Below are 72,089 nucleotides of genomic sequence, written 5' to 3'. Positions count from 1 at the left end.
AGTGACGAGGGAAACCCACAGTCACTACTCGAGGGTGTGCACTAGGTAAATCCCGCCTTGTGACCCTAGCCGGCAAAAAACTACAAGGAGGTAAACCAGCTTAGGTTGCTGGTAGCTGACCGGCTCAAACTAAGAAGGCCAATAGACTGCTTCCACTGGGAGTCGAATTTGTAATTTTTTAGCACTTGATTACATTGAAACCGATACATGTCACATGAATCGCTCTTTCTCTCAGGTTATGGATGTCTTTAACAAGATAGCAGAGCTCTTTCCCGGTGCGAAACCTTGATTCCATCAATTACACCGCAATGGGCAAATGCGTGGGCTCCTCCGTGATCTGAGTCGATGAAGGGAATTGTTTCGCGTAGTGGCTGTGCTATTGGGATTGTCATGATCCAAGCTAAAGATGAAATGCACAAACAGCATCATCTTACAGTAGTTAGTTTCTGCAGACTGTTTTGGTGTACAAATTCTTTAGATTTTTTGGCAAGAAAAAGTTAGTAACTCCACAGCTTTTCCCAGAAGTGTTAAGATTACCATGTAATCTTAAGATCTTTTCATTATGCTTTGTGTTTTTGTGCTATTTCCACATGAACAATTGCATCTTGTACATGTTTAGAGCTAAATATTTCATAGTCGTTTTATGGGTAAATTTCAGCGGAGGTCACGCAGAATACAAAACGTAAAAGAGTACAAATATGTGCTTGTAAATATGTGGGAAGACTTCCACAATTAAAAGGACGAATTTGCCCCTCAAATTAAATATTAATTGATTAATTAAGTTTTTTCGGCGAGAATTGATCGGCAATTTGACCGGAGTGACTAAAATTGATAAAAATTACATAGTCAAGGTATTAAATTAACAGTTTTAAAAGTCACATGTTGCAATTAACACAAGTGCAATAGTCAGTGGACCAAAATTGAAATTTACTATAAAAAAAATAAAAATGATATTTTCATAAAATTTAAATAGTTTTAAATTTTAAATAGGATTGTTTACATATTAAAATTTACTAGTAACATTTTGAAGTGTGAAATATATAAAATCTTATAAAACATTATAGAACTCATGATTGTATAAAATTTTAGTTATACGATGAAGTAGATTTCCACCGTCTATTGATGAGGTAGAATAAGTATAAATAAACAGACTTTATAACTTATTAATAATTTAAAATAAACTATAAACTCCTAAATAAGTTCTGCCAACCAGAGCCCCAGACTATCATTTATGCTTTTAGTCATCTCAAATTTTTTTATTTCTGGTGCTTAAGTTAATTGGATGATTTTACCATGTTTAAAACAGACGTTGGCCGAAAATGTCTCTAAAGGACCAAAAGTATTCCAAAATTAAAAGTTTGAAATCAGTGAAGGCAAATATGGTAAGGCAAATATGATAATATAAGACTAAACAATACTTAAAATTGGTGAAACCGAAGAATACAAAACGCAAAGGAAATGTACAAATATGTGCTTGTAAATATAAACCAAAATCCTGTATGATTGATGTGTTATTGTTCCAATTTCTACATGCAAACTGCCTGTGTATATTCCCAACCCAAACTACTCTAAGGGAGCATTAAGAAACAAAATCTTGACATCTCAGCAATTAATATTCAAGGACATTTACTATGCTGTCAAGAGGCTTCAGCATTTCTTCCATTTTTCTTGCTAACAGCTTCACAAAGCCTACAAGGTAAAGTATCCAAGCTAGCTGCTCGGGTTTTTCGATAGTTTCCCATCACTCCACATCTCCTCCACGCGTGGTATTCTGCATAGGCCACGGGATCGTTGGCGAGCGCCTTAACGTAGGAAGCGAGTTCCTCCAAAGACTTGAACTTTGTCCCGTCGATGATCGAATGTGGAGGGACGAAGTCCTGGACATTCGGGGCGCCAAAGTAAATGGGTACAGATCCGGATTCTAGGGCGTAGAATAGCTTCTCGGTTACGTAACTCTCCGTCATGGTGTTCTCGATAGCGAGGACGAACTTGTAATGGGACATTGCACAGTGCAAGTGGTCCCACCATTTGGGCGCCTCGTTAGGGTCCTTGATGCAGTCGGGATAAAGGGTGAGTGCGTTATCAAGGCCGCCTACGTTGTTCAAGCACTTGCCGAACGAATGGGTTGGAAGCAATCGGAGTAGTTGTTTCGCCAGTTTATTTCTTTCGGGGAGACAACGGGATGAAGACCAATAAACGAGCGTGTCCTACAAGTCGAAAAACACACAAACATTTGTAGTGATGACCAATAAAAAGAAAGAAGATAAGACGGGAAATCTTCATGGTATAAACAATGTCTGTGCAGGCGCCTCCTACAGTTAGGGCCTGCTTAGGACACCTCGTGATCTGACCAAAAAAAAAACAATGCCTGGGTGCACTCACATTTCTCTTATAGGAAGACAGATGATAATTCCGATTCTTGTGAAAGATCGATCCAGCATAGGTCGATTGGACATCGTCTTTCGCATGATAGCTAATAAAGAGATCCTCATATCCTGATCTCGTCCTGCCGGCTTCAAGATCCATATATACACGTAGTGGTTCACCTTTCCGTCTCTGACCAAAGACATTGCTATGAGGAAGGTGAGCAGAATGTAATAAGGTGCAAGCAAAAGTAATAATAAAGGAACAAAAAGTTGAAAAACATAATTTTGCCTCGGGATAACTCGATCATTATAATTACCCTATAACCAAAACCAAGAAATAGCAAAACCACAGAACTCCTAAAGGCTTCCGATACTTTATCCCCATTCAAATACATATAGATTCAAGATAAGCACACAGTTGCAATATCACACTATTATAGCATAATTGCAACTTGTTCATATCTTACCTAGACGCTAGAACATCATCCCCGCCAACAAGGCAAATTGTTCATATCAAGCGAGAAGACACAGAGACTTGGTTGCTCAAGACACGAACTTCAAATCAAAAGATTACTACGTGACCACAACATTCTATAAGTTCTCTTCTCACGTAAGCTAAAACTCAATCCAAGAAAGTGCTCCTTCCTTTTTATTTTCATTTTCTTCTTGTTTTTTTGCTTTTTCAAAAATTACTTCACCCTCACATTCAAGGTTAAAATTCACAATAAGCGCCTCTACGTATTAGCTGAAAAGACCAGGTTTGTATCCTTATGTATCAATTTACCGAGTTAACCGCCTTTTTTTGGGGTATAGTCCAGGGTTTCCACCGTCGGACAAAGTGACTAATCCCCTCGCTGGATTATAGGCACCTCTATTGGGTGGGACAGCTGGCCTAGAGATTTAAGACTGCTCCATACCCAAAACCAAGGATCGAACCCTTAACCTTTGGTTAAGGATGGATGAGTCCCTTCTAATCAACCACACCCCCAGGTTACCGAGTTAACCTCCTTAAACATTCTCTTGATTAAGACCCCATAGCCTAACTTTCCCCAAAATTTGATTAATCCTCTACTGCTATGGAACTTCATGGAGGTGTCTCAGCAATTATGATACCACCGTCAATCTAAGTCTCAGGTTTCTCTCAACTGATGGACTATAACTATGAAGTGCAGGAAAATTGCAGAGGATGAAATAATGAACCCAAATCATAATGTTTAGGTAAACCTAAAACACAAATTGAAGCTACAGAATGCAATCAAAATTCAAAAGAAAATGCAAACTAAAAGAACATTCATACAAGAACAGATACCAAGTTACCAACAAGCCTAAATTAGAAAAAAAAGTCATGATTTGAGCTAAAATGATGGAGAAAGTTACCTTAAGAGGAGGAGTACTAGTCTCAAACAACAAAGCATCAGGCTTATCAGCCATAACTGGCAATTTAGTCCACAAACAGCTAAGCCCACATCTACAAGAATACAAATTATCCATCCCATCAGGAATCCAAGTCCACCCTTTGACCAGAATACTCACATGGTTCATTTTCAACTCCCCACATTCCAATTCACCCTCATCAACACCTTGCAGAGAAGCATAAGAAGAAATCAAACCCGACCCATTTCCGAACCCCCCTCCGTGCTTCTCTCTGAACTGGGCACAACCCACTTTAGAATCCCACTTCTTGAAAGCCCCCAAGAGGTTCTGGAACGGATCGGGCTTGGAATCTGACAAGGACGCAAGAAAGATTGAGTCTTTGGGTGAGGGGATTGAGGAAGATGCGGATGGGAAATCAAGAAATCCTGCGAAGAAGAGGATGAAGAGCCCGAAGCTCAACATGGTGGTGGCAGCAAAGGTGTTGAGGGATTTCAATGGCATTGTTTAGAGGGGAAGTTCACGGAGGGATTGTGGGTCTTCCAAAGTCATAATTTGCTCGTGCTTCTTGCCTCGGGAGGGAATGTAATGTAAGAATTACGCTTAATGGTGGTTAGATCAGGCAAAACCTACCGCCATTCTATATGCTAGATTGCTAGGAACTAGGAAGGAGAAAGAAACGTTAAAATTGATTGTGTACGAGAGAGCCTACGACTCTACTAGGCTATGTGCCGGCAGAAATTGGGTAACTTGAAACTATCTAGACTAGGTTTGGGTTAATCGAATTGGAAAGAATTGTTAATTTATGATGTTTTAATGGTTGACTTGTTGTAATAATGTTCAACATTCAACTTTAAAATTTTGTTTTTTCTTTGTTATATAGATTTTTCAATTTGTCTTAGACTAGTCTTATTTAGATCTTAGCCTCCACCTCTCCATTCTTCTTCTAAAAGGCTAACCCCAACCCTAAGGGTCTTTCACACGCCGACCCAACAGAGTACTTGGGAGGATGTAAATCATGGTAACTAACTGAACATGAACCACAGAACCTAGATTTGTGCTCACTGCGCACAAAAAATCCCCCTCACTTTGAGAGGTTGCTCCCACACTGCCGCTGGTGAGACTCGATCCCACCTCTCCATTCTTAAAATTACTGGAGAATGTAAATTGCAAGTCGCATACACTTTTTTGTGGTGATAAACCAAACGAAAATTTATACTTTGAGCTCAACAAAAAGATAGACAAGAATAGAACTTGACCTTTTGAAATGAGAATTATACTCCACCACTCAGTCACCCATTTCAAGGCACTTATACGACATATTTTCTTTATTATTATTCATTCATTATACAACAAAATTTAATAACCGTTGTCTTTAAGGAAAAAAATAATGAAAGTTAGTGATATAAAAGACCTTGTACGACAACAAGTTTCAATCCACTGGCATTTTAAACAAAGATATATCAGTTACACATGCAAGAACTAACAGGGCAATTGGTTGGAATGAATGAATTAGGGGAGAAAGAATTGTAATTTGGTAGGAAAAGAATAATGTGATTAAAGTAGGAATTTAAATTATGGCCCGTTTGGTTCACGAAATAGGCCGGGAATGGAATAGCATTCCCAGTAATAGGCTTATTCCTTTGTTTGGTAACCATTTCTATTACCAGGAATAATATTCCTGGTAATAGCCTATTACCTCAAATAAGGTAATAGCTATTACTAGGGCCCCCCCTGGTATTAGCCTATTACTGAACGCTCAGGAATAGATTTTAGAATCTATTTCCTTTTTTACCCCTTTCTTTAACCTAATTTTTTTATCCTATATATAAATTTATCCTAATTCACCACCGTCGTCGCCACCACCACCATCACCGTCGCCACCGCCGCCGCCACCATCGTCGCCGCCGCCACCACCACCACCGTCGCCGCCCCCACCACTGCCACCGCCACCACCATCACTACCACCCCAGTACCACCACCGCCGCCACCACCATCGTCACCGCCGCCGCCACCACCACCACCGCCACCACCACCACCACCATTGCCGCCGCCGCCGCCGCCACCACCACCGCCACCAGAACCACCACCCAGGAGCACCATCGCCACCACCACCACCACCGCCACAACCGTCGCCGCCCCCACCACCACAGCACCATCACCGCCACCACCACCACCACCACCACCATCGCCACTGCCGCCACCACCACCACCATCGCCACAACCGTCGCCGCCCCCACCACCACCGCCGCCCCCACCACTGCCACCGCCACCACCACCACTACCACCCCAGCACCACCACCACCATCGCCACCACCACCACCGCCACCACCACCATCACCACCACCGTCACCACCATCGCCACCATCACATATTTTTATAAGGGTATTTATGTCTTTTAAAACATATTTCATTTCTATTCCTTAAATCAACCAAACACTGTAATATAATTCCTAAAGTCTATTCCTTATGCGAACCAATCAATAGAATACAATTCTTATTCTATTCCTTGCCTATTCCATTCCTTTTGGAATAGTATTCCTATTACCTCAAAATTCATTCCGTGAACCAAACGTGCTGTTATAGTGTTTGGTATGTAGTAATAGGATTACAGAAAAGTGAAAGAGAATAAATGATATAATGATTGAAATGCCCTTTGTGAGAGATAAGGATGAGATGGTATGAGAATAAGGCAAATTATGTTGTGCAACCGTGTGCACCATGCATGGTGCACATGGGTCTAGATTAATAATTTCTATAATGTAAATTCATAATTTTTATACTGTAGATTAATAAAATCTGTACTGTAGATTCATAATTTTATAAATAAATAAATAAATAAATAAATAAATAAATAAATATATATATATATATATATATATATATATATATATATTCATAATTATAGAGCTATATGTTCATAATTTTCGATGTTCATATTTCCAAGTGTTGAACTCTGTATTCACAAATCACATAACTATATGTTCATAATTTGATAACTATACAGTTTAAAAATTATGAATCTACAGCTTAGAAATTATGAATCTATAGTACAGATATTATGAATCTACAGTATAGAAATTATGAATCTATTGTATTTAAATTATGAATCTACGGTTTAAAAATTATGAATCTACAATATAAATTTTATCAATCTACAGTATAAAAATTATGAATCTAGACCCGTGTACACCATACATGGTACACACGGTTGCACATCATAACAATCCATGAGAATAATGACATGGATAAAAATGTCTTAACAGTATTATATTTCTCTATTTCACCACTGAATTGCAATTTTTAGGTAGGGACCATGAATTACAATTCAGCCAAGGGAGGAAATTGTAATTCGGACAATTCCCTCCAACCAATTAAACAACGTAATTGATAGAGAAAACGAAAATTACAATCAAATTACATCCAACCAAACAGACAATAATAGTTGTTACGTTGTCAATTATTAAAACGACAACAATTGTATACTACATCATCTTTGCGAACTTATGTATATTATTCAATTGTTATATTCTTTTAATAGAATATTAATTAATTACTTGTATGATAAACGAGAGATTGTATCAATGTTTTGTAAGTCAGAAACGATTGAAGTTGGAGCGTTATGCCAACGGTGTTAGTACACTGTTATCTTCTTCTTCTTTTTTATTTTTTTATTTTTTTTTATTTTATAATTAATTACGTGACTTTTCTTCTTCATTTTCACATTTTGCGGTTTCACTTTAATTTGAGGTGAACAATGATTTCGGATATTCATAAATTATGAATTCATGCCTGCACATTGACTTTGGAACCATGCCTATACATTCCCATCCGAAATCACGGACATTTATAAATTATGAATCCATGCCTGCATATTCACTTTGGAACCATGCCTACACATTCACTTTGGAACCATGAGATTATGAATTTTCTGTTATAAGATTATGAATTTTCAGTTATGAGATTATGAATTTTCTGTTATGAGATTATGAATTTTCTGTTATGCGATTATGAATTTTCTGTTATGCGATTATGAATTTTATGAAAATTCATAATCTCATAACAGAAAATTCATAATTTGATCAACTCGCGCCGTTAACTCCACATCCGCGATTTTTTTTTTTTTTTTTGCCTAAAAACGACGTCGTTTGACCTTGTGTTCACCATTCTCGGTGAACACGTTTCCAAGCGCATAATTTGCCATTGTTGGACTAAATTTGTGTTTGTCCAATATTATAATAAAAAAATGTAATTCTTGAAATTAAAATAAAATATATTTTCAATTCATGCTTTTTCTCAAACGGTACGGTCTTTCGCAATGATCGCATGGGTATTATATTTCACATACTTTTATAAAGTTCCCTATAGTTTTAAGGTTTCTCCTCATCCCTTTTGATTAAAAATATATACATATACGTACACACCAACACATATATAATAAAAAACTAGTTTTTTACGCGCATTGCGCGATTGGGATAATGCCCAATGCTTTTTTTAAATAAGTACTTTAAAGTATATTAAGACATGATTATATTGAAATTGTTCATGCATAGATAATTGAAGGTTGAATTTGCGTATCTAAATAAGTAATTCTTCTCCCAAAGGTTGAGTCCCCAATCCCAAGGGCTCCCCACACTCCGACCCGACAGAGCATTGTGGGAAGTTGTAGATCACGGTGACTCAATGGTTCAGCAGACAGGGCCAAATGCTGATACGCACAAGGAATCTGCCCACTTTGGACATAATTCCCGCACTGCCGCCGCCGAGGTTCAAACCTTCGTCTCTTCTCCCAAATACTACCCACTAAACCATTGATCTAAGCCCGTGCGGGTTAAATAGGTAATTCTAAGTTTACAAATGCAAGATAATATAGTCAAGATTGATTATAATTGTCAATAAAATAATTGTATAGGTATCGTTGAAACCAAATACGTGACATAAGGGAGAACAAATAAAAATTAGGACATAAAATATTAAATATATACTAATATTGTTTGAGGAGATTCCAACATTAGGATTTGTGGTTAAGTTCTATTAAGACTTTAATATTAGAATTAGATTAATGGTGTAGTTATAATTCTATATTAGACTTTAATATTAGAATTAGACTAACGGTGAATTAACGGAAAAGTTAAATGGATAATCATATAATTAAGGATAAATTAGAAAATCTTAAAAGAAAAAATTAAAACCTGAACAATATGAATCATTCATTTGATTTAATAATTTGGCGGTCATTTTTTCTACCCAATGTTAATAATTAAATAAATTCGCTGGTCAAATCCGCTAGTATAATCCGTTAACGTTAATCGCTAACTACTGATTGTCAAACAAGGACATTGCGAGGTAGTTCTCACTTCAATTTGTTGTGTGATTTGAATACTCTCGTTGTCACAAAATCTCTCTAAGTAGTTAATATGGTTGACTTTATTAATTATATTTTTTTAATTTTTTCATGGTATTAATAAAATACTTGGTAAATAAATAAATAAATAAATAAATATATATATATATATATATATATATATATATAGCATTATTTTGTATTATAACTTTGATATTTAATTAGAAAAATAGTGCACAAAAAAAATAATAGATAATGTAGTGAATATAATCAATTGATGAATTTGAATGTAAAAATTTTTACATTTGAGAAAAATAAAGACAATATAACTAATGAAAATATTTCTTTTAATTAATTTATTGATAATTAATAAATTTTTTTTCACTGAATAAAGACATTGTAAGGATAATGTAGCGAATATAATCAATCTTAACGGTGAACTGACGGCAATTCTTAAAATTTTAACGGAATTAGTAACGGTGTGTGGATATTTTAGGAAATTTTAGTGTAAAATTTAAATCTGATCAATCTTTTAATTAATCCGAGCCATTCATTTGATTAAAATCTGTGACCGCCATTTTTTCTACCCATTATAGGCCTAACTCTCTTGGACTCTTATTAGTATAGTAGATAGTAGATAATAAACAACTAAATGTTATGAAACAAGAACAATAGAGAAAATATATTAAGAAGGGATATGATTTTTTATTGATAACTTTAATATATATGTACATCTCATTCATGAAGTACATTTACAAAGGAAAACATGTGGGCGCGCACACACACACACACACACACACACATATATATATATATATATATATATATATAGAGAGAGAGAGAGAGAGAGAGAGAGGGGGGCTAATACTAACTTTATTACAGTGTTGTATCTTTTCATAACTACTTTTTCAATTTACTGAAACATAAAAAGTCAATATTGTCTCCGCTGGAATTCAAATTCATAATAATATCTTATATGGGAGAACCATTTCGTGTCAATAGACTACAAAATCATTGACAAATTAAACTTGACCCTTGTTAATTCAAGAGAGACTTAACTCTTCATTTATTCAAGAGATACAATAACTGGGATAATAGCCGCCACACAATAATAAAATATTCGTAACACTAATATAATAATAAGATCAAAGCGTATCAACTTCATTAACGTTGGTACTTGGTAGCACCTTAGCAGCTTTCATGCAAAGTCTATGTTGTCACTTAACATTTAGAAAAAAAAAAAAAAAAAAAAAAAAAACCCAACTTCTTCATCATCCTTATATTTTCAATCATGTTTTCCAAGCATACTTCTTACAATCCTCTTTCATAGTAGAATGAAGAATCGGACTACTTTACAGTAATATACTCCGTAATATAATATTAAATTGATCATACGTATTCACGTGTGATATATTTTAGTACGTACTAACTACTAATTGTCATATTATTTTATTGTAACATTATTTGATTCCATCACGTCTGAGTACGTCTTGTGTAGTCTTACAATATTTTGTATTGGTGTCAGTTTGATAATTACAAATTTTTGAGTTCAACTTTCAATGAGAGTGATTCATTAGCCTTTTCATTTCTTTGTTAGTTAAGGTTGCAAGACAATAATTACGCTATACATACTTTCAAATAGTGATTGTGAATTTTCTTTGTTACCCAAAGCAAATTGTCTCAATCAAAGCAGTGGTAATGGGAGTCCAATTACATTACTTTTATCGAATATTTAGGGTCCGTTTGGAAAGCAGAAAAATGACTTCTGGAAAATGATTTCTGGAAAATGATTTCTGGAAAATGAGTCATTTTCCGGAAGATATTTTCTTTTTCCAGTGTTTGGTTGCATTTGGAAAACTGTTTTGGTGTGTTTGGTTCATTTTTTGAAAAAATGAGTAGAATGGTATAATTAAATATTTTAATTATTTTATTCTGAATTAAAAATTCATTTTAAATCTTTAAAACAAAAAAAAAAAAAAAAAAAAAAAATTATGGCTTTCGGCGGAAACCATACCCTATGGTTTCCGGCGGAACCCAGTTCCGCCAGAATTAAAAAAAAAAAAAAAAAAAAAAAAAGAAAGAGAAGTGGCGGAAAACGACTTTCGCCCAAATTTGGCGGAAGTCATTTTCCGCCAAATTGGGCTCATTTTCCCCAGTCAACTGGAAAATATTTTCCGTTGACTGAATTTTCCAGGTGTAGCCAAACACCAAAAACTCGGAAAATGACTTCCAGAAGTCATTTTCCGGGTTTCCAAACACAACTTAACCTTCTAAGACTTCAGATGAAGTTTTTTTTTTTTTTTTTTTTTTTTTTTTTCGATTGGAACTGTAATGAATTGCTCTAACCTTGTGTCATCCACTCTTCCAAATGCAACCTATAGCTAAAAAGTCATAATAACTATTATTTTGATTAAAAATTTAAACAAAATGATAAATTCAAGCACCAAAATAAATTTTAACATTTATATCAACAATACAATTCTCCCCGGGCTTAACTTAGTGGTTCGTCACTTCGTTGTCTAACTTGAAGCGAAAATGTGACATTCAAATCTCACTAAAAATATGAATGAGAAAAAGGTGCATGATGATAAAATGTGTAGATTGACTAGTGGGCTGATTATATTGAGGAACTCGTGAATTTAGAGGTGACTTAAGTATAAAAAACAAGTACTAATAAAATAACTATTCTCATATTGTGGGTAGTCTTCTAGTGTGCAGTGCTAACCAAATACGACTTCAAAATTTGCGTTTTGCAAACAAAAATTTATTTGTCTGGTTTTTTGCCCACCCGTTTTGTATGCAGCATACGGTCCTAGCTTAATTACTACCTTCAATTCACATATATTGTGCAGTGGTACTCCATGCATGGCAATTTTAATCTATCCCGTGGATATCCATCAGAATCTACCTTGCATGAATTGGGCTTTATATATATATATATATATATATATATATATATATATATATGATAGCGGGTGGTGAATTAGGATAGGTCTTAAACAAAATAAACTTATAGTGGAGTATAGATGGGTGCTGCTCAAAATTGATTGTGCGTTATGTTGGGCGTCAGTCGGGATGGTCGAGTTAAGCCCTTGCTCGATTCGAAACGTGGTGCGTGCTGTGACTTACCATGTAGGGATATGATTAAATAGTTAATGACCAATTGATTTTAAGAAAGATATGACAATCAATACCTGAGATTTTATCAGGTTTGAAATGACATGATTGATTGCATGCATGTTAGATTCTAGATATATAAATTTACATGCATGCATGTAACATTGTAACATGTAAGGATATGATATGGATGGCGATACTATTGAATGAAGTGGGGGAGGTTGAGGTATGGCATGTTTTGCATTGTAGTAACTGTCTCCATATCTCCATGTGCACTAATGTTACGTTGCAACAAATTGAAACCCTAGCAAATTCTTCCCTATATTTATTTACCCTTGCTTCTCAACCAATCCACCCAAAAAAATGAAGGTGTTGAGGTGCATTAGTTTGCCCCGAAAGGGATGATCGAGTGGTGGAGCATGATTTTCGTACCAGAAGTAGTTCCCGAGTTACTAGATATATATAGCTTTTTAACAATTGATATCGAGCTTTTGGTGTAGTTGTAAGCGTTTGATTAGTTCATTGGGGTCTTCTTAATTGTATGTAGTCTATCGCCATGTCATTTGTGAGCTATTACACTCTCAAGAAGTCCCTGCAGTGATTTTTTTGGTCATCCAAAAAAAGTGACACAATAACATTACATATTTCGTGTGACGTGATTTTTTTACCGCAAATCATAGGTTTTTGATCACTTTTTGATTGTCAAAAATTACAAAATTTTCATTAGTGTTATAAAAAAATTACTTCAAAAGAAAATTTATTTATTTATTTTCTCTTGCCCCCGGGTTTTTTTTTTTCTTTTAACAAAACCCAACTTATGACATAATTATTACTCAAAACAATTTGATTATAGAACAAATACAACAGCCAATGATCTTGTTGTCCCAAATGGGAGGTCTTGGGTTTGAGCCTCGGTGGAACATTATTAACTCTTTAACTTGAACAGATACTACATTAAAAAAAAATGCTGGAATGGACCCTTTTCATTCAACGGCCTCTGTGCATCATATCAAATAATTAATATTCCTGGTATATATAATATATTGTTGCATGGGATTAGCATGCACGCCGCCGCAGTTCTTGCATGCATATATATGATTCTGAGGCGTTGATGAATCCACGTTAGGGCTCCTATATATACCTTATCTCCTCTCACATGGCACCAAAAAATGGGCACCCTTCTCAACTCATCTTCTATATATATCCATCTCTTTCACTTGCAACATGCCTTCCATTCTTCTTTATCTATCATATCATATCCCTTCATATATTCCATCTCATCTTCTGCATTATCAAATCAACTATCTGATTAGCTCAGTATAATAATGGCGAAGAGAGTAGGGTTTTGGCCGGGCCGGAAAACAGCGCCGAAAGGGCACTTCGTGGTGTACGTGGGAAGCGAAATGACGAGGTTTGTGGTTCCTATGTGTGTGTTGAAGAATGTTTTGTTCCAGGATTTGCTTCGCAAGGCTGCAGATGAATATGGCTTTGATTGCAGCAGTAAACTCCTCCTTCCTTGCGATGAATTCACTTTTCGTCGCCTCATTGCCTCCATAGTCGACTAGCCGCCATGCCCTAAGCTGATTTACCTCATTATAGTTATTTTCACTTAGTATATATTCTCGAGTAGTGGCTGACGTAGCTAGGTTTCGGTCGTCATCACTCAAAAACTTATTATATATGACATGCATAAATTGTACTTGCGAGTACGTACGATGATGTTGGTCGATGGAATTGACAATGTAAGTAGGTGTACTGTGTTGATCTTAGCATGCACGCATGCATGGTTAATTCAATATATATGTGTATTAGTTTATAGAGTTCTCTACTACATGTATTCTCAAATCTTACTCCTTGATGTGGCGAACTTGATAGGTTATTTTCTTCATATTGACTCCTGTAAAAGTGTCTATATTAATATTTTAAGTGTGAAACTACAAGTGAAGAGTATGGAATGGAAGTATATGTGGTATTTTCCTAGTTTATATTATGAGGTTGTTGGAGAGTAGCTAGCTAGCTAGCTACTCCACCACTAAATTTTCCGTTGCTTCAAGTATATATGAGGCTTTTTTTTTTTTTTTTTTTTTTCTTTTTACATCTTGCTGGATAAGACTAATTCAATTGATCTGAGTTTATTGAGTATATGTCTGAATAGGAGTAGAGCAAATTTGATCAGGCTCATAATACAAGGTATTTTTGTCTTGTACATGTTTAGGGTTGCATATAAATTATATATATATATATATATATATATATATATATATATATAAAAGCAATGTTGAAAAAAATCGCTAGGCACCCTCTAAGCCCCCGAGGACTGCCTAGGGCTCCTAGAGCGCCTAGGAGGCTGACCGCCTAGTGTCTAGACGCGATTTTTGCAACACTGAATAAAAGAATACAAATAGCTTTACTCATGATGTGGATAAAACCACCATAGTTCAGTACGGTAGAATACTAGATTGACCGATCGAATAATGTGACCGGGAACCTCTTAAATACAAAGTCTAAAGTAGGTAAAAAGTCCTTTCCTAAGGCAATAAATGCAGTATTTATAGGAGACCTAAGAGCAGCGTCTGGCCTTTCGGCATGGCGGGCACGTGGCATTCATGCACCGGGTCTTGAGAAGGCGAGCATGCAGCCGTGCACGTGGCGTGCGTCTTCCGACAGCAGCGGGGGCCTTTAATCCGGACGAGGGTAGGCTCTGGGCCTTTACTGTCACCCCTCCCGATCACCGGCCACCACCAGAGGAGAGGAGGACTCCTGAGCAGCGGGTATGATGTAGACGACCGGGCAACCGGGCATAAGCCGGAGCATGCCGCTGACCGGGCTGGATGACTCACGAACAGCAAGTACGAAGATAGACGAGCGCGTGATCGGGCAGAGTTTAAGGCGCGCCTTTGACCAGGCTGGATGATCTGTACGTGCAGGATATAATCCCTATCAACTCCTATAGGCGGAAACACACACACACACACACACACACACACACACACACACACACACACACATATATATATATATATATATATATATATTACTAAACTACGACGTAAATCTTGCCTTCTTTATTTTCCATCATTATTATTGTTTCTTGTTTTAGTTAATCTAAAGTAAGTCTAATTATTGGAGCTATTTGAGGCAGCAATATATAGCTCCGACCCCTAGTATATATGCCTTTCATTTTTGAGTTTGCATGTATTATGTATGTTCATGGTTTGTATAAATTAAACTTTACGGACCACATAGTACATCGAAATTTCTTTTACATTATTTACAGAATCTTTTATGCAGTATGAACTTGTGTTATATTTTAAAATTTGAAAATGTTTTTAGTAGAGTCTTTATTTGTATTTCTTCTCCTATTGTTTGGATAAAATATAAGAGCTACTGCCGCCCTGAAAGGAGTGATCGAGTGAGTGAAACATAATTCGAGTACAAGAAAATCAGAAGTTCAATTATTATCAACACCTTAGTTTGTTGAAGCCTTAGAAGTTAAGAGATAGGTAAGAATTGAAATATATATAGTCGACAAGATATAATAGGATAAGTTACTTAAGATCCGACCAGAACCCAGAGTATAGCAACGAGCAAACATAACGGTGGTCTTTGCACACTTAATGCACGGCTATTATACTTATTAGAGCACTACCTCATTAAAGAGTCATTTTTCAATATAAAAATTAGAAGCATGTGATAGCACTATAGCAGGGACACTCTCAATCTAGTTTGTACTCAAAACTCTTTTAGTAATACAGCTACTCACTTGCTTACTCTTTCGTAAGCATATTTCGATAATTTTATTACCTAGAGAAACCTAAAACAAGACAATAATATGGCGTGAAATATTATCATATTTGATCGATCTATAAATTAAAATTCACGTGGACTACCAAAAAAAAAAAGGTTGTTGATGCATGACTGATATGTATGCTTGAGGTTGCTTAGGAAATCAAGAAAATAATATGGCGTGAAACAATATATTGATGTGTCTTTAAGCTTTTAGCATGTGGATACCATCACTAGCTAGCTACCTGGCCTACTATTATTATTCAATGTTACAGAAGACGCTAGTCAAACGTTTGGCCACAAGAGCACCTAAGCGATCAGTAATATGAGTATATTGTCTCTATTTTTTCACTTAGGGTTAGGAATTGTTAGACTGTTATAATCTCTCTAACTAGTCAATTACATATATTAGATGGTGAGTACATGGTTGGAGAAATATAAAAGAGGAGTAGCTGAGTAGGCAAAAGAAACAACTCGGCCAAGTTGAGCGCCACAAACTAGTCGACTACATATATTAGATGGTAAGTACATGGTTGGAGAAATATAAAAGAGGAGTAGCTGAGTAGGCAAAAGAAATAACTCGACCAAGTTGAGAGCCAACTTGATCGAGTTTGGCGCTCAACTCGACTGAGTCGACGCTTAGGGCATCCCCAATAGAAGAATTTTGCACAAATTTTAAGAGAAAAATGACAAGGTGAGGAGAGAGGAGAGAGAGGGATCGAGTCTTCCTGCTAAAATGGGAATTTTGCAGAACGGGTGGGTCCCACTATGGGAGAGAAACATGCGCCTCAGGCCCTCACGTGAGTGAGGCGCAATTCTCGTGCCAGGCTGGTGCGTGCACTGCACGCGCTCGCCTGTGCACGTAAATATATATATTTTTTGTTTGTTTGTTTGTTTTTTTTTTTTTTTTCAAATTTTAATTTTTTTTCCTCTCTTCCCATTTTCTCTTTCTTAATTACACCTGTAAAATCCCTTCAGAATCTTCACACTATTAAGGATGCCCTTAGGGGGCCTAATCGGTCAGCCAACTAAAAGCCGCCTAAGACTACTGAAATCGCCTCGGCCTAGGGGCACCTAGGTCATTTTTTATAACATTGGTATTATTATAAAACGGTATAATAACGAGCTAGTGACTTCTTAGAAGAGTCATGTTTCACCCACTTAACTACTTCTAATTAATTTAATTTTGATTATATTGATTATATGATAAATGTGAATGGACTTGGTTAATTTTAATCAATCATAGGATTAAACCAACGGCTCTCAACACTCGCCTTTTTTTTTTTTCCTCTTCCTGCATTTTGCATTGTGCTTCATCTCTCCTGTTAGCTTCCATTCTCTCTTTCTCTCCTCCCGGCGATCTCGCCGGCTCTCAGACAGCCCATACCGCCGGAAACACCCTCGCTTTCGTCTTGCTCCAAGTACCCATCATAGTGCTTCTGTTCCTTGTCTGTACAAATTAAAGCTCCTGGAGATCTGACTTGGCTCTTCTCAATTGGTAACTCGTTACTTCCCAAGTCCCAACAAGTCTGTCTTTAAGCATTGGGTTTCTAATTTTGTGTTTCATTGCATTCGGATCCTAAAGTAAATTTCTTTTACAGTACATTTTGGTTTGAAAAATGAAGCTTATTTTGAGATGACGCTACTCTAAAGGAATTAAGTTTGTGGTTTTTCATTTTAGGCTATGTTTATTAAGGCCCTATTTTGTAACATAGTTAGATTATCAGTCAATTTTCGCTTATCTGATCCCTATTAGCTGTTTGATTTAGTTAAACAATCAATATGAGTGTTTGATTAATTAGCTTTTTATAACAACTTATTGCTCTAAATGCTAAAATTCAAAAAGTTGCTCAAAGTAGCTTTTTCGATCAGCTTTTTGAGAAAGTCATTTTGCATGTAAATTTTGAGAAAGTCATTTTGCATATCAACTAGCATTAATTTACCAAACACTTTTCTACAATCAGCTAATATTATCAACTAGTCAAACTACTAACCCAATCAGCTAATAGCCATTTAGTCATTTACCAAACACCCCCTTTATTTTTTGGGACCAGTATACTTATCAGCTAACCTAAAGTTTTACTTCTCTGGTGATTGCTGAAAATTTGTACAAGTAGTAAAGTTTGAAACTTTATCTATTGGATGAGGACATAATGATTTGGAACTAATTCTTTCATTTTGTCCTTTTGGGGTAACATGTTTTACCATTCTGTTTCCTTGGCAATTTAGGTTCTGAAATTGTTGTCTGTAATATCTGTATGTTTGTTTGGCAATTAGTATTCTGTATGTAATATCTAGTGATATATGAGGGTGGTTTGAGTTGAACAGAAGAGGGGGGAGTATGGATAATCATAGTGCTAAAGAACATGGACTGAAGAAGGTGAGCTCCCATTGCTCCATCTCAGAGATGGATGACTATGATCTCTCGAAGCTCCTCGACAGGCCAAGGCTGAACATAGAGAGGCAGAGATCCTTTGATGAGAGATCGCTAAGTGAGTTGTCCATTGGCCTAGCAAGAGGGTTAGACCACGAAAACGCTTACTCACCTGGCAGGTCCATATTGGACACCCCTCTTTCATCTACCAGGAACTCTTTCGATCCCCATCCAATGGTAGCAGAGGCCTGGGATGCTCTCCGCCGCACATTGGTTCATTTTAGAGGCCACCCCGTTGGCACAATTGCTGCCAACGACCATGCTGGAGAAGAGGTCCTAAACTATGATCAGGTTAATTTATTGTTCTATATTGCATAGTTTTCATGTTATTTACTATGATCGGGGCTTTATTCTTGACAATGATTGTACTTAGTATTGGGATTTTAGAGGCTGCTAATTGGATGCAGGTTTTTGTTCGAGATTTTGTGCCTAGTGCCCTGGCCTTCCTAATGAATGGTGAGACAGATATACTTAAGAATTTCCTCCTAAAGGCACTTCTCCTTCAAGGTTGGGAAAAAAAAGTCGATAGATTCAAGCTCGGGGAAGGTGTTATGCCAGCTAGTTTTAAAGTTCTACATGATCCAGTTCGCAAGACAGATACAATAATAGCAGATTTTGGAGAGACAGCCATTGGAAGAGTAGCTCCAGTTGACTCTGGATTTTGGTGGATTATTCTTCTTCGTGCGTATACAAAATCTACCGGAGACCTAAGTCTTGCTGAATCACCGGAATGCCAGAAGGGGATGCGGCTTATATTGTCACTGTGTTTGTCAGAAGGGTTCGATACATTCCCCACTTTGCTGTGTGCTGATGGCTGCTCAATGATTGATAGAAGAATGGTAAATTATCATTTAGTCTTACTTTAATTGCTCAAAAAAATATTCTTATAATATGCATTACACACACAACATATTTAATCCATCTTACTACCAATGACCTTGTGGTCTAGTGGCACGAAGTGGCTCTCCCAAATGGTAGGTCATGGGTCAACCCATCCCTAGTGGGGGCAGTATTGACTCTTTGTGCTTCAGTAGGTTCAGTATTGATTCTTAGTGCTTCAGTAGGTTCAGTATTGACTCTTTGTGCTTCAGTAGGTTCAGTATTGATTCTTTGTGCTTCAGTAGGTTGAGAAAGTAGCTATGAACAGATACTACAATGTAAAAGAGTCAATAGTACTCAAAAAAGAAAAAATCGATCTTACTTTTGATTTCGGATGCTTTTGGTTTGTAGCCTTCAAAGGAGTCATTTTTTTTTTTTTTTTTTTTTTTTTTCATATTTTTAGGGAGTTTATGGTTATCCCATTGAAATTCAAGCGCTCTTCTTCATGGCGTTGAGGTGTGCTTTGGCAATGTTAAAGCCGGATGCAGAAGGGGAAGAATTTATCGAGAGAATAGTAAAACGCCTACATGCCTTGAGTTACCATATGAGAAGTTACTTCTGGCTTGATTTCAAGCAGTTAAATGACATATACCGTTATAAAACCGAAGAGTATTCTCATACAGCAGTAAACAAGTTTAATGTCATTCCCGATTCAATCCCAGACTGGGTATTCGATTTTATGCCTACACGCGGTGGTTACTTTATTGGAAATGTTAGTCCCGCGAGGATGGATTTCAGGTGGTTTGCTTTAGGTAACTGTGTTGCCATCTTGTCTTCTCTTGCCACTCCCGAGCAGGCTTCTGCAATCATGGATCTTATAGAGTCACGCTGGGAGGAGCTGGTCGGGGAAATGCCCTTAAAGATATCTTACCCGGCACTGGAAAATCATGAATGGAGAATTATAACTGGCTGTGATCCCAAAAACACGAGATGGAGCTACCACAACGGAGGATCTTGGCCAGGTTTGCCCTCGATAAACTGCACCTCCTAGTAGAACATACCTTTTCGTTTACCTACTGTCCCTCCCAGCACCTGCCAGTCTTAACTGTTTGTTGGAACTCAACCTATGCTCTGATACCACTTTGTTAGGAAGCATTTGAACACCTACAGCATTGTGTAACGCGATTTCCATGTCATAAATGCAGTGCTGTTGTGGTTGCTTACGGCTGCCTGCATCAAGACAGGGCGGCCACAGATTGCGAGACGAGCCATTGACCTCGCTGAGAGCCGGTTGCTGAAGGATAGCTGGCCAGAATATTACGATGGAAAAGCAGGAAGGTATATTGGTAAACAAGCTAGGAAACAACAGACATGGTCGATCGCGGGATATCTGGTGGCGAAGATGATGCTAGAAGATCCTTCACACCTGGGGATGATCTCCTTGGAAGAGGACAAGCAAATGAAACCTGTACTCAAGAGATCATCTTCATGGACTTGCTGATATGGCAGAAAACTAGAAATAGTAGACAAAGGGATCCAGAAACACAAGAGGTGAGTGACCCTTTTTTGTTTTGTTACCAAAAAAAACACTGTTAGTTTCTGGGACAATTTCTGTCCTTTTTGGTTTTTGAAATGTCTTTTTTTCTGATTCATTATATATGTTTTGAATCTATTCATGTTTATGTACCTTAGTTTGGATAAAATAATTATATAAATATAAATATAAATATATATAGGTCCATAATCAGGTGAGAACCAATGGGGACTGCAAACTTGTTAAGGATTGCACCGCACTTATTACATGATTGCACCGCACCCAAATACAATTGCAGGCATGTCTGAGAGTCATAGCAGTGCAATCATGTAGTAGTTGCAGTGCAATCATGTAGTAGTTGCAGTGCAATCCTCCACAAGTTCGCAATTTGCAGATTAAGATTGGTTCTTACCTGATTAGAAATAAATAAATAAATAAATAAATAAATATATATATATATATATATATATATATATATATATATATATATATCCAATTTTGATAGTGATGGGATAATGAATTAACAAATAAATAAACAATAGTTCATTCCTAGTCCACATAGGAGTATGATAAAATTAAATCCCTTTCTTAATCAAATAACGTTTTAAATTGTGTATAATCCTGAAGCTTTACATGTATAAGATCCTATAAATTAACTATCAGAAAAGAAGTTATAAGGTTTGTTTCTCATGTTTGATTCATAAATTTATAATTGTAAGATTTCTTTAAAATCTTTACTTATAAGAGGGTTTTTGGTTTATTAGAAAATTTATTTGGAAAAACTAAAGTTTCTAAACTTTGAGGAAAATTGAATTATTTTATTATGTTTGGTTCATGGAAAATATTTTTCAATGAAATCTGATATTTTTGCTTCCACATAAAGATCAAGATTGAAAGAATTGCAATCGGGAACGTCTGATCAAGACCACAAACCCTAATACATATCCTTTTTAAGAAAGCCCTAATTCTTCACTTTTTGGGGATAGATACTGCTCCAGAGGGAGTAGGGGCTCGAGAAAATAGTCAGCAATGTCTAGTTCCATTGCTAAAAGAGGTCGTGGAAGACCTAGAAAAACTTCCATAAAAAGTGATGTTTGCCCTTACACAACATCAAAGAAATCCATGATCAAGATTAAAGTTTTTGGAAAACAGGAGTATTGGGACCATGTCGTATCTCCGACAATACCCAAGAAACCTAGGACCAAGAATACAAGTATCTTGAATCATAAACAACAATATTGGGGACAACGTTATCTTCTTGATCATAATACAAATCCAAATCCAATCTCACAGAAAGAATTCGAAGGAGTACCATTTCTTGATCTTGATGCAAGCCCGATTAATACCGTATCATCATTGTCGTTATCCAGTTCTGTTGATAAATTGAAGCCAATTTCATCACAAAACGAAGTTGAAGCAGTGTTCACTAGTTCTTCTTCTTCGGAGTTGAAGATTAGTTTGTCCACGCCACTTTCTGAATACATCATCCCCGGACCTATTCCAGACAATATTGATGAGTTGGCATGGCCGGATGAAGATATGAACCGTAATTTTTGGAAAGACATCCCATATTTTGAAGAATAACTTCATCTGATCTCTTAATTAATATATCTACTTATCTACAAATTGTTGTTGGTAAAGTGAATGTTTACCGTTCATATGCCATGACTCTATGCACCTAATGTAACAATGGCAACATAGAAAATATATATAACTCAGAATTTTATTTTTTATTTTTTTTTACTTAATTTTCTTCTTGAAATTTTTTTTTTTTGATTTTACTAAAAGATTTCTATCTAATAAAAATTTGTAATATAATTTCTTTTATATATATATATATATATATATATATATATATATATATATATATATATATATATATTATCCAATTTCCACCGAAAAATTATAAATTTATAATTTTTTTAAAAAAATAAAATTGAACAAAAGTCTATTGTTTTTGGTTTTCTGAAATGCCTACTTTTTCTGGTTCATTATATATATGTTCTGAACCTATTTGGCTATTTGTGTTTATGTAACTTAATTTTATTTATGCATACAAAATACAAAGCAATAGCTTAATAAGAAGTGTTACTTTGGTAAAATCCATAAAAGCAATTCATATGTATATATGTACTGTCTACCTCTCTCCGTTCATATACAATAGTTATGCTGTGCAACCGAATATACCATGCGCATGGTGCATACGGTTCAAAACGATGTCGTTTTGATTAAAAACGCGCGTCCCACTTAAAAAAAAAAATTCAGGTTCGACTCTCAGCAATAGCATTATTGTGAATATATAGTTATGAAATTGTGGATATATAGTTACGAAATTGTGGTTATATAGTTATGAATTTATGGATATTTAGTTCATTCATTGTGGATATTTAGTTCAATCATATATTGTGAATATTTAGTTCATTCATTGTGGATTTTTACTTCATTCATTAACTGTGGATATATAGTTATGAAATTGTGGATATATAGTTATGAAATTGTGGTTATATAGTTATGAATTTATGGATATTTAGTTAATTCATTGTGGATATTTAGTTCAATCATATATTGTGGATATTTAGTTCATTCATTGTGGATTTTTACTTCATTTTTACTTCATTCATTCATTCATTGTGGATTTTTACTTCATTCATTCACTGTGGATATATAGTTATGAAATTGTGGATATATAGTTATGAAATTGTGGTTATATAGTTATGAATTTTTGGATATATAAAAATGCTATTGCCGAGAATCGAACCTAGTTTCTTCTTTAAGTGGAACGCGCGTTTTTTTAACCAAAACGGCGCCGTTTTGCAACCGTATGCACCTTGCAAGGTGCATTCGGTTGCACAGCATAATTTGCGGTTCACATAGGAACAGGAAATAAGGAAACAAACAAATCAGAAATTCAATATACGAAAATACGAAATGCGTGGGAAAAGTACTAAATATATATAAATATTAATCATGTACTCATTTTTTAAAAAATATTTTTAAAATTAGAGAAATTATTTTGAAACACTTTTTGAAATTTACGAAAATTTGTGGGAAGAAACATTCAAATGCTAATTTTTAAGAGTTTTCAAACGATAAAATTAAATCTCTTTCCGAATCAAACAACGATTGTTAATTAATTGTTTATAATTTTAAAGCTCAACATGTATATAAATTCACTACCAAACAGTAATATGGCATATCATATACTTCAAAGATTTGATTCATAAATTTGGTTCATGTATTTATAATTGTATTCTTGAAAATTATTTTCTTAAAAATCTTTATTTATAAGGTAATATAATAATAAATTTATTCTCAATCATGTATAAAATTCAAGATCAAAAGTGAAAGAATTGCAACAATAACTTATGACCAAGATCACAAGCCCTAGTACTTATTCCTCCTCAAGCTGAAATGAAGTTGAAGAATCTAAGGCTCTATTGACATTAGTTGATGCATCACCATTTCATAAACAGTAATACAAATTCATATTTTTTTTGCATCCAAGAAGTTGTCTAGCTACTTAAAAGGTAAGATCCTTGATATCCTCATTATCACTTAAAAGAGATTTTTCTCAACACAATCTTTGTAATTTCTATGTTGAATTTATGGATTTTTGTTAAATTTTTTTGGGTGATACAAGGTAATGACAAGTTGTTACATTACTAAACGAGGTAGTGTAAGATCCAAAAATGCTTCTATAGAAGCTGATGTTTGCACATACACAACACCTAAGAAATTCAGAATCAAGATTAAAGCTTTGGGACGACAACATGATTATTGCGAGCATGTTATTTCTCCAACAATACCTAGGAAACCTAGGACCAAGGGTACAAGAATCTTGAATCGTAAGTAAACAATCATCTTGGGGACAACGTTCTCTTCCTGATTATAATCCGAAGCCAAATCCAATCTCACATAAAGAAGTTGAAGGAGTGCGGATCTTGGTTCGGAACGAGTTAACACCAGATTATCATTGTTATCTAGTTGTGCTAATAAACCGAAACCAATTTCATCAGAAAACGAAGTTGAAGGAGTACTCATTGGTTTTTCTTCTCCAAAGTTGAAGATTAGTTCATCTACATCACTTTCGGAATACATCATCCCAGGAACTATTCCGAACAATATTAATTAGTTGGCATGGGATGAAGATATGAACCTTCATTTTTGGAAAGACATCTCAGATTTTGAAGAATAAATTTATCTCATCTCTTAATTAATATAGTGTATCTACTTATTTACAAATTGTTGTTGGTAAAGTAAGTATTTACAGTTTATATGTCATCAATCTGTGCACCTGATGTAACAATGACACCATAGAAAATGTATGCAATATTGTTATATTGGGGTGATATTGAGAATTTTATTTTATTCTATTTTTTTTTTGGAAGAAAGGAATTAATTCATTAAGTCAGAAGAAATACAATCCAAAAGAAACAGAAGATTATCCAACCACTCCTCACAATCTGACATAGATAGGACCTCCCGAGCTCTCCTCACAATCTGACATAGATAGGACTTCCTGAGCTACAACATGGACAGACCGATTCGCAGATCGTTTCACAAAATAAAAGTTCATATCATGTATCGAAGATGCAACTTCCTTTACATCACCAATAATAAAACCAAAAGCAGAAGTAAAGGGGTCTGAAAGCAACGCATTAACAACTAACTGAGAGTCTGTTTCTACATCAACGTCACCCATGCCCCTTCCCTTCAGCCAACTTAAAGCCTCACGCACACACTGCCTCAGCCTCTGTTGTATATTGTCCACTCATTCGAACACCCCTAACAGCCAGGAAACAACCACAATCATCCCTTAACACCCGACCTAACCCCATGATATTATGAGAACCATCGAAAGCAGCATCACAATTTAGTTTAATAAGACTAGAAGGAGGCGGGTTCCGCCTTTCCTTACCTACTGTCCCTCCCCCAGAGTCCCAGCACCAGCCAGTCTTAACTGTTTGTTGGAACTCGAACCTATGCTCTGATACCACTTTGTTAGGAAGCGTTTGAACACCTACAACATTGTGTAACGCGATTTCCATGTCATAAATGCAGTGCTGTTGTGGTTGCTTACGGCTGCATGCATCAAGACAGGGCGACCACAGATTGCGAGACGAGCCATTGACCTTGCTGAGAGCCGGTTGCTGAAGGATAGCTGGCCAGAATATTACGATGGAAAAGCAGGAAGGTATATCGGTAAACAAGCTAGGAAGCAACAAACATGGTCGATCGCGGGATATCTGGTGGCAAAGATGATGCTGGAAGATCCTTCACACCTGGGGATGATCTCCTTGGAAGAGGACAAGCAAATGAAGCCTGTACTCAAGAGATCATCTTCATGGACTTGCTGATATATATGGCAGAAAACAAGAAATATATAGTAGACAAAGGGATCCAGAAACACAAGAGGTGAGTGATCCTTTTTTGTTTTGTTACCAAAAAAAAACACTGTTAGTTTCTGGGACAATTTCTGTCCTTTTTGGTTTTCTGAAATGTCGGTTTTTCTGATTCATTATATATGTTTTGAACCTATTAGTGTTTATGTACCTTAATTTTGGATAAAATAATTATATATGCATGCATACAAAATACAAAACAATAGCTTCATAACAAGTGTTGCTTTGGTAAAATCCTTTAAAAGCTTTTCAAATTTATTGTCTACCTTTCTCCGTTCATAGAAACATGAAACAAAGAAACGAGTCCGATAGCTTAGTTGGTTATAGGGGTGAAATTTGCAGCAATTATACCGTGGACCATGGTCCAAAACGACAGACGCAATAATATATTTAAACTTGCACTTTTTCACGTATTATTTTTATTATATTATCAAATGAAACAGCAATTGAATTGAAATGAAACTGTAGTTGTGTTTAAATGAAATTACGGTGTGTTCAAAATGAAACTGAATAACACTTTCACATATTTGAGTTTATTTTGTCCAACGAAATTGTACTTATATCAAAATGATACTGTAGTTGTGTTGAAATGAAACTGCAATGTATATTTGATGTCCGGACCACAATGCATTGTGGATCGCGGTCTACAATACAATTTGCCTGAAATTTGAAAACAATGACTTGGGATTGAGTCTCACCAGTGGCAGTGTGAGAGCAACATCTCACTTCTATGCAGGGTTGTAAAAATCGGTCTAGGCGTCCGCCTAGGCGCTAGGTGCCTCTAGACCGTGGCGATTTCCCCCCTAGGCGCCTGCCTAGGTTACTGGCCGCCTAGCACCTAACTCAGCCGATTTGGCCGCCTAGCGTCTAAGTTAGTCGAGTTAACTCGTCCATTTCGATCGAGTTAACCCGATCGGCTCGGCCTATTTGTTTATTATATATGTGTGTGTGCGCGCGCGCACATACATATATATAATATGACATATATGCACTCGTAGACTAGTTTGATACTTTGAATCTTTGGATGATTGAAGTATTTGAGTATTTTTAATTTTTAATATTGTTTTAATGTTTTTTTTTTTTTGAAAACTATTGTTTTGATGTTATGACTTATGAATTATCATTAATTCATTTATTTGGATGTGTTATTTGATTAAATGTTGAAAACAACCTCATTACAATTGTCAAACTGCAAGTCTACCACTGTTTTTCTTTTTTGCGCTCGCCTAGACCGCCTAGGCGCTAGGCGCTGTCCGGGCGCCTAACTAGCGCCTAGCGCCTACTACAACCATGCTTCTATGTTTAACTGAGTTGCCATAATTTACATCCTCCTAGATACTCTGTCGAGCCGGGGCGTGGGAGGACCTTAGGGTTGGGGATTCACCTTTTTAGAAAAGAAAATATTTATAACATAAAGAAACATTTTTGAAGTTTGCAGGAAGAAACGTGAAAATGTTAATTTTTATGCAATATATATATATATATATATATATATATATATATATATATAGAAGAGCGCTCATATGCGGCGGGGTCTTACGGTGCGGCGGTGCGGTCAAATTCCAGAATACACCAACAGTGTTAACAATATGCACCAACAGTGTAATAAAAACACACCCCAATGAAATGTAATAAAATATTACAAAATACACCACAGACTCAAAAAAACACACCATATAACTCACCACCCCCAATGGTGTATTTCCGAATAGTGTATGGTGTTTTTACTCACACCTAATGGTGTGTGTTTGGTGATGCAGGGCTCTGTTTACTCTGTTTTGTGTGGTGTATTTTCTAACGTTGATGGTGCATATTTGGTGAACTATTGGTGTTGCCGCACCGTAAGACACTGCCGCACCTGAACCCGCCTCTATATATATATATATATATATATATATATATATATATATATATATATATATAATCGGATTTTGATAGTGATTGGATAATGAATTAACAAATAACAAATAAATAAACAATAATTCATTCCTAGTCCACATAGAAGTATGATAAATTAAATCCATTTCCCAATCAAATAACGTTTTAAGTTGTGTATAATCGGAGCTTCACATGTATAAGATCCTATAAATTAACTATCAAAAAGTTACAAGGTATGTTTACAGGTTCGATTCATATATTTATAATTGTAAGATTTCTTAAAAATCTTTTTTTGTAAGATTTACTTTTGGTTCATAGAAAATATTTTTTAATGGAATTTGGTATCTTTGTTTCCACATAAAATTCAAGATTAAGATTGAAAGAATTACAAGGAAGAAAGTCCTATTCACATTAGTTAATGCAACACCCGTTCAAAAACCCTAATACAAATTCTTGATATGCTTTTTGTTATGTGTCTTTAGGCAGTGCAAGTGTATCATATATTCCTGCTGTTCAAGAAGCTAAGCAATATTATCACGCCTTTAGTCAGCAATATAATGTCTTGTTCCATTGCTAAAAGAGGTCGTGGAAGACCTAGAAAAGCTTCCATAAAAAGTGATATTTGTCCTTACACAACATCAAGAAAATTCAAGATCAAGATTAAAGTTTTGAGACAACAGAAGTATTCGGACGATGTCGTTTCTCCGGCAATACTACCCAAGAAACCTAGGACCAAGAATACAAGAATCTTGAATCGTAAACAACAATCTTGGGGACAACGTTATCTTCTTGATCATAATCCAAATCTAAATCCAATCTCACAGAAAGAAGTTGAAGGAGTACCATTTCTTGATCTTGATGCAAACCTGATTAATACTGAATCATCATTGTCGTTATCCAGTTCTGTTGATAAACTGAAGCCAATTTCATCACAAAACGAAGTTGAAGCCGTGTTCACTAGTTCTTCTTCTTCTTCGGAGTTGAAGATTAGTTTGTCCACGCCACTTTCTGAATACATCATCCCGGGACCTATTCCAGACAATATTGATGAGTTGGCATGGCCGGATGAAGATATGAACCGTAATTTTTGGAAAGACATCCCATATTTTGAAGAATAACTTCATTTGATCTCTTAATTAATTTATCTACTTATCAACAACAATTTGTTGGTAAAGTGAATGTTTATCGTTCATATGCCATGACTCTGTGCACCTGATGTAACAATGACAACATAGAAAATATATGTAACATGGTGATATTCAGAGTTTTGTTTTTTATTTTTTTACTTTTAGAAAAGGAAATTTATTATTTTACTAAAAGATTTTTTTTTTTGGTATCTATTCAAAATTTGTAATATAATTTCTTTATATATATCCAATTTCCTTGTCCACTGAAATTTTATAAATTTATAATTTTTTTTTTTTGAAAAATAAAAATGAACAAAAGTCTATCGTTTTTGGTTTTCTGAAATGTCTGGTTTTTCTGATTCATTATATATATATATATATATATATATATATATATATATATATATATATATATATATATATAAATGTTTTGAACCTATTTGGCTATTTGTGTTTATGTAACTTAATTTTATTTATGCATACAAAATACAAAACACTTGCTTAATAAGAAGTGTTGCTTTGGTAAAATCCTTAAAAAAGCCATTCAAATGTACTGTCAATTAAATCATGTGTTCCATCTCAACTAAAAGTCTAAGTTGATAGTTGGATTGCACATTTATGTTTATATATATTATATCCTTGGATCATAGTCTTTTTTTTTTTTTTTTTTTTATTTTTATCGGGTGACGCAACTTTGGCATGGCTTTGATACCAAATTGAAGCATGTGCTCCATCTCAACTAAAAGCCTAAGCTGATAGTTGGATTGCACATTTATGTTTATATATATTATATGCTCAACACTGTCTACCTCTCTCCGTTCATAGAAATAGGAAACAAGGAAACAAAGAAATGAACAATGCAATATACGAAAATACGAAATGTGTGGGAAAAGTACCAAATATGTATAAATATTAATTGTGTACTCGTTTTTTTTTTTTTCTATTTTTTTAAAAAAATATTTTTAAAATTAGAAAAATAGTTTTGAAACACTTTTTGAAGTTTACAAAAATTTGTGGGAAGAAACATTCAAATACTAATTTTTAAGAATTTTCAAACCATAAAATTAAATCTTTTTCCTAATCAAACAACGTTTGTTAATTAATTGTTTATAATTTTGAAGCTGAACATGTATAAGACCCTATCAATTAACTACCAAACAGTAATATGGTATGTCAAATATTTCAAAGATTTGATTCATAAATTTGATTCATGTATTTATAATTATATTTTTGAAAATCGTTTTCTTAAAAATCTTTATTTATAAGGTAATATAATAATAATTTATTCTCAATCATGCATAAAATTCAAGATTTAAAGTGAAAAAATTGCAAGGATAACTTGTGACCAAGATCACAAGCCCTAGTACTTATTCCTCCTCAAGAAATGAAGTTGAAGAATCTAAGGCTCTATTGACATTAGTTGATGCAGCACCATTTCATAAACCTTAATACAAATTCATATTTTTTTGCATCCAAGAAGTTGTCTACTTAAAAGGTAAGATCCTTGATATCCTCATTATCACTTAAAAGAGGTTTTTCCCAACACAATCTTTGTAATTTCTATGTTGAATTTATTGATTTTTTTTGTTTTTGTTTTTGTTTTTGTTTTTGGTGATACAAGGTAAGACGAGTTGTTCAATTGCTAAACGAGGTAGTGGAAGATCCAAAAAATATTCTATAGAAACTCATGTTTGCACATACACAACATCAAGGAAACTCAGGATCAAGATTAAAACTTTGAGACAACAACATGAGTATTGCAAGCATGTCATTTCTCCGACAATACCTAAGAAACCTAGGACCAAGGGTACAAGAATCTTGAATCGTAAACAATCATTTTGGGGGCAACGTTCTCTTCTTGATCATAATCCAAAGCCAAATCCAATCTCACATAAAGTTCAAGATAAAGGAGGAGTGCCGTTTCATGATCTTGATCCGGATCGAGTTAAAACTACATCATCATTGTTATCTAGTTATGTTGATACACCAAAACCAATTTCATCAGAAAACGAAGTTGAAGGAGTACTCATTGATTTTTCTTCTCCAAGGTGGAAGACTAGTTTGTCTACGCCACTGTCGGAATATAGCATCCCAGGACCTATTTCGTACAATATTAACGAGTTGACATGGGATGAAGATATGAACCTTCATTTTTGGAAAGACATCCCAAATTTTAAAGAATAAATTTATCTCATTTCTTAATTAATATAATGCATCTACTTATTTACAAATTGTTTTTGGTAAAGTGAATATTTACCGTTCATATGTCATGAGTTTGTGCACCTGATGTAACAATGATAACATAGAAAATGTATGCAATGGGGTGATATTGATAATTTTATTTTATTCTTCTTTTAAAAAGTAAATCTATGATATAGTTTGCATATCTATTAAAAATTTATTATATAGTTTCTTAATATATAAATATATATTTTTTTTTCTAATTTTCCTTGTCCATCATAAATGTATAAATTTTAAAAAAAAAATAACAAAAGTCTGCAATTCCTTCCCCTTTAGAATTACAGATGCATCCAAGGTGAAGGCAGAGAGAGCTTAAATTCGTCGCTATTCAGGGTTGAAATCCAATTCTTATTGTGATTGGATAATGAATTAACAAATAAAAAAACACCAGTTCATTCCTAGTCCACATAGGAGTATGATAAAATTAAATCTATTTCCTAATCAAATAATTTTTTAAATTGTGTATAATCTTGAAGTTTCACATGTATAAGATCTTATAAATTAACTATCAAAAAATTATAAGGTATGTTTCACAGGTTCGATTCATACATTTATAATTGTAATATTTCTTTAAAATCATTACTTATAAGAGGGTTTTTGGTTTATTGGAATATTTATTCGGAAGAACTAAACTTTCTAAACTTTGAGGAAAATTGAATTATTCTATTATGTTTGGTTCATGCAAAATATTTTTCAATGAAATCTGGTATCTTTGTTTCCACATAAAGTTCAAGATCAAAATTGAAAGAATTGCAATCTGGAACGTCTGATCAAGATCACAAACCCTAATACTTATCTCTCTTCAAGAAAATTGTAATTCTTGACTTTTTGGGGATAGATACTGCTGAAAAACTCTTATAAGCTTAATATTATTGTATTCAACTTCTGCATGTTTCATAAGATAGGGCATACTTATATACAAAGAGAAAGGAGAATTAAAAAGGCAAGATATCATATATCATAATGATTCCTTTCAATATTTCCTTGAGTTTGATATTTGTTTCCCTTCTTCCTGTGAAAAATTTTGTTTCCTCAATTAGCTTTTCTTCCTTATCAGCCCCCTTCAAGTTGGAGACAGAGTGTAAGTGGAGTCCCATCTTGTCGCGAAGGAAAATAAAAGGTGTTGGATATTGGTGAATAAATCGATGCACAAAATATATATAAAATATATATTTGTCCCGAAAAATAGAATTTAATTTATAGAAAATTAATTCCAACCAATTTTGATACGAAACCAAAATTACATATATATACAACGTATATATATTAACCAAATAGGGATTTATTTTATCAAAATAATCCCACCACAACTAGTACGAAACTAGTACACAGGACTTAATTTCCACGAAATTAATCCCACCACAACTAGTACGAAACTAGTACAAGGATTTAATCTATCCGAGATTAATCCCACCACTTGGTCCGAAACCAAGAACAAAATAAAAGCAAGAACGGGTTTCTAACCTGAGGTTTTAACCCAACGCGAAGAAAGAAGCATAGGAAGCCCGAGTCGTGTGTACACACACTCTCCTTAAAACCGATTCGCCACCTCCCGAGGGTGCTAGGATCGTTGTGGCGTCAGTCTCCCAGGATAAAACGGACTACGACTTTGGAGTTCGAGCACTCCAACCCAAAGCCCGGCGAACTAGAACACAAGTTGAGCACTCCGATGTTTTACGGAATTATGTTGGCAAACAATTTTTCTCTTTTGAAATCAAGAAGAGTAGAGAGAAAAAGCAATAGTTTTGAGTTTCAGAAATGGCGTGAAAACATTCTGCCAACATAACAAACTATTTGTAGGGAAAGGAGAATTAAGTAGCATTATAATGGCCATTAACCAACATAAATCCAAGATTTAATAATTGGATAATAACGTTTGAAACGGTCGTAATTATTATCGTAATAATTCCAACGGTCACGAACTTAATACGCGATTAATTCGTACCGACCATAACGACCCGTTTCAAAATATCTGAGTGGCCGAGAAGTCCGTACAAACCCGAAGGTTTAACGAATTGGGACCGAAAACCACACTCGAGTGGTCCACACGCACCGAAACGGTGCAGCACGAATCAATGCATAGAACATTTGATTCGTGCACACCGAATCCACAGCACGAAATGAGCTACTTTGGAATCCAAAGCTTAAGCTCAATTCATGCACAACTTTCGTCCATGCACAAAGCATAGCACGAAAGTTCATTTTCCCAATTCACTAATCAAGCTTTCAAAAGCTTAATTACTATGTTGCAACTTAACCTTTTCCAATGCTAAATTACAAGCATTCCTTCGTGAATGCTAAGTAATTAGCACCAAGATTAGTGCTAATTTTAATTAGCCACTAAACAATAGGTTTAAGCTGTCGATTTCTCTCAAATAGGTTCACTTTGAGAATCAATTTCTCATTCACCTATTACCCATTTTGAGCGTACATTATATCAAATTCTTCGTCTCACTACGAGGAACCCGAATCCACTTTGACCCGACCCAAATCGAAAGTGGATCCACATATATTTGTACTACAAAATAATCACTCAAAATGCCATTTTTAGCTAAAAATTCCAACAAAAGGTGCCTTTGGTAAGGGCTTGGTGAGAATATCTGCTATTTGGTGTGAAGATGGCACAAACCGTGTCACAAGGTGACCCATGGCTACTTTTTCTCGAACAAAATGGTAGTCTATGTCGATATGCTTTGTCCTCGCATGAAAAAGTGGATTAATCGACATATGAAGAACACTGAGATTGTCGCAGAGTAATTGTGGAGCATGAAGCAAATGTATGCCAATGTCACGTAATAAAAAAGTGAGCCAAGTTAATTCAACTGTGGTGGAAGCCATGGACCTGTATTCTGCTTCTGAACTAGATCGAGCAACTGTAGGTTGCTTCTTTGAACACCAGGAAATACAATTAGCACCTAGGAAAGCACAAAAACTTGTTGTGCTTCTTCTGGTTAGGGGACAACCTGCCCAATCGGCATATGAAAAAGCATATAAAGAGAGAGGACTTTTAGAAATAAACCGTAAGCCATAGTCTTGTGTACCTTTAAGGTAGCGAAGAATTCGCTTGACTGCTTTAAGATGTAGTTCTGTGGGGGAGTTGAAGAATTGACAAACTTTATTGACAGCATGTTGAATGTCTGGTCGAGTGAATGTGAGGTTTTGAAGAGCACCAACAATACTTCTATAATAAGTAGCATCTACACCATTTTGTTTTGACATATTTTCTTTTTCTTTGAGAACCATAGGAGTAGCATTAGAAGTACAATCTGTCATCCTTGTACGGTTGAGAAGATCCTTGATATATTAGCCTTGAGAGAGAATGATTCCTCCATTGAAGTATTTAATTTCCACACCTAAAAAGAATATTAGACATCCAAGATCCTTTATAGAAAATTCTGCACTTAATTGATGAATTAAGTTAGAGATGAAGGAGTCATTATTTCCAGTCACCAATATGTCATCTACATAGATGAGAAGCAATATTGTAACAGAATTTTGACGATAGATAAATAAAGAAGAATCTGCCTTAGTGCCTTACTACAATAAAAACCAAGATGAAGAAGAAACCGAGATAAGCGATCAAACCAAGCTCGAGGAGCTTGCTTTAGCCCATAAAGGGACTTGTGAAGAAGACACACATGATCAGGTTTACAAAATCAGGGGGTTGTTCGATATACACAATCTCCTTTTAAATTTCCATGCAAAAAGGCGTTCTTCACATCCAGTTGTTTCATGTGCCAATTTAGAGAAGTTGGAAGTGCTATCAAAAGACGAATAATAGTATGGCGAATAACTGGGCTGCAAGTCTCATCAAAATCAATACCTGAGACTTGTGTAAAACCACGGGCAACAAGACAAGCCTTGAAGCGCTCAATAGATCCATCCTCTCAGCTTGTTGCTTTATATGATAAATCCATTTTGACCAAACAACATTTACATTTTGGGGCCGAGAACTAGTGACCAGGTTTGGTTAGAGTGAAGGGCCTGTAGTTCCTCTTTCATAGCCATAACCCATCGAGGATCTTTTAGAGCAACATGATAATTTCGAGGTTCAACAGGTAACTCGACTTGAGATAGATAGCATTCATAATCTTGTAGATGTTTTGGAGGTTGCCTATGGCGTTGAGGGTGAACATAATTTTCACTTTCATTATTGTCCATATGTGTATCAACAATATGCCTAGGCAAGTCATTTAGCAAAGTGAGAGTTTGTGTATCTGCCAGTTCAGCTGCAACTAAGGTTTCATCTGCATAACGCACATTAACATCAGGCAAAACTCCATCATTGTCAGGAGATTCAGCATTATTATCATTATAACATCCCTCGTGATCATTATTTTCATCACAGCAACCAATAGTAGTTATAATAGATGTTTGAGTTGCTGACTCTGCATTTGTTCCCACCTTTGGAGGTTCAGCTTCAAGAGTGACTTTAAACCATTCATCATGTGCTGGAAATTCAACAAAATCTAATGGCACAAGAATCGCTTCTTGAGGAGAGGGTTTATAGAGGAATTTATCGAAGACAACGTGTTTGGATATATATACTCTTTTTGTTCGAGGTTCATAGCACCTATAACCCTTGTGAATAGGGCTATAACCAATAAATACACACAGATAAGTTTTCTTAACAAATTTATTACCTCCTTGATGTCTTAGAGAAGGAAAGCATAAGCATCCAAACACTCGCAAGCTTTTGTAATTTGGTTCTTTGTGATATAGTTTAGAGTATGGAGATTGATTGTGTAAAACTGAAGTTGGCATTCTGTTGATTAAATAGACATCTGCAATAAAATCTTCAACCCATAAAAATAAAGGTAAGTTAGCATGAAATAACATAGTTAAACCTGTCTCAACAATGTGCCGATGCTTCCTCTCGGCCACTCCGTTTTGCTCAGGTGTTCCAGGACATGAAACCTGGAGCTGAATACCACAATTACTAATATGACTGAGAAAATCAAAGGAGTTAAATTCTCCACCACCATCACATTGAAATTTTTTTATTTTTCTATCAAATTGATTTTCTACTAATTTTTGTAATTTTTGAAAACAAAGAAAAAAATCTGACTTTTTCTTTAAAGGATATAACCAAGAAAATCTTGAAAATCATCTATAATAAATATAACATAAAACCGAAATCCTTGATTTGAAACAGTAGGAGCTGTTCCCCAAAGATCACAATGAACTTTTTGTAAAGGATAACTAAACATATCATTATTCAAATTAAAAGATAATTTACAACCTTTTCCAGATTGTCAACTAGCACAGATAGATGACTTAGTTTGCCAATTAGTGACATCAATGACTTTCTTTCCTTTTAACAAAGATAAAATCTTTGCACTTGAAAATTAATATATGACGAGATTAATTTTATTGTCATTAAAATAAATGTTTACAACTTTGTAATAACGCTAGTTTAAATACTTTGTCTAAAAATGACAGTCTAAATAAATACTACTTTTGGTTTAAATTTCTCTAATTCTTCTTAATTCTCTTTTGGGTAGCATTGTCATTGTCTTCATCTTCCGTCCTTTTTTTTTTATTATTGGTAGTGTGTCATGTGCAATTGTGTTACTGGTGGTAGCATAAATGCATTCATTATGCAAATGAGATTATGGTGTAGGAAGCTTTAGATTTGCCTTGTTGTGTATATGATGGGATCTTAGTTGTACTATTAACTCTTTATCTTACAAGCACCTATTGATATTTTGGTAGTGGTAGTTTTTCCCCTACATATTTCATGCATTGTGAGATGTTTGTCGTAGGTTATTATGTGAAAGTATTGAACAAAATATTAATATTTATTATATTTGTAAAAAAATACTTAGTAAATACATACATACATACATACATACATACATACATACATACATATATATATATATATATATATATATATATATATATATAAATATATAAACATATTTTGTATTATAACTTTGATGTTTAATTACAAGATAATGTAAAAAGAATACAATGGACAATGTAGTGAATATAATAAATTAATAAATTTGAAGGTAATGAATTTTTTAATTATAAAAAATAAAGATAATATAACTAATGAAATTATATCTCTTTTTAAATTTTTTATACTGAATAATTTTTTTTTAAATAAAGGCATTATAGACATCTAATTCTAAATTAATTAAATGCATATATATTATTTTTTTGTTGTAGCTACTATTTTATTCTACAAATCTAATAAGAGCAAATAATGTTAGGCCCTTAACTGGAACAAAAAAAATGTCGGTACTAATTGTTTCTTAAAATGAATGGTTCATATTATTTTGATTTTAGTATCTTTTAATGATTTTCCTTATTTACCCTCTATTATATTATTTTCTTCTCTTAAATAACCCTAAATTCCGTTATCTACATCTACAAATCTAATAAGAGCGAATAATGTTAGGCCCTTAACTGGAACAAAAAAAAAATGTCGGTACTAATTCTTTCTTAAAATGAATGGTTCATATTATTTTGATTTTAGTATCTTTTAATGATTTTCCTTATTTACCCTCTATTATATTATTTTCTTCTCTTAAATAACCCTAAATTCCGTTAGTTTAAACTTTAGTAACGGAATATTCCGTTAACTATTTATTATTCTTAACAATCTCTTAATTTATATAAGGTCTTAACAAGAAATTTGTAAGTTATTTTTTACTATATCATTATATTAATATCTATTGTAACCATATATTTTGAATTATTTATTATCATCTTCTATTGACAGAAATTGTAGCAATTGTTATGGACAAACTCTAAAAACAATTTGTCTCAACAAGGAATAGAAATTAAAAAAAAAAAATCATTGATTTCATTATTGTTGAAGAAAAGTATGTACGAAACTTTATTACTCTTATTAATTAAATAAATTAGTAGCTACAACAAAAAATAATACATATGCATTTAATTAATTTAGAATTAGATGTCTATTATGCTTTATTTAGAAAAAAAATTATTCATTATAAAAAAATTTAAAAGAAATATAATTTCATTAATTATATTATCTTTATTTTCTACCATTCAAAGATTCCTTACTTTCAAATTTATTAATTTATTATATCCACTGTCTTATTTTTTACATTATCTTGTAATTAAATATCAAAGTTATAATACAAAACATGTTTTATATATATATATATATATATATATATATATATATATATATTTATTTATTTATTTATTTATTTATTTATTTATTTATTTATTTACCAAGTATTTTATACAAATATAATAAATATTAATATTTTGTTCAATACTTTCACATGATAACCTACGACACACATCTCACAACACATGAAACATGTAGTAAAAAAACTACCACTACTAAATATCAATAGGTGTTTATACACTAAAGAGTTCATATTACAACTAAAATCTCAATCATATACACAGCAAGGCAAATCTAAAACTTCATACACCATAATCTCTATGCTGCTACCAGTAACCTAATTGCACATGACACACTATCAATTAAAAAAAAAAAAGACATGTACTGAAGATGAAAACAATAACAATGCTACCCAAAAAAGAATTAAGAAGAATTAGAAAAATTTAAACCAAAAGTAGTATTTATTTAGACTATCGCTTTAAGACTAAGTATTTAGACTAGCGTTATTACAAAGTTGCAAACATTTATTTTAGTGACAATTATAATCAATCTCTCATATATTATCTTGCATTTATATACTTTAAATTACCTATTTAAATAAACATATTCAACATTTATTTACCTATGCATGAACATCTCATATATAATATTGAATTGATATACTTTGAAATACTTATTTAAAAATAATTATTGGGCATTATCCCATTCGCGCAAAGCGCGTAATAATTTAATAACAGTAATAAAGTGGCGTCCATACTTTTCATCAACAATAATGAAATCATTGATTTTTTTTTTTAATTTACATTTGTTGTTGAGACAAATTGTTTTGAGAGTTTGTCAATGACAATTGTTACAATTCCTGTCAATAGAGGATGATAATAAATAATTCAAAATATATAGTTACAATAGATATTGTTATAATGGTATAGTAAAAAATAACTTACAAATTTCTTTAGAAGTTTTCATTGATAAAATTATAATGTGTAAACTTGTTCAATTGGAGCCAGTGGATGTCAACATTCTCAATTCGTTAGAAAATGGTCATACCGTTTTAGAGTCCAAGTGTAATTGTATTTATGTTCAACAACTGTGTAGTTAGGTCGTGCGGGACTGACAATGATGTAAGAACAATTTTGTCCGATAAAAAAATAATAGTATAATATTTGTAAGGGAAAATCGCACTTTTGGTCCCTCAATTGTTTCCCGATCTACAATGTGGTCCCTCAATGTCAATTTCAGTTAATTGGGTCCTCCAGTTCTTTAAATCGTTGTCAATTTGCCCCTCCGGTCAAATTTCACGTGGACCATGGTTAATAGCTTGGATAGAATGGTAATTACCAATACCCTTTAACCCATTTCCTTATTTCCACGCGAATTAACCCCAATTCATTTTTATTTCTGCCATAACCAATACCCGTTTCTTACTCCCATTCTGCGATTCACTTACCAATTCTCCCAAAACCTACGAAGACGAAGAAGTTCATATTGCACGGCCATGTCTTCAAACAGTTTCGGCGACTCAGTTGAATATGGATTCCAGAAGTGCGTTGTTGGTGCGGCGAAGTCGCTCCGGTAAGGATGTCCTGGAGTTATGCCAACCCTGGAAAGCGATTTAGATCATGCCCACGCTATGGAGTACGTGTAAGCATCATAAACGAATGCTTGAGCTGTTCTTAGGTGTTAGAGTATCTAATTTGGCTTTGTTTATTGATTTTGATTGGCAGGGGAATGGGAACTGTAGCTATTTTCAATGGTTGGACTCCGATGTCTCTGACCGTGTGTCTAAAGTGATTCGAGGTTTATTGAAGAGGTTAGATAAGCAAGAGAGTGAAATGCAAAGGCTTCAAGTAGTGATTGATGAGAAAACTGTCCAGCTTAAGAAGAAGACTCTGACTTCAAAATTTCAATTTTTGTATGGTTTTGGATTTGGAATTGTGGTTGGTTTTCTTTGTTTCAGGCTTTGGATGAGAAGTGTTGATCCAAGTGAAAAGCTTCTCCAATTGAAGTAGGAATTTTAATGCTTAATGTTTGTTTCTAAAAACTTGGGTGAATTAGTGTTTGGATTATTGATAATTTGTAAAAACTTGGATGAATTAGTGTTTGGATTATTGAATGAATGCAAGTTATGAACTCTATTGTCAGTTTGGATTATTGAATTAATGCAAGTTATGTACTCTATTTTCTGTTTGCAAATTATGTACAATGGCTGGAAGTTAAATGACCAAATGAGTACATAATAGATGAGCATAGTGGCTGGAAGTTAGATGATAGATTCATTGTTAATACTGAAATGACCAATTGGCTTGGAGTTAAATGACCAAATGTGCAGAGTACTCTAATTGAAATGGGCTCACTGTTAAACTGCAATGAGCATAATAGATTCATTGTTAACTAAGGCATTTTGTATAAATGACCAAATGAGCAAATTTGCAAAATACATTCATTGTTATTATTGGACAAATGTATCTACTGATTGTGGCTTACAGTCATGATGAAACAGCCAACCAAAAACAGCAAAACGATCAAATGACCACCAATTTGTCTACCAAATTGTTTACAAAAAACCATACAAACTTGAACTAGAAACTTGTGCAGCCTAATGATCAAATACATCATTTCTTTTTGTTGGCCAATCTCTAAATTGCATGAGTTCTTAATGCTTGAGCTGTCAGAATCTTAGGAGCAACAGTTGAACTAGAAACTTGTGCAGCAATAAAGGTAGACTGGTGTGGAACCTGGTTTTGAAGTGGTTGTGCAGACTGAGATCCCATTGCATGAGTTCTTCCTTTAATTCCTCCATATACCTTTTAAAATATGCCTCAGTTGTAGCTTTACACACAGCCCACAATTTTAACTTCAGAACATTTGCAGTAAAGCCATCCTTCAGAAAGTTGGCATGCATATGCCTTACACAGAACCTATGCTCCAATCCAGTAAACAATTCTTCTATAGCTAGTAACAGACCCTTCTGTTTATCTGATATAATAGTCCAGGCATGAGGATTACTTCCTATGTTCAAATCATTGTCCAGCAGTTTTAAAAACCATGTCCAACTTTCCTTTAATTCTCCCTCAACAACAGCAAAGGCTATAGGAAATATGCAATTATCTCCATCAAGACCAATAGCACTTAATAGTTGCCCTCCCTTCTGACTACCCTTCAAATGGCATCCATCCAACCCAAAAAAGGTCTACAGCCTCTTAGAAACCCTTCTTTGCAAGTTGCAAAGCAAACATACAATCTAAGAAACCTAGGTCTGCCATTAACACTAAACTGACTATCAATCTTCATCTTGACAGTACTCCCAGGTTGCTTCTCTTTAATTCATCACAATAATCATTCAACATCTTGAACTGTTCAGAATCTTGACCTTCCAGCTCCTTTCTAACCTTATGCTTAGCCCTATAAGCCTGATGTTTTGTAACTTGACAATGTAATTTCTCTTTCACATGCTCTTGAAATTGTCTTCTCCCCCAGTCCATATTCAATCTAAAATCATCTTTGTACAACTTAGCAAGGAATCCTGAATTAACAGTTTTGTTTTCATCTTGGTCCCCACATGTGTGTTCAGGGTTGTATGTTTTAATTTGAAATGGACATCTAGGATTGTTTCTTGAGGCAAACATTATCCAGCTGCAGATGTCTGAGTGTCTACAATAAACCCTTACCCTTCTGCCCTCATTCTTTGCAAATTTAATATCTTTTCTTCTCATTGCCTCATGATACTTTACAGCCCACTTAAACTCTGAGGCAGATTTAAAAATCATTCCCAAAACAAACTTAAAACCTTCTTTTTTCAGGTTTCTTTCTTGGAAAACAGTTTCAGGACCATTCACTTCCCTCTCAAAATCTGAATCAGCTAAACTCCTAAAAATGTCTTCAGAAACTACACAATCAACTTCATCAACTTGTACCTCATCATTGTTCACCTGCTTAGAACTAGGACGAGGACCATTAACTTCTACCTCAACTTCTTCAAACAAAGATTCTGGTCCATTTACTTCCCCCTCAGATCTTTGTTCACTTGTCTCATCTATCCCATCATTCAACAGTGCATCATCTCCCAAAGTCCTTGATATCTCTACTTCATAATCCCATTGATCATCATACAAATGTTCAACATAAATATCCAACTCCTTGTTTGTTGGAACCTCTAAATCAAGAACTATAATATCTGCATCACTGGTCAGTTTGCTCAGTTCAAGTTTTTTTGCATTTTTTCTACCCTTTTTCTTAACCCAGAATTGGACATTTTTATCACAAAACCTTAGTTGTTTTACCATCCTTCTTAAATCCAGTAAGCTTCCCTCTTCAGTGTTGAAATGATCAAAATACTCAACAAAACCCTCCCTATACTCAACTTTTCGCTTCCATACCAAATTACCACCAATATGCAGTTTTAAAGTAAACACGGATGAAGCCTCACCAACATCTATAAAGCATGAATTTAAATTAACTGTCAATTTTACAGTTTTGCAGACAAAAATTTAAAGAGTTATTCACAGTACAATAAAGACTCAATCAGTGCACTACCTATGGTCCCCATGTGGCTACAACAAAGTAACCAACTACAACTGGTCCCCACTAAGCAATAACTCCAAAACCCAACCCATTGCACATGTCAAAAATATACATAGAACCCTACTTCAAGTTCCCCATACATGCGATTTTCCCTTTATTTAAGTAGAACTGGTCCCCACTAAGTAATAATCCCAGAACCCAACACATTGCACATGCTAGACAAACAAGACAAACTTTATCTTTTTAACTGCACAAGAATAAATAAAGCATAGGATAACTCAGATACTTACACGTAGGAGTTGTATTGGAGCCATTTATCCTCCGACTAGTCATGCCTGTGCTCGTCCTCGTCGTCCTCGCCGTCCTCTTCGCAGCAGTAGTATTTGGGGGTTAAATTTCTTATTCGCAGATTGGGGGCAAGCTAGGGCTTAATTGAGCTGAAATGAATTGGGGTTAATTCGCGTGGAAATAAGGAAAGGGGTTAAAGGGTATTGGAAATTACTATTCTATCCAAGCTATTAACCATGGTCCACGTGAAATTTGACCGGAGGGGCAAATTGACAATGATTTAAAGAACTGGAGGACCCAATTGACTGAAATTGACATTGAGGGACCACATTGTAGATCGGGAAACAATTGAGGGACCAAAAGTGCGATTTTCCCTATTTGTAAAGTAATGTACAATTGTACCATTATAAAAATACATACAAAAAATATTAATATATACCATAACGACATTTTTTTTAAATACTATTAACTCTATTACAATGCAGTATCTGTTCATAACTACTTTCTCAACCTACTGAAGCATATAGACTCAACAGCGCCTCCACTGAGGCTCAATACCATAACGACCTAAATCATACCAATAATGCAATAGTATAATTGAAATATTAAATTTTTTTCTGATCTAAATAATCAAAAGAAGATTAATTAAATGAAAAAAAAAAAAAAAAAAAAACTTAACCTAAATTTGTTTTTTTTTTAAATGCAAAAAAATCAAATGATTTTTAAAGTTATTGATTTATAATCTTTGATGCTTAACTTCGAATGTTATGTATTTAGTCGGACTAATTATTTGAACAAAGTTTATGTGAAATTTTATATTATATATTTTAACATATTCGTAGTATATGCTTAACAATTATGCCAACTCTAATTGGGATGAGGTTTGAACCTAATACCTTTCTTATAGAAATTGATGAGTAAGTTAAAAATAATAAATAGTTAACGAAATATTCCGTTACTAAATTTTATACTAACGGAATATAGGTTATTTAAGGGAAGAAAATAATATAATAGAGGGTAAATAAGAAAAATCATTAAAAAAAAATACTAAAATCAAAATAATATGAACCATTCATTTTAAGAAACAATACTACCGACATTTTTTTGTTCCAGTTAAGGGCCTAACATTATTGTCTCTTATTAAAATTGTAGATTGTAGATATAATCCAATTCTTATAGTGATTGGATAATGAATTAACAAATAAATAAACAATAGTTCATTCCTAGTCCACATAGGAGTATGATAAAATTAAATCCCTTTTCTAATTAAATAACGTTTTAAATTGTGTATAATCCTGAAGCTTCACATGTATAAGATCCTATAAATTAACTATCAAAAAGAAGTTATAAGGTATCCTATAAATTAACTATCAAAAAGAAGTTATATATAAGGTATGTTTCACAGGTTTGATTCATATATTTATAATTGTAAGATTTCTTTAAAATCTTTACTTATAGAGGGTTTTTTGTTTATTGGAAAATTTATTTGAAGGAACTAAAGTTCTTAAACTTTGAGGAAAATTGAATTATTCTATTATGTTTGGTTCATGAAAAATATTTTTAATGAAATCTGGTATTTTATTTAATTATTTTTTCACATAAAGTTCAAGTTTAAGATTGAAAGAATTGCAATCGGGATTGTTTGATCAAGATCACAAACCCTAATACTTGTCCCTCTTCAAAAAGTCCTAATTCTTGACTTGTTGGGGATAAATATTGCTCCACAGGAAGTAGGGGCTCGAGAAATTAGTCAGCAATGTCTTGTTCCATTACTAAAAGAGGTCGTGGAAGACCTAGAAAAACTTCCATAAAAAGTGATATTTGCCCTTACACAACATCAAGGAAATTCAAGATCAAGATTAAAGTTTTGGGACAACAAGAATATTCGGACCATGTCGTTTCTCACGCAATACCCAAGAAACCTAGGACCAAGAATACAAGAATCTTGAATCGTAAACAACAATCTTGGGGACAACGTTATATCCTTGATCATAATTCAAATCCAAATCCAATCTCACAGAAAGAAGTCGAAGGAGTACCATTTCTTGATCTTGATGCAAGCCCGATTAATATCGGATTATCATTGTCGTTATCCAGTCTGTTGATAAACTGAAGCCAATTTCATCACAAAACAAAGTTGAAGCAGTGTTCACTAGTTCTTCTTCTTCTTCTTCTTCGGAGTTGAAGATTAGTTTGTCCACGCCACTTTCTGAATACATCATCCCGGGACCTATTCCAGACAATATTGATAAGTTAGCATGGCCGGATGAAGATATGACCTGTAATTTTTGGAAAGACATCCCATATTTTGAAGAATAGCTTCATCTCTTAATTGCATCTATCTACTTATCTACAAATTGTTGTTGTAAATTGAATGTTTATAGTACATATACCATGATTCTGTGCACCCGATGTAACAATGACAACATAGCAAATGTATGAAACATGGTGATATTCAGATTTTTTTAAAATATTTTTTTCACTTAATTTTCTTTTTGAAACGAAAATTTTTTATTTTACTAAAAGATTTTTTTTGTATCTATTAAAAATTTGTAATATAATTTCTTTATGTATAACCAATTTCCTTTTCGACCGAAAAATTATAAATTATAAATTTTTTTAAAAAAATAAAAAATAAACAAAAGTCTATCATTTTTGGTTTTCTGAAATGTCTGATTTTTCTGATTCATTATATATATATATGTTTTGAACGTATTTGAAATAGTTTTGAAACACTTTTTGATGTTTACGAAGATTTGTCGGAAGAAACGTTCAAATGCTAATTTTTGAAAGTTTTCAAACGATAAAATTAAATCTCTTTCCTAATCAAACAACATTTTTTAATTAATTGCTTATAATCTTGAAGCTTAACATCTATAAAACCCTATAAATTTACTACCAAAAAGTAATATGGTATGTCATATATTTCAAAGATTTGATTCATAAATTTGATTCATGTATTTATTCATTCTTCCAAAAAGGTTGAACCCCAATCCTAAGGGCCCCCCACACCTCGGCCCAACAAAGCATTTCTGATTCATGTATTTATAATTGTATTCTTGAAAATCGTTTTCTTAAAATTCTTTATTTATAAGGTAATATAATAATAAATTTATTCTTAATCGTGTATAAAATTCAAGATCAAAAGTGAAAGAATTGCAACGATAACTTGTGACCAATATCACAAGCCCTAGTACTTATTCCTCCTCAAGAAATGAAGTTGAAGAAGCTAAGGCTCTATTGACATTATTTGATGTAGCCCCATTTCATAAACCCTAATACAAATTCATATTTTTTGCAACGAAGAAGTTGTCTACTTAAAAGGTAAGATCCTTGATATCCTCATTATCACTTAAAAGAGGTTTTTCCCAACACAATCTTTGTAATTTTTATGTTGAATTTACGAGGAATTTTTTTTTTTTTTTTTTTTTTTTTTTTTTTTTTTGTGATACAAGGTAATGACGAGTTGTTCCATTACTAAACCAGGTAGTGGAACATCCAAAAAAGCTTCTACAGAAGTTGATGTTTGCACATACACAAGACCAAGGAAACTTAGAATCAAGATTAAAGCTTTGGGACGACAACATGAGTATTGCGAGCATGTCATTTCTGCGACAATGCATAGGAAACCTAGGACCATGGGTACAAAAATCTTGAATCGTAAACAATCATCTTGGGGACAACGCTCTCTTCTTGATCATAATCCAAAGCCAAATCCAATCTCACATAAAGAAGTTGAAGGAGTGCCGTTTTATCATGATCTTGATCTGGATCGAGTTAATACCAGATCATCCTTGTTATCTAGTTGTGTTGATAAATCGAAAGCAATTTCATCAAAAAATGAAGTTGAAGGAGTACTCATTGATTTTTCTTCTCCAAGGTTGAAGACTAGTTTGTCTACGCCACTGCCGGATTATAGCATCTCAGGACCTATTCCGTACAATATTAATGAGTTTACATGGGATGAAGATATGAACCTTCATTTTTGGAAAGACATCCCAAATTTTGAAGAATAAATCTATCTCATTTCTTAATTAATATAATGCATCTACTTATTTACAAATTGTTGTTAGTAAAGTGAATATTTACCGTTCATATGTCATGAGTCTGTGCACCTGATGTAACATTGACAACATAGAAAATGTATGCAATGGGGTGATATTGATAATTTTATTTTATTCTTCTTTTAAAAAGGAAATTTATGATTTTAGTAAAAGATTTAATTTTTGCGTATCTATTAAAAATTTATTATATAGTTTCTTAATATATAAATATATATTTTTTCCAATTTTCCTTGTCCATCATAAATGTATAAATTAAAAAAAAATGAAAAATGAACAAAAGTCTGCAATTCCTTCCCCTTTACAATTACAGATGCATGCAAGGTGATGGCAGAGAGATCTTCAATTCGTCGCTATTCAGGGTTGGAATCCAATTCTTATAGTGATTGGATAATGAATTATCAAATAAATAAACAATAGTTCATTCCTAGTCCACATAGCAGTATGATAAAATTAAATCCTTTTGCTAATTAAATAACGTTTTAAATTCTGTATAATCCTGAAGTTTCACATGTATAAGATCCTATAAATTAACTATCAAAAAGTTCTAAGGTATGTTTCATAGGTTCGATTCATATATTTATAATTGTAAGATTTCTATAAAATCTTTACTTATAAGAGAGTTTTTGGTTTATTGGAATATTTATTCGGAAGAACAAAAGTTTCTAAATTTGAGGAAAAAATTGAATTATTCTATTATGTTTGGTTCATGGAAATTATTTTTCAATGAAATCTAGTGTCTATGTTTCCACATAAAAGTTCAAGATCAAGATTGAAAGAATTGCAATCTGAAACGTTTGATCAAGATCACAAACTCTAATAGTTATCCCTCTTCATGAAAGTCCTAATTCTTGACTTTTTGGGGATAAATACGGCTCCACAGGGAGTAGGGGTTCCAGAAATTAGTTAGCAATGTCTTGTTCCATTGCTACAAGAGGTTGTGGAAGACCTAGAAAAACTTCCATAAAAAGTTATATTTGCCCATACACAACATCATGGAAATTCAAGATCAAGATTAAAGTTTTGGGACAACAGGAATATTGGGATCATGTCGTTTCTCAAGCAATACCCAAGAAACCAAGGACCAAGAATACAAGAATCTTGAATCGTAAACAACAATCTTGGCGACAACGTTATCTTCTTGATCATAATCCAAATCCAAATCGAAATCCAATCTCACAGAAAGAAGTCGAAGAAGTACCATTTCTTGATCTTGATGCAAGCCCGATTAATACCGGATCATCATTGTCGTTATCCAATTCTGTTGATAAACTGAAGCCAATTTCATCACAAAACGAAGTTGAAGCAGTGTTCACTAGTTCTTCTTCTTCTTCGGAGTTGAAGATTAGTTTGTCCACGCCACTTTCTGAATACATCATTCCGGGACCTATTCCAGATTTCCAGACAATATTGATGAGTTGGCATGGCCGGATGAAGATATGAACCGTAATTTTTGGAAAGACATACCATATTTTGAAGAATAACTTCATCCGATCTCTTAATTAATGTATCTACTTATCTACAAATTGTTGTTGGTAAAGAGAATGTTTACCGTTCATATGCTATGACTCTATGTACTTGATGTAACAATTACAACATAGAAAATATATGTAAGGTGGTGATATTTAGAATATTTTTTTTATTTTTTTACTTTATTTCTTTTTGAAAAGAAAATTCATGATTTTTCTAAAAGATTTTTTTTGTATCTAATAAAAATTTGTAATATAATTTCTTTGTATATATCCAATTTCCTTGTCCATTGAAAATTTATAAATTTATAAATTTCTAATTTAAAAAAAAAAAATAAAAATGAACAAAAGTCTATCATTTTTGGTTTTCTTAAATGTCTGGTTTTCCTGATTCATTATATATATGTTTTGAACCTATTTGGCTATTTGTGTTTATTTAACTTAATTTTATTTATGCATACAAAATACAAATAATAATAATAATAATAATAATAATAATAATAATAAGTGTTACTTCGGTAAAATCCTTAAAAGCAATTCAAATGTATATATTGTCTATCTCTCCGTTATTAGAAACATGAAAGAAAGAAATGAGAAATGCAATACACAAAAATACGAAATGCATAGGAAAGTACAAAACATGTATAAACATTAATCATGTACTCGTTTTTTTTTTTTTAATTCTAAAATTAGAGAAATAGTTTAGAAACACTTTTTGAAGTTGACGAAAATTTATGGAAAGAAACGTTCAAATGTTAATTTTTAAAAGTTTTCAAACGATAAAATTAAATCTCTTTCCTAATCAAACAACGTTTGTTAATTAATTGCTTATAATCTTGAAGCTCAACATGTATAAAACTCTATAAATTAACTACCAAAAATTAATATGGTATGTCATATATTTCAAAGATTTGATTCATAAATTTGATTCATATATTTATAATTGTATTCTTGAAAATCGTTTTCTTAAAAATCTTTATTTATAAGGTAATATATATAATAATAAATTTATTCTCAATCATGCATAAAATTCAAGATCAAAAGTGAAAGAATTGCAACGATAACTTATGACCAAGATCACAAGCCCTAGTACTTATTCCTTCTCAAGAAATGAAGTTGAAGAAGCTAAGGCTCTATTGACATTAGTTGATGCAGCATAAACCCTAATACAAATTCATATTTTTTGCATCCAAGAAGTTGTCTAAGGTAAGATCTTTGATATCCATTATCACTTGAAAGAGGTTTTTCCCAACACAATCTTTGTAATTTCTATGTTGAATTATTTATGGATTTTATTTTTTTTATTTATTTTTGGTGATACAAGGTAATGATGAGTTGTTCCATTACTAAACGAGGTAGTGGAAGATCCAAAAATGCTTCAATAGAAGCTGATGTTTGCACATACACAACACCAAGGAAACTCATGATAAAGATTAAAGCTTTGAAACGACAACATGAGTACTGCGAGCATCTCATTTCTCCAATAATAACTAGGAATCCTAGGACCAAGGGTACAAGAATCTTGAATCTTAAACAATCTTCTTGGGGACAACGTTCTCTTCTTGATCATAATCCAAAGCCAAAGCCAAAGCCAATATCACATAAAGAAGTTGAAGGAGTGTCGTTTCATGATCTTGATCCGGATCGAGTTAATACCAGATCATCATTGTTATATAGTTGTGTTGATAAATCGAAACCAATTTCATCAGAAAATGAAGTTGAAGGAGTAGTCATTGGTTTTTCTTCTCCAAGGTTGAAGACTAGTTTGTCTACGCCACTGTCGGAGTACACCATCCCAGGACCTATTCCGAACAATTTTAATGAGTTGACATGAGATGAAGATATGAACCTTCATTTTTGGAAAGACATCCTAGATTTTGAAGAATAAATTTATCTCATCTCTTAATTAATATAATGCATCTAGTTATTTACAAATTATTGTTGGTAAAGTGTGTATTTACATTTCATATGTCATGAGTCCGTGCACTTGATGTAACAATGTCAACATAAAAAATGTATGCAAGCAGTAATATTAAGAATTTTATTTTATTTTTCTTTTAAAAAGAAAATCTATGATTTTAGTAAAAGATTTAATTTGTGTGTATCTATTAAAAATTTATTATATTGTTTCTTAATATATAAATATAATTTTTTTCCAATTTTCCTTGTCAACCATAAATGTATAATTTTTTTTTTCAAAAAAAAAAAATGAAAATTGAACAAAAGTCTGCAATTGGAGTTTGTCCCTTTTACAATTACAATGCATCCAAGGTGAAGGAATTGAAGGAAGCGCTGAATGGGGACATACAAGGCGATTTCGTAAGAGCGGTGTTGCGGTACGGTAATGCCGACTGCGGCTTAATACACTATATATACAATTTTTTTTTTTTAAATAATGGGGCCCCCAAATATTGGGGTTTGGGGGCCCTGTGCAAAGGCCCTAGGCAGACTTGCCCAGGGCCGGCCCTGCATACAGGACAGGATTATGAAAGAGGGGGAGATGCAAAGCTACATCGCGTCTGAGGAAGGTGTTGAGACCCTCCGGAGCGTCATTGAAGACCCACGTGCCCTAATCTTTGCCTTGAGCCAAGCTCGCCAAGAAATCGGCGCATTGATATCCCGCTATGAATGTATGATTAACGTAATTCTATTAAAGTTGTTCACCATGTTAATGCAATCGGCCAGCAATGTACAACCTGTATTACCAATCTCGTTCCCTTCACGCAACAAGTCCACCATTGATTTGGAGTTCACCTCAGCAAGTATTCTCCTAAACCCAGAAAGTAGTTAGTACTTAGTACTATAAAAAAAACATAAAGAAACATTTTGGAAGCCTTTTTTGAAGTTTACGTAAATTTGTGGAAAGAAACGTGAAAATGTTAATTTTTATGCAATAAATAAATATATTATAATATATAATCCAATTCTTATAGTGATTGGATAATGAATTGACAAATAAATAAACAATAGTTCATTCATAGTCCACATACGAATATGATAAAATTAAATCCCTTTTCTAATCAAATAATGTTTTAAATTGTGTATAATCCTGAAATTTCACATGTATAAGATCCTATAAATTAACTACAAAAAGTTCTAAGGTATGTTTCATAGGTTCAATTCATATATTTATAATTGTACGATTTCTATAAAATCTTTACTTATAAGAGAGTTTTTGGTTTATTGAAATATTTATTCGGAAGAACAAAAGTTTCTAAATTTGAGGAAAAAATTGAATTATTCTATTATGTTTGGTTCATGAAAAATATTTTTCAATGAAATCTAGTATCTTTGTTTTCACATAAAGTTCAAGATCAAGATTGAAAGAATTGCAATCTGGAACGTCCGATCAAGATCACAAACCCTAATACTTATCTCTCTTCAAGAAAGTCCTAATTCTTGACATTTTGGGTATAAATACTGCTCCACAGGGAGTAGGGGCTCGAGAAATTAGTCAGCAATGTCTTGTTCCATTGCTAAAAGAGGTCGTGGAAAACCTAGAAAAACTTCCATAAAAAGTGATAATTGCCCTTACACAACATCAAGGAAATTCAAGATCAAGATTAAAGTTTTGGGACAACAAGAATATTCGGACCATGTCGTTTCTCACGCAATACCCAAGAAACCTAGGACCAAGAATACAAGAATCTTGAATCGTAAACAACAATCTTGGGGACAACGTTATATCCTTGATCATAATTCAAATCCAAATCCAATCTCACAGAAAGAAGTCGAAGGAGTACCATTTCTTGATCTTGATGCAAGCCCGATTAATATCGGATTATCATTGTCGTTATCCAGTCTGTTGATAAACTGAAGCCAATTTCATCACAAAACAAAGTTGAAGCAGTGTTCACTAGTTCTTCTTCTTCTTCTTCGGAGTTGAAGATTAGTTTGTCCACGCCACTTTCTGAATACATCATCCCGGGACCTATTCCAGACAATATTGATAAGTTGGCATGGCCGGATGAAGATATGACCTGTAATTTTTGGAAAGACATCCCATATTTTGAAGACTAACTTCATCTGATCTCTTAATTAATGTATCTACATATCTACAAATTGTTGTTGGTAAAGTGAATGTTTACCATTCATATGCCATGACTCTGTGCACTTGATGTAACAATGACAACATAGAAAATATATGTAACATGGTGATATTCAGAATTTTATTTTTTTTATTTTGTTACTTTATTTTCCTTTTGAAAAGAAAAGTTATGATTTTACTAAAAGATTTTTTTTTGTATCTTTTAAAAATTTGTAATATAATATATATATATATATATATATATATATATATATATATATATATATTCCTTGTCCACTGAAAATTTATAAATTTATAAATTTTTTTAAAAAATAAATTAAAAATGAACAAAAGTCTATCGTTTTTGGTTTTCTGAAATGTCTGATTTTTCTGATTCATTATATATATGTTTTGAACCTATTTGGCTATTTGTGTTTATGTAACTTGATTTTATTTATGTATACAAAATACAAAACAATAACTTAATAAGAAGTGTTACTTCAGTAAAATCCTTAAAAGCAATTCAAATGTATATACTGTTTATCTCTCCATTCATAGAAATAGGAAAAAAAAATGAGAAATGCAATATACGAAATTACGAAATGCAATATACGAAAATACGAAATGAATGGGAAAAGTACCAAATATGTACCAAGACTATGTGGTCTAATGGTACCCAGATACTACATTGTAATAGACCTAGTAGCATTAAAAAAAGTACAAAATATGTATAAAAATTAATCATGTACTCGTTTTTTTTTAAAAAAAAAAAATTCTAAAATTTGAGAAATAGTTTTGAAACACTTTTTGAAGTTGACGAAAATTTATGAGAAGAAACGTTCAAATTTTAATTTTTAAAAGTTTTCAAACGATAAAATTAAATCTCTTTCCTAATCAAACAATATTTTTTGATTAATTGCTTATAATCTTGAAGCTCAATAGGTATAAAACCCTATAAATTAACTACCAAAAAGTAATATGGTATGTCATATATTTCAAAGATTTGATTCATAAATTTGATTCATGAATTTATAATTGTATTCTTGAAAATTGTTTTCTTAAAAATCTTTATTTATAAGGTAATATAATAATAAATTTATTCTCAATCATGTATAAAATTCAAGATCAAAGGTGAAAGAATTGCAACGATAACTTGTGACCAAGATCACAAGCCCTAGTACTGATTACTCCTCAAGAAATGAAGTTGAAGAAGCTAAGGCTCTATTGACATTAGTTGATGCAGCACTATTTCATAAACCCTAATACAAATTCATATTTTTTGCATCCAAGAAGTTGTCTAAGGTAAGATCTTTGATATCCTCATTATCACTTAAAAGAGATTTTTCCCAACACAATCTTTGTAATTTCTATGCTGAATTTAAGGATTTTTTTAATTTTTTTAATTTTTTTTTGTGATACAAGATAATGACGAGTTGTTCCATTACTAAACGAGGTAGTGGAAGATCCAAAAAAGCTTCAATAGAAGCTGATGTTTGCACATACACAACACCAAGAAAATTCAGGATCAAGATTAAAGCTTTGAAACGACAACATGAGCACTGCGAGCATGTCATTTCTCCAATAATACCTAGGAAACCTAGGACCAAGGGTACAAGAATCTTGAATCGTAAACAATCATCTTGGGGACAACGTTCTCTTCTTGATCATAATCCAAAGCCAAAGCCAATATCACATAAAGAAGTTGAAGGAGTGTCGTTTCATGATCTTGATCCGGATCGAGCTAATACCAGTTCATCATTGTTATCTAGTTGTGTTGATAAATCGAATCCAATTTCATCAGAAAATGAAGTTGAAGGAGTAGTCATTGGTTTTTCTTCTCCAAAATGGAAGACTAGTTTGTCTACACCACTGTCCGAGTACACCATCCCAGGACCTATTCCGAACAATATTAATGAGTTGACATGGGATGAAGATAACCTTCGTTTTTGGAAAGACATCCTAGATTTTGAAGAATAAATTTATCTCATCTCTTAATTAATATAATACATCTACATACTTTTTTACAAATTATTATTGGTAAAGTGAGTATTTACATTTCATATGTCATGAGTTTGTGCACTTGATGTAACAATGTCAACATAAAAAATGTATGCAATGCGGTGATATTGAGAATTTTATTTTATTTTTCTTTTAAAAAGAAAATCTATGATTTTAGTAAAAGATTTAATTTGTGTGTCTCTATTAAAAATTTATTATATTGTTTCTTAATATATAAATATATTTATTTTTTCCAATTTTCCTTGTCCACCATAAATGTATTTAAATTTTTTTTTTTAATAAAATTGCAAATTGAACAAAAGTCTGCAATTGGAGTTTGTCCCCTTTACAGATGCATCCAAGGTGAAGGCAAAGAGAGCTTCAATTCGTCGCTATTCAGGGTTGGAATCCAATCCCATTCCCATTCCCGTTCCTGTTCCGCTGCGCTGCTCTCACCATGGTCGGGGCAGCGCAATAGCTCGAAGGAGGAGGAAAGAAAGTTATTATTTTGTTAATTTTGTTGTGATAAATGTCTCTGAGAATAAAAGCAGTGGTTGATAAGTTCGTGAAGGAATTGAAGGAAGCGCTGGATGGGGATATACAGGATAGGATTATGAAGGAGAGGGAGATGCAAAGCTACATCGAGGAACGCGAACGCGAGGTCGCCGAGCGAGAGGCCGCCTGGAAAGCCCAGCTTTCTCGCCGTGAGGCAAGTCAAGCTCCCTATTGTTTTTGCTCTTTAATTCAGTGTTGTTAATTGTTAATTGTTAATTTAACTTCTTAAGTTAGCACCTTCATAGTTAGATTAATGGTGTGGAACCAAATGGAGAGTTAGTGAGTGAGGAGATTACTCTAATTTTAATTTTAATTTTAATTTTGTTTAGTTACAGGATTAATGTTCTAGGGTTTATTGCTATCATCTGATATGTCATTGAGTTGGTTCTTGAAAAAGAGTTTCCCAGCTGGGATCATAGAAAATGGTCTGAAAAAGATCCCTACCCATACCTTGCTAGCTCTCAAAGATGTTGTAAGTATTCATACGATTACGAATTGGAGGAAGATTCACTCACTGACTCTTGACAGAACCCCTCAAAAAGGGGACTAAAAGGTATTAGTTGAGATATGACAACTAGTAGTAGTATTCATTCAATTATTCCCCAAGTTGTGTAGTAGTATTTTGAAACCCAAGCCCAACTATATTCAGCCATTTATAAAATCAAACAAATCCTCGATTGTTGTAAAGTTAAAGTCTTGTGTTTTAGAGATGCAGGTTATCCTAGGGAAACTCCTCTTTAGTTTCTCAAGTATGAAGTGAGTTTTGTTGGAAAGATGTACTTTTCTTGAACTTCATAAATAAGAACATAATTAGAGACAGTTATGTTGACCCTGAAGTTTGAACTATTGAAGATCTAATGTAGTTAAACTGTGAGTCTAGTCTTTTAGGTCCAGTGAGACTTGAGTGTTGAATGCTGCTGCTACAGTCATATGGCCTTTTCAACTCAATTTCATTAAAAGCTTGGTTTATCTCCATTAGTGTCATATTTGGCATCTGACTCTAGATATATTATAATTCCTTTTCAAGTATTCTTGATACGCCATATACATTATAACCGTCTAAAATGCTTTGTTCTGTCCATATATTATTATATTCTCTATTTGTTATGACATTATTATGAGCCAGATTTCAATACTGTCATTTATATATAGGGAATTAATCCCGAATTCTGTATTTTGTTGGAACAAATTGTTATCTAGATTTTAGAATGTAGATGTACGTTATGTTGCTGCCCTGGTGTTCCTTATCAAAGTTCTTACCTTTACTTCTTGCTTAAGAAGCAAGATGAATGTCAAGTTGCAAACCTTGGAGATTGCTTCACCTTTTGCCTTCCTGTTTTTAGAATAAGCTATCTAATGATCCTTTAAAATATCAACTGCACGTATATATATATTTTTTAATCCTAAACTTGCTCCTAATAAATGGAGCAAATACTTCTTTATGGGGTAAATGCAGGGAAATATTTTGGTGACTAGTAGTGCATAGGATTGAACTATGGACCTTTGCTTGCTCTAATAACATATTGAAGAATGCGTTCCGTATTAGCTAAAATCTTAAGCTACTACTTATAATACACATTATTTTATTAAAGGGCACCATTTGCTAGGCCCCGCCCGGGCTTATGAATGAGATGGTGATTAGTGAGTGCATCAGCCTATTGATTCTAGCAATATTTGTTCTCTTAGTCCTATATCAGACTTGTGTACTTGCATCCTAGCCTTGTGTTTTTTACTGGTAGAACGATAGGTTTTATTATTATTATTTTTTTTAAACCTCGTAACATGTTGCTAAGACGCATGAACAATTAAAAAAGAGAAAAATAAAAGGGGAAATTGTTTCCCTTTTGCAGTCCTAGTCTAATTAAAACTCAAATAGAATATGCAAACATTATGCGCTTCTGCATATGGCAATAACATTTCTCTGTTCACAGAGAGAAGTTCTAATTTTCACTTGGGTTATAAATTATAATAATTCATTAATTATTATCTGGTTTTGTTGATACACCAGGCTGAGATTGCCCGACAAGAAGCAAGGCTTAAGATGGAAAGAGAGAACCTTGAAAAAGAGAAAAGTGTACTGATGGGAACAGCATCAAGTCAGGATAACCAAGATGGAGCTCTGGAAATAACAGTAAGTGGGGAAAAGTATCGCTGTCTCCGTTTTGCAAAGGCAAAGAAATGAAGAACTGCAGTTGACAAAGTATGGATTTTAATCTACACTTAGCTCGTTTTAGTGGTCGATTTCATTGAATTTTGTATGTCCTGTATATGATTAGAGTTCACTAGAAGAAAAGATATAGATCTTGGTTATCCAAAACTGTTTATACCAAACTTAGCTTTCCTATGACACTAATATGCCTTAGAGAATCTCCATCTATGGATTTTGGGGTGGTTTTTGAGAAAGCAACGATGATATGGAGGAGAGAGAAGGAACGAGGTTCTTGCAGTAGGGGTGGTTTTTTGTTTGAAAATGTGGGGCCCGCCTGGAGAAGAAGGGGCGCCTGAGTCGCCCGTTCAGCGCAACTTGCAACTTGCGTGCCCAGCGGGCGGATATATATATATATATATATATATATATATATATATATATATATATATATATATATATATATATTCCTTTTTCTCTTCCCTCCCATCTTTTCTTTCCTAATCACACCTGAAAAAACTCTTCAAAAATCACAAATGTTCGAGATGCTCTTACAGATTCTTGGCTTTCCCATCATTTCACTTTCTTAATTTGCCCTTAATTTGACTTGCTCAGTTTCATGCTGGTTGAAATTTATGAATGATGAGCTTATGTTCCATATTTGAATTACTCTGATTTCACCAAGAATACATTATCTTTTTCAAGTCACCCTAGTCTCTAACCAGTGGACCAGATTGTGACACATTGCAGTGTCGGCTTATACTCTGATTGACTGGCTATGATTTGTGTGATGCCCATGTTACAAAAGCATAGCATGTATCAGAGATTCTCCAGGGGAAACATCCATGTTACCCAACACAAGTGATATTGAAGGAACAACAAAAAGATTTTCTTCAATCTTTTTGCTTGCTTCATTTTAGGCCATCAAAGTCTGCACACACCACCATCTCCAACCAAGTTGGAAAATGATGGGGATTGTTATTTTTGCATCTTAGAGAAGGTAAAATGCATGTTACAATCAAATGAAATATGTCAAATAATTGCTTCTTTGACTTACAGGAAAGCCCGTAGTCACTATCTGAAGCCCTGAAGGTGCGCTAGCCAGCAACAACCTGACCAACTCGACTGAGGTTACCCCAAACGACTGCTTCTGGGAAAAGTTTAACATTGTGTCGGTCTAACTACAGGACTTATGAAGTTGTCCACAAGTTTTGCCTTGGGTTCCATTCAAATCCAAAATGATGAAAGCCAAGATTTCAAGAGTCAGACTCGTGCAGGTAATAATGAATTTGAAGAGGGGGCTGTTGTATGGTAGCAAGCAATAGCTGTTTTCTCTACTGGTAGTGATCAAAGAAAGTGACATCCCATAACTGGGAAAGGGGAGAAGAAAGTGATGACTCATCCATTTGCTAAAAAGCTAATAATACCTTTGATGCTTCATCTCTCTTTTCTTTATGTTTGAATTTCATACCAACTTTAAGTGTACAGTAAATTATATAACTTTAATTTTTAAAAAACAATAAAAAGACAACCTATTAATTAATTGGTAGTTTGAAATTCTGGTTACAAACAAAAGTAGCAAAATTAAATCCTTATGTTTTGGTGGCAACACAATGTTAGGTAGGAGTATTGGAGAAGTGGGGTTGTGTTGGAATGAGCTGTCTTTCTTGTTGCATTAGATGCTCTCACCTAAGCTTCCTGTCTTTAGCCATTACTTTACCTTAGCAACTATCAACAAGCTTATCCTATGTCCTCTTGAAACTCTCCAACTATTTCCGATACACAATTCAACTAGTCAACCGACCCAAAATAAATTTATAAATTTTGTTTTGCTAACAATTGCAAGGGAGTAAGGAGATTTGAATTTGGCCTTGTGAATAGTGCTGTAAAAATCGACCTAGGCACCCCTACGTTGAGGCGATTTCAGCCCTAGGCGGCTTTTAGTTGGCTGACCGACTAACTAGCTGACTAGGTGACAAATTGGCTAAGTTGAGCGCCTAACTCGGTCGAGCGGGCGCCTAACTCGACCGAGTCGGTGCCAATTCAGCCGAGTTGGCGTTCAACTTGGCTGAGTGATTTTTTTTTGCTTGCTCGGCTACTCTTCTATATTTCTCCAACCATGTACAAAACTAACCACCTAACGTAGCAGTTCACTAGTTTGGGGATTATAACAGTCTAACTACTCCTAGCCCTAAGTGGAAAAAGTGAAGACGATATACTCGGATTACTCACTTGAGGGGCGCCCGACTAGCGCCTTCTATAACATTGATTGTGAGCACTAGTGTACAAACATTTGGGACCTTGTAGGTCAGTCGAGGAATATCCCGAACAACGAAGGGTCAGATCCAACACTCGAAAACTTATCTTTTTCTCTTAACATACAGGTGAAAACAAAAGGGAAAAAGATATTTACCCATTCTATCTTTAAATTTTCCCCAACAAGAACAGATAAAAGAAATACAGTAGTATATTTACTGTGTCCTCTCATTCAGTGATGTATATTGAATATGTGTTTTTTACCCCATCAGAAGGGGTTTTGGGTGAGATGGTCCCTGCCACTGTGCAATGTCAGATGAGATTAAAAGAGTGTGGAGAATGGATTTAAGTAGTAAAGGTCAAAAAAGGGTTTTGAAGTCTTGGCCTGTAAGTACTGCAAATAAGCACTGCACATCAGCATCAACAATGCTTCTCTGCAGATTCTTTGGTTACACCCACATGCTCAACTTCTGTCCCTCTTTTTAGCAATTTCATTTATTACCCCCTCCTATTCCCTTTTTTGTACCCTTTTAAAAACAACTCCATAAAAGATTTAAAAAACAAATAAAATAATTAACCCACTCTTGTTTGGAGACTTGGTAAACAGGATAAATCACAAGATATGTGATAGTGGTATATTGGTCCCACAATAAAGTTAATTCCATACTACACATTGCGACTACCAGCAAAGCTAGTCTATTAATTTTGAATTGATCAATCAGTTGAGTTGAGTTTCCGGAGTAAACTTAATTTGCAAGCAAGAAAATTTTAAAAAAATTAACATGTTTGTATGGTTGGTGGTAGTATTGTCAAAGCGGGCTGGCAGGGCAAAGTCGACCGAAGCTTGTCATTTGGCAGGGTGGACTTTAAATCCCGCCAATTTGGTGGGTGTAGAAAAGGTTAGCGCGCTCACCTCGCTCCCTAGTCCTGCTATAAACTAGGTGGGCTTGGTGAACCTTTGAATCTTGCCAAGTCCACCCATTTATTGCTGGGCAGGATAGGCCAACGAGCTTAGCCCATTCTGACAGTTCTAGTTGGTGATTAACTCGTTTTGATTTTATGAAATTCTGTAGAGAACACATAAATGAGATGGTGTAAGTATATGTGACATTAATATGGCTGAAATAATAAGAGTTAATACCTCCAATGGTCCTCCGAGTATTAGCGATTAACCAGTTGTGGTCATCCGAGTTTTAAATGATCTCTAATGGTCCTCCATGTTTTAAAAAATAACCACCCGTTGTCCTTTTAGGACTTCTCGTGGTCATTTTAAACTCGGGGTTTTTTTTAAGAATTAGGACCACGGGTGATTATTTTTTAAAACATGGAGGACCATTAGAAGTCATTTAAAACTCGGATGACCACAGCTGGTAAATTGCTAATACTTAGAGGACCATTGGAGGTATTAACTCAAATAATAATATATAGAGTATAAAATAATACAGTGTTAATTGGCTTGATTAATAAGGTTTTAAAATAGATATTAAAGATTGGTTGTTGGAATTGATAAGCATCATGGTAATTGTCATTATCAACAATGAAGAACGCAAACACTCAATCAGTGAGCAGCAAGAGATAAGTAGCAATCAACACAATAAAGTGAGCAAAAACAGGTGAAAAAGCCAATACGAAGACTAGAAAAGGACTTGAGCCATAAAACTTTTGATTGAGAGAATGTCTCCCCTTAAAATCCCAATTTTTTTTCAGACCTTTCACACTAATCCCCATATCATAATCCACAGCAACTTTATGCCACCAGATTATTACTTTATTACAATTATAATCTTCTACTTGCCCCCCTCCCCTAGTTTCAACATTAGAAAGCGGTGTCTCAAAGGGCATCCTTCTCGTATATGAAGATCACAGATTTAATTCTTGTAAACTCTCTCTCAATTAAATCCGTGCATATAGTAGTGTGATTTACTTTTCATGTATAGTTTGTCCGCTTTTACACAGTAACAAGTTGAGTTTACCAAGTGCACACCCTTAAGTACTGGTCGTAGATTTCTCTCCTCACCAATATATATATATATATATATATATATATATATATATATATAGTCAGATTCTTGTGAGAACAGGTCTTCCCGTGCGGTCGATGCGGTTTACACCATTAGGTATGCATAAATGCACTACACAGTGTTCGAAAATACACCATTATGTGTGGTGCATTTTTTTTTGGTGTGTGGTGTATTTTGTGGCATTTCATTCTGGTGTATTTTCAAACATTGTGTGTGCATTTATGCATACCTAATGTGTAAACCGCACGGGAAGACTTGTTCTCATTTGAACCAAAATCTATTTATATATATATATATGTGTGTGTGTGTGTGTGTGTGTGTGTGTGTGTGTGTGTGTGTGTGTGTGTGACCTTAATGTGCGAACCTGCGAACTTCTGAGGATTGCACCACAGTTACTATATGATTGCATCGCACCCGAATACGATTGCACCGTAAGGTCCTCCAGGCATGTTTGGGAGCTATAGCAGTGCCAGAAATGTTTGGGAGCCGTAGCAACAGTGCACTCATGTAGTAGTTGCGATGTAATCTTTCAGAAGTTCGCAGGTTCACATGTTAAGGTGAGTTCGCACCTAATTATGATTATATATATATATGTGTGTGTGTGTGTGTGTGTGTGTGTGTGTGTGTTGAAAAACATCCATATCTTATATGTTTTACATGTTTTATACAAATTTATCTCATATAATAACTTTAATCATATTTTTGTGTGTTGGTTTCAAACAATTAAAGGTAAATGTTTTGTATAGCAAATTAGCTTGATTGTTGAGTTTTGGACTATTTCCTATGGTCTTCGATTGAGTTGGTAAAGAGGCATAAAACACCCCCAAAACTATAGAGTTGGAGAGAGATTTGTAAACCTTTGAGATTATGCAGGGGACTAATTGCAGGACCCTCAATTTCCCAAAAGCTCATGCTAGGTTTTTTTTTTAATAGAGAAATTAATGTTGTACGATGAGACATATTTACAGGAAAACTAACTTCTATGTTAATTGGATAGCTACAGGAGTTGGGCAATTCCCATTAGCTTTGCAAGTATTTAATTTGAAAATTCATTAAATGGTGTACTGGCGCTCTTAATTGTTGGTTGTGAGAGTGTGATGTGACCATAATTTATGTAAGATGTTTGTTACTTTTTTAGGTTGTATACTTGTATTCAAAAAAAAAAAAAAGTTTAATACTTGGTAAAATATTAAATCAAACAGTGCTTGTTAAATTTTAGTAGACTAAAAGGATCGGAAAATCTTACTATTCAAATTCATTTTCAATTATTACCTAAATGCACATCAGCAAATTGTTGGATAATGTCATAATAAGTTGGCTAGTAGGTATGGATTTATTACTTTATTGATCCGTAATTCTTGTATATATATATATATATATATATATATATATATGTGATACACTTATAATATTCTTTAAAGAAGTTCAATGTGGATAATTCGTAGCTGAAAAGTTAGTAGTTAATAAGCTAACTAATTGAAAGTAAAGTGTTTAGTAAAATTCATTTTCGAATTAACTTATAAATATAAAAAGACATAAAAGGATAAACTAAGATATTAAGATTTTGATTAATGAAAGGTAGATTGGGTCATTTTTGTAACTTAACCAAAATAAATAAATAAATAAATAAACAATTAAAAAGTCAGAAGCTTATTTTGAAAAGCTAGTTGGGATAGATTTTTAAGGCTCTCTTTGGCAAACCTAGCTGAAAAGCTATAAGCTAGGAGCTGAAAGCTGAAAAGGTATAAGCTCGGAGCTGAAAATTGAAGAGCTGTTAAGCTAGCTGTTATAATTGAAAGTGTTTGGTAAAATTGACTTTTTGATAAGCTGATAAATGTAAAAAGACTAAAAATGACATTTTCATAAAATTTAAATTAGTTTATTTACATATTAAAATTTAACATTTTTTCTTTTAAAAAATTAACATTTTGAAATAAAACAATTAGCATAATCATGATCTAGCATCTCATAATGAAGTAGCAATATTGTTGCAAATCTAATAATAATAATAATAATAATAATAATAATAATAATAATAATAATAATAATAATAATAATAATAATAATATTTGCGGTGAAAGTTGCGGATAAAGGAGAAGAGAAAAGAAGGTTTTAATTATGAAGGGTAAATTATGTCATTTTTTTAAAAAATAATAAGGATAAAGATGGAAAAAAAAGTTAGGCAGCTAGGAGCTTATTTTGAAACGCTACCTTAGCGTTCCAAAATAAGCTTTTATTTTAAGCTAGGAGCTTATTTTAATCAAAATGACATTATTTTGATCTTTAAATTTTAACGGATTATGCAGATTTACCATTGCTCATGTCTCTACACAACTACTAATCTATTTCAAGTAGACTTAATACAAGGTACACAATTTCATAAAATAAGACGAAAAACTCACAACATAAGACATATACACATGTTATATACAGAGTATTTACTTAATTTCAAATATGATTTAGGTATAGAATTTATATTCTATTGGCATAGAATTTCACAAGACAATATATAAATTCAAAACATAAGACACACAATACGTTGTGTGTTACACATCCACTAATCTATTCCATGTACATAATTCATACAATATACAAAATTTCATTACACAAGACAAAAACACTCACAACACAAGATACATACACATGTTATATATTTACTTATTTTCAAATTTGATTTAGGTAGATAATTTATGTTCTATAGACACAAAATTTCACAATACAAAACATACATTCATAACATAAGATACAATATGTTGTGTAACACACATCTACTAATTTGTTCTAGGTAGAAAATTCACTCTTATGATACAAAATTTCACAGCACAAAACACATACAGATGCTTTATAATTTTTTTTTAAAAATTGTAATGTGAATTGCACAACTAAACAGTTGCCATCAAAATTAAATAAATCGTTGTTTGAAAATGACATCGTAAAGGACCAGGGCCCATGATATAAGGATTGATGGAATTACAACTTAGATTTAAAAAAAAAAAAAAAAAAGACAACAATAAAAAGCATAATAGATTCACATGATTAAGTGATTCAAGTCCTCTTACCCTCCACCCAACTCATTCGTGGATTAATGAAATTACAACTTAGATCACAAACAAAGAAAACAATAATTCACATGATTAAGTGATTCAATTCCTCTTATCTTCCATTCACCTCATTTTTAAATTGATGAAATTACAACATCCGTTTCTTTCTGATGTAATTGTTTTGGCTTCTTGTTAATTGAATTATGCTTTTCTCTTCAAAAACAACAATAAAAGCATAATAGATTCACATAATTAAGCGATTCAATTCCTCTTTACCCTCCATCCAACTCATTTGGTGGGTGGAGATGACTTTAATGGCTTCTTAAAAAGGGCATTTTTAACGGCAGTAGAATTGGGGTGTCGAAAGGTATAAATAAATAGGAATGAAATGAAGTAAAAGGAGTGAGTGAATGATATATAGGTAATAAGCAATTAAAGAAACCATCTTTATAACATTCCAAGTGGACTCACTTGGCCTTCATAGCCTTCTGCAAACCAATTACATAGTAGGTTCAATTTTGTCAGGTCCCCCCCCCCCCCCCCTCTGGCTAACCTACCATATATCACTGATTCTTATTTGGGAACTTGTAGGCCAACACCCACACTTTCTCTCTCTACTTCTTGATTTTCCGGCCCCTCTCTTTCTCTCTCTCATCAGAGACAGCAGTCAACCACAAAGGAAAGAGAGGAGGGAGAAAAAAAAAAAAAAAAAAAAAAAGGAGCCAACCCCACTACTACTCCCACTTGTTCCTTAAAAATAATAACCTCAAAAAAAAAATTCTTCATATTTCTCTCTCTAGGATTGTGTCCTCCGATTGATGCCAATTGGACGAGGATTTTGAGCATCAAGGAAGTTTTCTGGGACCAAACGTTAAACCTGTGTCTTTGGTTTCTGTTCTTTCCGAGAAAATGGATTTTATGGAGCCACATAGTAACAAAAGCAACAACCATGGTGGCGGCGGCGGTGGGAATGGTAATGGTGGTGGTAGTAGTAATAATAATACCTCCGACCACCACAACCACCTCCACCACCGTCCAACCCCACCGGCGAATCAAGAACCGCCGCCGTCTTCCCTCCAATTGGTTCCACACCTAAGTCAACCCGACCCGGCTGGCGCTGGGTCCGGCAAGGCCCCCGCCACCCAGCCCCCCCATGATCCATTCATGGGCTCCATTTCAACGCCCAATACAAACTCTGGAGCTTCCACCAAAGTGGTCGCCAAGAAGCCTTCCAAGGACCGGCACACCAAGGTCGACGGCCGGGGCCGCCGGATTCGCATGCCGGCGTTGTGCGCCGCCAGGGTGTTTCAGCTGACTAGAGAATTGGGTCACAAATCCGACGGTGAGACCATAGAGTGGCTGTTGCAGCAAGCGGAGCCGTCGATTATCGCCGCCACCGGAACCGGCACAATTCCGGCCAATTTCTCGACCCTCAACGTGCCTTTGCGCAGCAGCGGGACTACAATTTCAGCTCCGGCCACCAAGTCCGGGCCGCTCTTTATCCACGGCGGCGCCACCGCTATGCTGGGGTTCCACCACCAGCTCTCCTCCGCCGGTTACGGGCACGACCCGGATGAGAATTACATGAAGAAGAGGCTAAGAGAGGACACAAGTGGCGCAACCTCACCCTCAGCCGCTAAACCGGATAGAACCGGAGTCCAAGGACACGAACCGGGGGCAGACTCTATACCCGGTTCATCTCAACCCTCCAGCTTTATCCCTGCTCCGGCCATGTGGGCGGTGGCCCCCGCCGCCGGAAACGTCGGCAACACGTTCTGGATGCTCCCCGTGAGCGGCGGCGGCGGCGCCACCACGGCCACCGTAGGAGTGGCGGCAGCGGCGGCGGCGGCGGCTCAGCAAGAGCAACACCAGTTTTTGCACTACAAGGGATCAGCTGGGATGCAAAGGATTGGCGGGTTCGAGTTCCCCGGAGGTGGCCGGTTCAGCCCGGTTCAGCTTGGGTCCATGGTGCTCCAACAGCCCCAGCCGGTTCAGCAGCTAGGGCTTGGTGTCTCAGAAACCAACATGGGAATGTTGGCCTCCATTAATGCATATAGTGGAGGTGGAAATAGGGTTGATTTGGGCATGAACTTGGAACAACATCAACAACATCATCACCAACATCATCAACATCATCAAAACCAACCTCAAACAAGTGAAAGTGGAGATGAAAACCCCACAGCCTCCCAATAGTTTCAAGAATCGTTCAAACACCAGACACAATGAGTCGTTGAGTTATCGGAATTTACTCGACTGTACTGTCGAGCCTGAGCGTGAGGGCTCAGGGCTCAGGGCAAGGGAGTGAATTTTACCTTTTGTGGGCAAGAATTGTTCAAAAACTTCATGCAAACTTCTATTTTGGTTGAATTATTGAAGAATTTAGTGGAATTAGGACAAGAATTGAATGTGGGCATTGTGTAAATAATGTTGTCTCAATCCTTTCTTTTACCTATGACTGTTCATGGTAGTTAGAGATAAGGTTTCAAATGTCACTAGTTGTGTTATGGTTCATTGTTTTTTGGGCATTTTTGGAGCTAAGCTAAGCTAGCATGGAGAAGTGTTTGGGTTTGAAATGGAAGGTTGAGATGAATTGATATGATGATGGATGGGGCTTTTGCTTTTGCCTTTTGGATTCTCTTTGAAGATAACATAAAGAAAATTAAAATTCAATCATGTATGTCCTCAAATCTTGATAATTGAGTCAAGATTTCTCCAATCAAACATGCACCCATTGCATGTATGTCAAATGTACATAATGGAGGTGTTGTTTGTCCATCTTCTTACTTGTACGCTTTGACTCTTCTCTTTTGTGTTCACATTGAAAGTACATTTCTAACCTAGCATTTCAAAATTAATTTTGTAAAGTCATGCTAGTAATTATCATTAGGTGATCACATACAAAGTTACAAGATTGAGTACCCTTTTAAACCGAGATGACTAAGGGTGTTTATTTAATTAATTCGGTTAATAACAAAATTGAATTAATCAAATTTGTAAAATGTATTAATCATTAATCAAATCGAATTGAACTTTTTGTTTATAAATGAACAAAATTAAAATTTTGTTCAGTTAATCATTTGGTTAACCGATTAATTTATAAATAAAATATTTCAATCTATAGTTTCACATCATAAAATAGTTATTAAATCAATATATAAATGATAAAAATAGAAAACTAGTCTAATAGTATGATTTATATATGAATTACAAAAAAAAAAATTTAAAAATATATATATATATATACTAACAATTCGGTTAATTGATTAGTTAATCCGGTTAACTGACACTTTCAAACTAAATTAACCAATAACCAAAATTTTTAAAATCACTAATAACCGTTAACTAAATCGAAGTATTTCAATTAAAAATTAGTTAATCGAATTTTATCAGTTCGGTCAGTTAAACGATTTTTACATAACTGTGCATACCCCAACTCCCGATTACGCAAAAAGTTTATAATTAGTAGTACAGTTTTCACACCTGTTTAGTAGTCAATGTCACGTTTTATTCGACTCTGAAATGATAAAAGTATATATTTGATGTGGCAATGACACTGATTCGATCTTTCTTACACCAATTTACTAATTTGGAATGGATTGGTGCAAAATTAAGTATCATTCTTGGATTAATTGTTCTAACAAAAGATGCAAGGTAGCTTCTATATATGGGAGGAATAATTTGCCAAAAGGTCATTCACCCTTGGTGCTTTAATTCTCCACAGGAGTCAGTGAGAAGTAATTTTGCTTCAATTATTGGTGCATGGCATTAATGCTCCACTTGGTGTACAACTATAGCATGGGCCAAAACAAGATGGAGGTTAATTAGAAAACAGGACTCTCTCTCTCTCTCTCTCTCTCTCTCTATATATATATATATATATATATATATATATACACTAATCTTTTCTATGTGCGATGCGCAAAAACACATGCCTAACATTTATATTTTTTAAAATAACTAACAAATTCCTACGAATTAAAATCTATATAAAATCAAATTTATTTATTATAATAATCCAATATATAATATCTACAAATATTATTATTCATTAAAGAATATAAGAAAATATATGGTGAATACATGTGCATGGTAACAATAATGGAAAAGATAACGGAAGTTATAACGGTGGGGATATTTTTGTCCAAAAAAATTATATAGTATAACTCCTAAAGCACAATGTACAAAATGCATAACTGAGGGATATAACTTTTATATATATATATATATATATATATATATATATATATATATCCCGTGCGGTTGAATGCTTTCCGTGCGGTTGTGCGGATGATTAATGTGCGTGAGATTTATACTCAATGTGCGTGAGTGTTGTGCTTAATGTGCCTGAGATTTGTACTTAATGTGCGTGAATGTGTAAAATGTAGCAGAAAATATGGATGTCAGCTTCTTCTCCATCGCCAGTAGCCATTGCCCCCTCCCTGATGATGATGATGCGGATGCGGCTATGGTGGTTAAGAATTATGGGAATAATACAACAGAAATCCACACTTAGTTGGTGTGCAAATTTTGTTGTGCGTGCGTCATCTATATAAACATTCAACTGCACTGAAGATAGCTGATAATCCAGAATCCATGGCCAAATTGAAGGAAGAAGTAACAAGAAGCTTGTGCGCGAGTTTTCTGTTCTGCTTCCTTCTGAGCTCGTAATTCTGAACTACTCACGCACATTAAGCACAATACTCAGACACATTAAGTAAAAAACTCACGCATATTAACATTACGCACATTAATTACAAATTTCAGGCACATTGAGTACAAATCTCACACACATTAAGTATAAACCTCACGCACATTAATCCACCGCACAACCGCACGGGAAGTCACAAATGCACATGATCCCTTCCCTATATATATATATATATATATATATATATATATATATATATATATGTATATTATATTTGACCATTTTAAAATTTTAAAATCTTCAACACCTATTTAATTAACAAATGATAATTTTAATTTACACGAACAACTTTAATTAACAAATGATAATGTTAATTTTTAATTTTGTTTCTTGAAAGAAATAACAACTTTAAAGTAACATATACACACAATTTAATGTTACAATTTGAATAGTTATATTCCAATCTTATAAATCACTCTATGACCTTTCAATCCATTAGGTAAGTCACTTTTATACTATATATGGACTAATTTAGATAAATTGAATTCTAAATTGAGTAAATTCTTCTTATAAAATTGGTAAATAGCAAATGGAAAGTGGATCAATAATGCTTTATATGAAATTTAGTTCATTCAAATTAACATATTACTTAAAATGTCTTATTTTATTCAGTTTACAATTTTTGAACAATAATTTTTAAAACCAACCAAGTTTTTATATAAATTATGCTTTTAGGGGAGAGGGGAGATGGGAGAGGGGAGAAGCAATCGTTATGCCATGGAACCGTGTTCAACTGTTCACCATCCATGGTGAACACGGTCCCAAACGGTAACGGCACCGTTATCTTTCACCAATTTTTTTTTGTAATTAACAGCGCGACTTTTCTTCTTCATTTTCACATTTCGCGGTTTCACTTCCTCTTCACGCAAGCTTCTTCGATACTCATAAATTATGAATGTGCATGCATGAATTTATGAATGCGCTGTTATGAAATTATGAATTTTCTAGTATGAGATTATGAATTTTCTGTTATGAGATGTGTAAATTCATAATTACATAACTGTAAATTCATAATCTCATAACAGAAAATTCATAATTTAATAAATGTTTTTCTTTTATGAGATTATGAATTTTCTGTTATGAGATTATGAATTTACAGAAAATTCATAATTACATAACTGTAAATTCATAATCTCATAACAGAAAATTCATAATTTAATAAATGTAAATTCATAATCTGAACATAGAATGCAAAACGCCGTTAACAACACATTAACTATTTTTTTCCCGTAAAAACAACGCTGTTTTGGAACGTGTTCACAAAGCATGGTGAACACGTTTCCACGACATACTTTGCGGGGGAGAGGAGGGTGGGGGAAGAGACTATAGAAGGGTTGAATTAGAAAATGATTCGAGGTTATTAATAAAATTTTGAAGGTAGAGACGGCAATAAAATTTAAAAGAAAAAATCCTTAATTTCATATACTTTGATTTACAAGAAAGTTTGTAACCATAAATCGAATGTGCACTCTAGGTGAAACTCACCTTATGACCCTAGTCGACAAAGAATCACAAAAAGGTAAATTAACCTAAGTTTTCATTGTTGACCAACTTAAACCATAAAGGCTAATAGGTAACTCCCACAAAGAGTCGAATTAATTAAATTGAAACCTTATGATTGTCAAGACAACTTCCCAATCAACTTAGCTAGTGGTTGCCGCTCCTTATATTTCCATATAATTCATGTTATTAAGGATTTCATGAGTACGGACCTGCGCAATTCAAGCACCTGTGTAGCAAATAACAAATAATTACTGCCAATCACCTTGTGCTCAGATGACATGTAGTGACTCTCTCATATGAGAGGTCATGAGATTGATCTTCAGTGAAGACGTGTGTAGCATTCAAAAAAAAAAAAAAAAACAAATAGTTACTCATATTCATAAATAAATTATCTTCTTAGATTACTTGCTTAATTTGATACCCCACAACATGGGATTCTAGTTCGATTCTTGTCAAATATCATTATACCGGTGCAATTTGACCTAAATATATGTAATCACTTTGGTTTTTCTTCCTTGTATGTAAAAAAATTGTTTTGATATATAGACAATCAAAAGATTAGAAAATTGATAAACTAATAATATAATATGAGACAAAAATGAAAATTGAATAGAGAAATAGGGGCCAAATTTAAAGAATACACACAAGCTTAGTAGTTGAGTAATTGAAGTGGTATTGTATAGTAGCTTGGCAGCTTGCTTCCAATGTCACCTAAGGATGGAACACAACATATATAGTATATACATTTATATACGTATTTGTTTTGGTAAGAAGAAAGAAAAACAAAATTTTCCAAAAATTACACATAAGTAATCTTTTCATTCTACTTAAACACTATTTTTCAAGACTTGTTTCCAACTATATATATAAATTAATAAATTCTATACATAATCGTTTTGGAAATTTTGAGCTCAATATCAGTGTTGAATTGACGCCACGCAGTTGAGAAGAGTTAATTAGAA

General features: G+C 33.9%; 8 protein-coding genes across 19 annotated transcripts in view; 5 read left to right on the top strand and 3 right to left on the bottom strand.

Annotated features, from left to right (window-relative positions):
- The window catches only part of LOC109193281 (protein TIC 40, chloroplastic), a 6,498-nt gene extending 5,846 nt beyond the window's left edge, over window positions 1-652 (top strand). For 2 of the 3 annotated variants that reach the window (XM_019344141.1, XM_019344140.1), the window contains exon 14: window positions 236-589. In XM_019344141.1, coding sequence (XP_019199686.1) covers window positions 236-289 — 54 coding nt within the window. In that variant the 3' untranslated portion in view covers window positions 290-589. Of the gene's footprint in view, window positions 1-235 lie in introns of all 3 variants that reach the window. The other variant, XM_019344139.1, reaches the window with a different exon arrangement.
- An 809-nt stretch (window positions 653-1,461) lies between these two features.
- LOC109193282 (alpha-(1,4)-fucosyltransferase) lies at window positions 1,462-4,517 on the bottom strand. Its single transcript, XM_019344142.1, has 3 exons — window positions 3,744-4,517; window positions 2,383-2,556; window positions 1,462-2,207 (listed from the first exon to the last, which is right to left on the bottom strand). The coding sequence occupies exons 1-3, from the start codon at window positions 4,239-4,241 to the stop codon at window positions 1,638-1,640; spliced, it is 1,242 nt and encodes a 413-aa protein (XP_019199687.1). The 5' UTR covers window positions 4,242-4,517; the 3' UTR covers window positions 1,462-1,637.
- A 12,779-nt stretch (window positions 4,518-17,296) lies between these two features.
- On the top strand, window positions 17,297-52,196 carry LOC109193276 (alkaline/neutral invertase CINV2). Of its 9 annotated transcripts, none has more exons than XM_019344124.1 (5): window positions 17,297-17,482; window positions 18,313-18,709; window positions 18,826-19,257; window positions 19,701-20,259; window positions 20,443-20,891. In XM_019344124.1, exons 2-5 carry the CDS (start codon window positions 18,326-18,328, stop codon window positions 20,736-20,738), a joined length of 1,671 nt encoding a protein of 556 aa, XP_019199669.1. In that variant the 5' UTR covers window positions 17,297-17,482; window positions 18,313-18,325; the 3' UTR covers window positions 20,739-20,891. The 9 variants fall into 9 exon arrangements, 6 of the variants coding, with proteins under 6 accessions (XP_019199669.1, XP_019199670.1, XP_019199672.1 ...); XM_019344125.1 differs by having other exon boundaries at window positions 18,294-18,709; XR_002056241.1 differs by lacking the exons at window positions 17,297-17,482; window positions 20,443-20,891 and adding exons at window positions 25,833-26,186; window positions 52,180-52,196 and having other exon boundaries at window positions 18,026-18,709.
- On the bottom strand, window positions 33,967-34,692 carry LOC109193260 (uncharacterized mitochondrial protein AtMg00810-like). Its single transcript, XM_019344100.1, has one exon. It carries the CDS (start codon window positions 34,690-34,692, stop codon window positions 33,967-33,969), a length of 726 nt encoding a protein of 241 aa, XP_019199645.1.
- LOC109193259 lies at window positions 40,073-40,542 on the top strand. The gene is made up of 2 exons (XM_019344098.1): window positions 40,073-40,174; window positions 40,258-40,542. Exons 1-2 carry the CDS (start codon window positions 40,112-40,114, stop codon window positions 40,540-40,542), a joined length of 348 nt encoding a protein of 115 aa, XP_019199643.1. The 5' UTR covers window positions 40,073-40,111.
- LOC109193258 lies at window positions 41,202-43,387 on the bottom strand. The gene is made up of 3 exons (XM_019344097.1): window positions 43,345-43,387; window positions 41,836-42,965; window positions 41,202-41,690 (listed from the first exon to the last, which is right to left on the bottom strand). Exons 1-3 carry the CDS (start codon window positions 43,385-43,387, stop codon window positions 41,202-41,204), a joined length of 1,662 nt encoding a protein of 553 aa, XP_019199642.1.
- A 3,023-nt stretch (window positions 52,197-55,219) lies between the features above and the next one.
- Window positions 55,220-59,072, top strand: LOC109193277. 2 transcript variants are annotated; one of them, XM_019344131.1, is made up of 3 exons: window positions 55,220-55,606; window positions 57,461-57,652; window positions 58,658-59,072. In XM_019344131.1, exons 1-2 carry the CDS (start codon window positions 55,427-55,429, stop codon window positions 57,632-57,634), a joined length of 354 nt encoding a protein of 117 aa, XP_019199676.1. In that variant the 5' UTR covers window positions 55,220-55,426; the 3' UTR covers window positions 57,635-57,652; window positions 58,658-59,072. The 2 variants fall into 2 exon arrangements, with proteins under 2 accessions (XP_019199676.1, XP_019199675.1); XM_019344130.1 differs by lacking the exon at window positions 58,658-59,072 and having other exon boundaries at window positions 57,461-57,855.
- Window positions 59,073-65,466: 6,394 nt separating this feature from the next.
- LOC109193266 (transcription factor TCP23-like) lies at window positions 65,467-67,691 on the top strand. Its single transcript, XM_019344113.1, has one exon. The coding sequence runs from the start codon at window positions 65,826-65,828 to the stop codon at window positions 67,107-67,109; it is 1,284 nt and encodes a 427-aa protein (XP_019199658.1). The 5' UTR covers window positions 65,467-65,825; the 3' UTR covers window positions 67,110-67,691.
- The last annotated feature ends 4,398 nt before the right edge of the window (window positions 67,692-72,089 follow it).

The sequence above is a fragment of the Ipomoea nil genome, unplaced genomic scaffold, assembly GCF_001879475.1.
Source record: "Ipomoea nil cultivar Tokyo-kokei standard unplaced genomic scaffold, Asagao_1.1 scaffold1848, whole genome shotgun sequence".
NCBI classification, from domain to species: Eukaryota; Viridiplantae; Streptophyta; class Magnoliopsida; order Solanales; family Convolvulaceae; genus Ipomoea; species Ipomoea nil.
This window is presented reverse-complemented; position numbering and strand designations above follow the sequence as displayed.

What these genes read in the sequence shown, in the direction of transcription:
- LOC109193260 (XM_019344100.1), bottom strand. Translation starts at nt 34,692, where the DNA reads ATGACAGATTGTACTTCTAATGCTACTCCTATGGTTCTCAAAGAAAAA.
- LOC109193259 (XM_019344098.1), top strand. Translation starts at nt 40,112, where the DNA reads ATGTCCTGGAGTTATGCCAACCCTGGAAAGCGATTTAGATCATGCCCA. An exon ending in GCCCACGCTATGGAGTACGT is followed by an intron (nt 40,175 to 40,257) that starts GTAAGCATCATA and finishes TTTGATTGGCAG; the next exon opens with GGGAATGGGAACTGTAGCTA.
- LOC109193258 (XM_019344097.1), bottom strand. Translation starts at nt 43,387, where the DNA reads ATGACTAGTCGGAGGATAAATGGCTCCAATACAACTCCTACGT. An exon ending in CTCCAATACAACTCCTACGT is followed by an intron (nt 42,966 to 43,344) that starts GTAAGTATCTGA and finishes CATGCTTTATAG; the next exon opens with ATGTTGGTGAGGCTTCATCC. An exon ending in TAAAGAGAAGCAACCTGGGA is followed by an intron (nt 41,691 to 41,835) that starts GTACTGTCAAGA and finishes TGCCATTTGAAG; the next exon opens with GGTAGTCAGAAGGGAGGGCA.
- LOC109193277 (XM_019344131.1), top strand. Translation starts at nt 55,427, where the DNA reads ATGTCTCTGAGAATAAAAGCAGTGGTTGATAAGTTCGTGAAGGAATTG. An exon ending in CCCAGCTTTCTCGCCGTGAG is followed by an intron (nt 55,607 to 57,460) that starts GCAAGTCAAGCT and finishes TTGATACACCAG; the next exon opens with GCTGAGATTGCCCGACAAGA.
- LOC109193276 (XM_019344127.1), top strand. Translation starts at nt 18,326, where the DNA reads ATGGATAATCATAGTGCTAAAGAACATGGACTGAAGAAGGTGAGCTCC. An exon ending in CAATGATTGATAGAAGAATG is followed by an intron (nt 19,258 to 19,700) that starts GTAAATTATCAT and finishes TCATATTTTTAG; the next exon opens with GGAGTTTATGGTTATCCCAT. An exon ending in CAACGGAGGATCTTGGCCAG is followed by an intron (nt 20,260 to 25,832) that starts GTTTGCCCTCGA and finishes TCATAAATGCAG; the next exon opens with TGCTGTTGTGGTTGCTTACG.
- LOC109193282 (XM_019344142.1), bottom strand. Translation starts at nt 4,241, where the DNA reads ATGCCATTGAAATCCCTCAACACCTTTGCTGCCACCACCATGTTGAGC. An exon ending in CTAGTACTCCTCCTCTTAAG is followed by an intron (nt 2,557 to 3,743) that starts GTAACTTTCTCC and finishes GTCTTTGGTCAG; the next exon opens with AGACGGAAAGGTGAACCACT. An exon ending in TGTCTTCCTATAAGAGAAAT is followed by an intron (nt 2,208 to 2,382) that starts GTGAGTGCACCC and finishes TTCGACTTGTAG; the next exon opens with GACACGCTCGTTTATTGGTC.
- LOC109193266 (XM_019344113.1), top strand. Translation starts at nt 65,826, where the DNA reads ATGGATTTTATGGAGCCACATAGTAACAAAAGCAACAACCATGGTGGC.